This window comes from Ambystoma mexicanum, chromosome 9 (assembly GCF_040938575.1).
Source record: "Ambystoma mexicanum isolate Mex_15411 chromosome 9, UKY_AmexF1_1, whole genome shotgun sequence".
In the NCBI taxonomy this organism is placed as follows: domain Eukaryota; kingdom Metazoa; phylum Chordata; class Amphibia; order Caudata; family Ambystomatidae; genus Ambystoma; species Ambystoma mexicanum.
Genome location: NC_090931.1, coordinates 35,790,958 through 35,863,046, shown reverse-complemented (window position 1 = coordinate 35,863,046; position 72,089 = coordinate 35,790,958). Strand labels below are relative to the sequence as shown.

Below are 72,089 nucleotides of genomic sequence, written 5' to 3'. Positions count from 1 at the left end.
CCTGAGGCTCACTGCTGGGTGGGTGGGGGTGCTGGGGGACATGTGTCGGGGCCTGCTGGCAGGTGCCCCTTACTGCTCAGGGGTGGGGGTGCTGGGGGACATGAGTCGGGGCCTGCTGGCTCACAGCTGGGGGGTGGGGGTGCTGGGGGACATGAGTTGGCGATCACTAGTGCAAGGTGACATGTGGGCTGGCTGGGGTGCATGCCCATGGTGGATGGGCTGCGTGCAGGACATGACCAGGGGTGCTGGGTAGTCCCTTTTGGTGTGGGCTGCCTCCAGGGGCCGTGGAGGGGGTAGAGGGCACACCTGGAAGGACCCACACTGCCAATTCACGTGTGGGACTCCCTGCGCACCCCACTGGTTACACGTACCCTGCTCTGACAGCGAAATTGCGTGTGAAACTTCCCACGCACCCCCAAAATACATGTACCACGCTCGCACAGGGCCAATCGCATGTGAAACTTCCTGCGTACCCCCGAAATACACGTACCCCGCTCGCACAGGGCCAATCGCGTGTGAAACTTCCCGCGCACCCCCGAAATACACGTACCCCGCTCGCACAGGGCCAATCGCGTGTGAACTTCCCGCGCACCCCTGAAATACACGTACCCCGCTCGCACAGGGCCAATCGCGTGTGAAACTTCCCGCGCACCCCCGAAATACATGTACCCCGCTCACACAGGGGCAATCGCGTGTGAAACTCCCCGCGCACCCCCAAAATACATGTACCCCGCTCGCACAGGGCCAATCGCGTGTGAAACTTCCTGCGCACCCCCAAAAAACACGTACCCCGCTCGCACAGGGCCAATCGCGTGTGAAACTTCCCGCGCACCCCTGAAATACATGTACCCAGCTCATACAGGGCCAATCGCGTGTGAAACTTCCTGCGCACCCCTGAAATACACCTACCCCGCTCGCACAGGGCCAATCGCATGTGATTCTCCCCACTCAGTGGGGTACGTGTATTTGGAGGGGTGCGCGGGGAGTTTTACAGGCGTTTTCGTGGTTGGGGGCCTGTATGCTGGTCCACTGGCCTGTGCGCCATGTATGGGATTTGTGCGCTGTAAATGGTGCACGGGGGGCTGTTGGGGGCGTAACTGGCACTGCTGCAGGGTCGCCGCGCCACTCTGTGCCACGGCTGGTAATGGATGTTAAAATCCATGGATACGCTGTGCGCAGAAATTGATTTTGGCGCAAGCGGCTGGCGCAGACTGTCGCACGCGCACACTGTGCACCAGCCGCGTGCACCACTTGTGCGCTGAATTCTATGAATTACCCCCTTATTTGGGTAGATAGCCAAGTAAGGAGATAAGGCCCTTGCCTTCTTGTGTTCTCCCTGTAAATCACTCAAGGAACAATACGAATGCATAGACTCGGTGGACTTAATCCAGTCCAAATTTAATACGAGACTTTTAACCTTGACAGGAATGTGAAAAATGTTGATTAACTACCCAAATTAGTAAGGAGATCAAGGCAGGCTTTTTGTATGTCGCTAAACCAAACACTGCCATTTACCTCAAGTATCAACTTAAAATCAACAAATAGTCCGCACTCAGACATAAAATCTTATTTAAGTGTGATAAGACCTTCCAACGAGCTCTGGTCCTCAATGAAACAATACCCATCTCGTATCTGATGGCATGAATGGGAACAGTATTAGGAAGTCGAACAACTCTCTCCAGATCAGAGGCTCAAGAATGGGTAAATAATCTAACATGGCCAAAGAATAAGTGTATATCCCATATAACAATTTAGGGCGCATTTTCCCTTCATAATATCGGATTGCAGGTCGAATCTTAAATGTATACCAAAGTCAATCTTTACTATCTGATTGGTCATTACAGAAGGACGTTTTTTATACCATAGTTGTATCTTTGATAGGCTAGGTCTAGAGGTTACCAAGAATCGCAAATACATTATGGATTCTACTTTTCCGATAGGTTGCGAGCCAAATCGCCTGGTAAATCTTCTCTCCTTTTTATCCTCAGTACAATGCATAATTTGGGTTCATCTTCGGGGGATGTTTATTCACAAAGGCTGAAAAAGCATTAATCAGGCATTGAAGGGCGGCAGGGGTGCAGTCAAAAACAAGAAAATCACCTGCATAGTCCAAACAGAGTGGGCTCAAGTGTTGAAGGTTTGGGGAAAGAAAGGCTGCAGGTTTCAAATACTCGCCTATGTCCACCATATATAGATTAAACAGGCAAAGAGCAAGTACGCAACCTTGCCTGGCATCCCGATGAGTTGGGATGTTACGGGATAATTGGCCAGAAATGTTCAACTGTACTTGAATATTCGAATCCGTATAGAAGCCAATGATTAGCCTAAGGAGACCCACAGGAATACCCCACTAAAGAAAGGTTGGACCACAGCAAGTTGCGTTCCTCCGCATCAAACGCCATGTTATGGTCAACTGACGCAACGTCAATTGAATCATATTTCCCTCCCCAAGTTATATGTCAAATGCAATTCAACAAGAGACCATTCAGGGATGTTCCCATGTTTCTCCTAATTCCAATCTGCCACTTTAGTAGTCCACCTGACGTCACTGCGCAAGATTCCAGATGCGTTAAAAGCAAAGAAGCAAAGACTTTACTGTCCGCACATCCAATATGGCTGTGGCTCTGTCATTTACAGGGTCAGATCTCAGACCCTTTTTATATATAGGGATTATATACGCTGTAGACCAAGTGGCAGGAATGGATTTGTAGTTCATAATATTCTTAAACAAATAGGATAATGTCAAGGCCCACGCCGTAGAGGCCGATTTAAGTAGAACACTCGATAACATTTTTGGACCAGGGGCTCGAGAGGAGCTGATTTTGGGGATGACATCAAATACCTCCTCATAGCCAAATTCAAGGCAGCAATCAGATTTACTCTCAACCTTGCATGGTCATTTTAAATTCACTTCCATAGGTTGCACATATAGTGAGCGAAAATGGACAACTCAGTCATCCTCTAATACTGCATTCATTTGGTTGCTGGAAGAAGAAGAGTCTACTCATTAATTAGATACAAAAAAGCATGAGCATTGTTACTACCTAAAGTATACACCATAGCTTCAGAATTCTCCTGGTACTTCCGGGTACCTCCGGGCTCAGCTCCAGAGAAGCCAATTCTAGTACGACTGGCACATAGTTTTACTTCTCTGGGCCTTAATCACAAGGGTTAGATAATTCCTTTTCTGCATAATCTTAAGCTCCCTTCTCATTTCTCGTTTTCGGGGAGTCCCGTCCTGATTATAATCATGGAGGTGCTTACTTTTTAATTCATTTTCTCCCTTTCTCCTACTTGTTTATCCGGGCATTAAGAGATAATCCAGGAAGATCCCGAAATTATCCAAAGTAAAAGTGTTACTTTTCCACTCCTCCGAATATGAGGAGAATACATTCTCAAGGAAGCGATTTATCTTTAGTATTTTAACAGGATTCCAACTTATTCTGCTGCCAGCTACATTAATCCCTACTGCTGATAAACCAAACCCATACGAATCCTTGGGTCCTAAATTGATCTCAAGTTGGACCTCAAGCATTGAATGATCACTAAAGCAAGAGGGGAGATGGTCAAACAGATGCACTTATCAAACAGCCAGCCATCGGCAAAAGCATAGACAATGGTTGAATGGACAATATCATTAGACCATGTTGATCAACGAGGGACGTCACCTTAACATTACCATTCAAGAGCGACAAGCCAAGGCCTCTCATGCCCTCCAACCACTTTCTACCAAATTCTCTCTTGTTATGATTCCTGTGTCGTGAAGGGCCAGATTCAGCTCAAAGATCCACATTAATGCAGTCAGAGTTCAAATCACCCACAAGGATAATATGTCCACCCACAAACACATCCATCCGTTCATTGTTGCAGCAAGTGAGGCAATCCATGCAGTCATTCAAACCGCTACTCCCATCATGCCAAGATGGAAACTCCGAAGAGTCTTCAGTAGTAATCCGGCAATGGGTTGCCAGGGCACCAAAGCAGACATCTATATTCCCAATAACTGAGATGATCTTACAGGATTGCACTAGCGTCAATAAGTAGCCATAAGGGTGACCCATTGCTCCTTGCTTGGCTGCCTGAATTGAAATAACATAGTCGTCAAAACACGGAAGGAGTTTCAACCATGTTTCTTGTAAAGAAAAATCTGTAAAAGACTTAGATTTCAGGTTAACACCAGGATTAGAGAAGATGTTAATGCCCACAAGAATTCCATGAAAGTATTGAGAAATGAGACTCCTGTAAGGCAACAGTAGCTGGTGGTTGGATGACATGCATGGTGCATCACACTCAGTAACCAGGACTGATCTTTAGTTTCCTCTGAGATCTTCCTTTTTCTGTTTTAAGACTTGAATTTCCTCCCCACTAACAGTTTCATTCTCAGTCCTCAACACTTCAAAGACAGGTCTTGTCTTTTCGTTATATTGTGAAAGGTCAAAACCAAAAGATCGAAGATTCTCTTGTTCATGCAAAACACTATCAAATATGAGACGTGAAAAAAAGTTATTAGAATATCCGGTCTTCACCAGCTATGGCGCTATCCAGTAAATTATATGAAGTCTCCTGGTAGGCTGCTAACTGGGGCTATGTCTTGTGACTGGTCAGGACTACGTATGACTTAAAGAAATATGGCAAGCCCTGAGTTGCGCTTGTCCAAAAAGAGTCTTGAGGTGAACAAAATGTGATTACACTGTGGGCCTCATTACACGGTAGGTGGTGCACCAAGGTGCTAATAGCACCTTGGTCCATGCCGGTAAAATACCGGCACCGCCTTGGTGGAAAGGGGAATTACCGCCCTATTCCAAGGTTGGCGGGGCGGTAATTCCCCCTTCCACCATTGCCCTTCCCCATTCCCATTTTTGCCCCATAGGGCATAATGGGAATGGGGAAGGTGCTAATTACGGTACCGCAAATTTGCGGTGCCATAATTAGCACCCTGGTCCCTTTGTGGGTTGGTTTTTAACGCCTGCTAAAAGCAGGCGTTAAAGTACCAACCCGCTAAGGAACCTCGTAGTAAGGCGGTAAGGGTTAACGGTCACCGGTACCATTACCGGTGACCGTTAACCCTTACCGCCTTCCGTGTAATGAGGCCCTACGTCTTTTAATTGCTCAGACATAAATTGCAAAAGAAAGATTTTTTAGTACATTTGATGCTTGCAAAGAAACAAAAATACATAGACGTGAACTAAAATAAACAATCGAATGGTCAGTTCTATACAGATCTTTGAAATCAACTCTTTGTAGGTCCCCTGAGGAAATACCTGATAATGTAGGAATCTAAGGGAGTAAAGCCAGAATAGCTGAACGATTTTACATAATTGGCCTGTTTTCAGGAAGAACACTCTCGAATAAAATTATGTAAGGTGGCCCCGCTGGAGCATCCTCGATTCTACTAAATCTACCCAGAGGTTGGCTATTCTGCTGCGCCTTGGGATCTTGCATGCAGTTTTTAAGGAGGGCTTTGGGGCACAGTGGGTCTCTAGTCAAAGGATCGAATATAAAGGGTTGACAGGTCAAAGGATCGACACCAAAGGGTCGACAGGTCAAAGGATCGAATTTTATTTATTTTTGTTCACATTTTTTGGGGGTCTTTTGGGGAAAAAAAGTGGTTTTTACCACAAAAAAAAGTGGGGTTGGGAGGGAAACCCCCCCAAAAAAAGTGAAAAAAAAAAATAAAATTCGATCCTTTGACCTGTCGACCCTTTGGCGTCGATCCTTTGACCTCTCAAACCTTTTACTGTCGATCCTTTGACCTAGAACCGGCACAGTGGGTACCACTCTAGAAGCCCACCTTCACCTTCCCCTTGGATCCTCACACCTTGAAATACTGGATAGGTAGGTGGTGCTGCAGCAACCCCGAGGCGGAGAGCTCTATCGTCCACCTTTTTGTTGTGGATATACCCAGAACAAGCCCTAAAAAGTGGTTCCCCAACGGATTCTTGTGAAACAATGGGGGCCCAAGACCCAGACACTTGAGATGGTGGAAAGATATTCCCCCGCCTACACTACAGTTGGGCCATGTGTAAATAATCCTTCCCCAGAATTAGTAGGTTGCACTGAGTATGCCCGTTGAACAAAAGGACCACAAACGGGGTTATCGACAGCGTGTTGCATAGATTCCTGTATGGTACCCTGCGTATTAGAGTGAGAGGGAGGGTGGGTAATTCTAACCTCTTGCAACCCATAGGAGGCTTCACTAAGACAATAGTGCTTTCACAGCGGCTTGGATTAATAGGGTCTGCAGAACTCGCTGTGACACTTGATCGTTCTTCCTTAGCGCAGGGGGATTCTTCAGTCGTTTTATCTGCGATCCCCTCTTTTTCCGAGGCAGTGAAGAGATGATACTCCAGAGCCCGAGTAATGTTCACTATTAGAGCTCTCCTGGTGAGAGTAAGCTATTCCACTAACATAACCTCCAACACAGGGGATGCCCCTCGTAGAATTGTGTTGTGTACCCCATTATTAGAGATAGCTTCAGAAATAAGAGCTTTTTGTGGGCCAACGTCCTCGTTGGGAACCAAAGACACTAGCCCCCCCCCATTGGCTAATTGATTGTTCACACCAAATAACTGACTGTTTGAGGTCTTATGAAGTTCCAAAACATCTGGCACTTGTCGCAAGCAGATAACATGGCGGGCAGATTAGTGTCTAGTAATGGATAAACCTATGGGCCTCATGTTTCTCCAAGTTTTGATTAAACAAGAACTCGTTGGCTGTCAGATGGAATTGGATATTGTCGAATTTAAAAAGCAATCATTCCAGGAGCACTGACGTTGATTTTGTTTCCAGTTTAAGGCCCTCATAGAGTGCAAGAAGGATACAAAGTACCTGATTAATTTTTTTTAGTGCCTGATTCGATGCGTTGCCCCTAATATTATCCATTTGAGGCGGTATTGATGAAAACCTCCAAGAGGGGGCTAGAGATAGTGAGGAAGAAATTGAGGAAAGAGAAGACTCAAATCCAGAACATTTCTTTCCCCCAAATCAGGTGGAGTATCCACAAAGCTCTGCCCACGTGCTCGCCTTGGGAGCAAGACGACACGGAGCAACACAGGTTCGATCCGCGCTCAGAAACCTCTGGATATTAAATGCGTTATAAATAACCTATCATGTCATATCATACATCATTAGAGACTGAATTATGCAGGGTAAGTGAGGCTCCTTCGGCAATACATACATAAGTCGATAGGTGTAAGGGACTGGGGGGCTTCTCTGGTGTTACGAGATGCAACAACTTCAAGTCTTGTCACTTCTGAGTCTTTTTCAGAATTTTGGTCGTGGGCTTGGAAGGGAGGGGGGGGGGTTAATGCAGCCAACGTTTTAGTGTCCTTGATATGGGCGGATTTCAGACATCGAAGGTCGTACACACAAAACACCCAATGAGGAGCAAAGAGCAGCCATCTTTATTAGGCCAGAAATGATGCAATGCCCAGGTGTGAACACGCGAATACTCGCCTAAGAGGATGGTTGAATGTCTACAGAAACAATGCAGCTCAGAACGTTGTTCCAGTAACCAAAGACGTGCCAAAGTTTCCGACCGGGGGGTCCGCGGCATTATCACACTTGCAGCAATGTGGGCATTGAAGCGCCCCATGCAACTCTCCGTAAATTGCTCCCTATCGCGGGGCACAGGTAAAGCCATTCCTCCCACGTTTTGCTCGTTCGACCAGCGGTATAGCCCGGGCTCGTGTGCGAGAGCTTCAGACTTCAGAAAAAAATGCCTTTCATCCATAATTCATTCGTGGGAGTTTCAATCTTTAGGAAAACGGCCTCAGCTTCCAGCGACCTCACCCTTTCAGCCTTAATGGTGGCGCTGGCCCTCGCCAGCTGGCGAAGGGCAACGCCACCATTAAGGCTGAAAAGGTGAGGGCTGGCCCCAGCCAGGCAAGCCTATAGAATATAAATGCAGAGATCAGCACCGTCTCCCCCATGGGGAGAGGGTGCCGATCTCTACAAAAGGCTGCCTGGCAGGGGTGCCTGTAGCCCATTGAGCCAGGGCCGTCAATGGGCGTGACCTAATGAGCCAGCAGGTGACCCCCCCACTGGGGGCACTGGGTATAGCCACACAGGAAGGCCGGGTGTGCAGTTCTGTCCGCACAGACTGCAACTCCCCGCAACTCCGCCTTGTAGCACACCATAGCATGTAGGAACTGGCTTGGCATTTTGGAGAAACAGGGCTATATGATGCCATGTGCAGGCCCGTTGGGGGTGTGGAATGAGTCGTGTGCACTGGAGCGCAACACAGTGGGCTTCTTAAACACGGGAGCTATTGCTGGTCTCATCTCTCTGTTATCTGGTACTGAAGCCGAGATTGTGTGTACGGTGGCCATATCCAGCCGAATACATGCCAACATGCCCAGTGCCAGCCAGGGCGTGCACGTCCAGGCCTGGCTTTTCTCTGCATTCAGCGACTTGCAGCCCTGCATTGCACCATTATAAATCCAGAATACAAGTTCCAAAATGGAAAGAGTGCTTGCCAGACACCTTTCGGGTAAAATAGGGTCTGCCGGTAAGTATCTATGGGGGCTTAATATCTAGGGTAGAAAACCCTGACCAGTGCCCCTGAGCACGCGCCTTCTCCTTCCCTGGGAACGATGCTGCTGTTGGGGTTGCCTGCTGGGGACTGCCTGCCGGGGGCTGCTGGGGGCTGCCTGCTGAGGCTGCAGGGGACTACCTGCTGGGGGATTTCTGCTGCCTGCTGGAGACTGCTGGGGGCTGCCTGCTGGGAGCTGCTGGGGACGGGCTGCTGGTGGCTGCCTGCTGGGTACTGCCTGCTGGGGGTCCTGGGGGATGCTGGGGACTGCCTGTTGGGGGGTGCTGGGGGCTGCCTGCTGGGAGCTGCTGGGGACGGGCTGCTGGGGGCTGCCTACTGTGGGCTGTTGGGGACTGCCTGCTGGGAGCTGCTGGGGACGGGCTGCCTGCTGGGTACTGCCTGCTGGCGGTCCTGGGGGCTGCTGGGGACTGCCTGTTGGGGGCTGCTGGTGTCAGGATTAGTCCTGCGAATACTAAGGCAGCGAATATGGCAAGGGAAATGTGCACATAGGAACAACAACTCATGTATGCTAGAAGCCAGGAGTGCAAACAGAGTGTGATATTAAACCCAATATGTGAAAAGGGATGTGGGGTAAGCACCTGACCGCGAGGATAGTCGGCAAGCGCCTTACCCCCAATTGCTGTTACAGGTACTGACAGCGCTAAACCCACGTAGAGGGCAAGCAATGACAGGATCTGTGAACTAACACTCTGATGGTATCAAATAAGGGAACTAAAGAACTGTACTCACAAGGACGAGAATAAACCTCTTGAACGTCAGCTAGCCCATGAATCCTGTTGATGAACTGGGACCCCGAGAGGCTAGAACAGCAATGGGAGAAGTAGGAAGGTCCAGAGTGCACGGGCTGTAGGTTGCCAGGGAGAGGTAGACTGTAGAACAGGGGGCCCAAGAGGACAAGGGCGGAGGCTGGAATGCAGCAGAGCGTGATCCGCTGTTATGTGGGGAGCCCGACAGGGCAAGGGTGAAGGCTGGAAGGCAGCCGAGAGTGATCCGCTGCTGAACTCTAAATACCTAAGTTGAAATAGTGATAACAAATAGTGAGGAAAACATAAGCATTCACACAGGAGCTAGCTTACAACCGCACACCACACCTAAAATCAAATGGGAAAATAAATGCAGAAGTGCTAAGGAAAACCTGGAATGGATCCCAAAAGAAGTAAGGATCAGGAGCAGGGAAAAAGCTAAATAACCAATGCAAACTTCTCCCTATCCTTCCAAGGAAAAGACAGGAAGCTAAAGAGGAAGGCTAAGGCATACGGGTTAACAGCAGCAAAGGACAGAGTCAAAGAAATACCAACTGGGCTGCATTTGAAAAGGGAAAGCACTGAGAAATGCTGCCTGTAAACAGAGGAAGGAAAAAAGGGAAACAAGGGAGCAGAAATCAATTAGAGCATGAATCAGAGATTCAGGGCGGAGGGAACAAGAAAACAGGAACCAGGACCTAGGTAAAAGGGCAAGGAACAGTGAACACGGGACTAGTCAAAAACAGGAACACTGCAAACGATGACCAGCGCTGGACTGAAGTGAGACTGTGGCTTTTAAAGCTGCTAAACGAGCACACGCCTCAGGTGTGCTGACTGCTGCACCTGCAGCCACAGGTGTTGCTTATCCTCCACCCAACCTAGTCCTGCAAGGGTGGAGGTGGAGCAGGAGGCCAGGCATTCTGGGAAACACAGTCATTTGGTTAAAGAAGCATGCTGGCTGCCAAAGACCTGGAATGGATCCGGAAGGGAAGTAGTTTGGAAAATAGGGATTTTGCGCTCCCAATTCATTACAGCACTGTGGCATTAGGTTCGGAGGAAATGTCCAGCAAGGAATAAGCCCCAAAACATGCCCCCAAGTGGCGGGAACGGGAGCGAAGGGAGCGAGTCGTGACAGCTGGGGGCTGCCTGGTGGGGGCTGTTGGGGCTGCCTGATGGGGATACTGGGGGCTGCCTGCTGGTGACTGCCTCCTGGGGCTGTTGGAAGCTGCTGGGGGCTGCTGAGGGCTGCCTGCTGCGTTTGCTGGGGACTGCCTGGTGGGAACTGCTGGGAGCTGCCTGCTGGAGGCTGCTGGGGGCAGTTGGGGCTGCCTGTTGGGGGCTGCTGAGGGCTGCCTGCTGGGGGCTATTGGGGACTGCCTACTGGGGGATGCTGGGGGCTGCTGGGGGCTGTTGAGGCTGCCTGATGGGGGCTGCTGGGGACTGCCTGATGGCGGCTGCTGGGGACTGCCTGCTGGGGACTGGCTGTTGAGGGCTGCCATTGGGGCTACCTGCTGAGAGCTGCTGGGGACGGGCTGCTGGGGCTGCCTGCTGGGGACTGCCAGCTGGGGCTGTTGGGAGCTGCTGGGGACTGCCTGTTGGGGGCTGCTGGGGGCTGCCTGTTGGGAGCTGCTGGGGGCTGCCTGCTGGGGACTGCCTGTTGGGAGCTGCTGGGGACTGCCTGCTGGGGGCTGCTGGGGGCTGCCTGCTGGGGTTGCTGGGGACTGCCTGCTGGGAACTGCTGGAAGCTGCCTGCTGGAGGCTGCTGGGGGCAGTTGGGGCTGCCTGTTGGGGGCTGCTAAGGGCTGCCTGCTGGGGTCTGTTGGGGACTGCCTGCTGGGGGATGCTGGGGGTGGCTGCTGGGGGCTGCTGGGAGCTGTTGGGGCTGCCTGATGGGGGCTGCTGGGGACTGCCTGATGGGGGCTGCTGGGGATTGGCTGTTGAGGGCTGCCGTTGGGGCTACCTGCTGAGAGTTGCTGGGGACGGGCTGCTGGGGCCGCCTGCTGGGGACTGCCGGCTGGGGCTGTTGGGAGCTGCTGGGGACTGCCTGCTGGGAGCTGCTAGGGGCTGCCTGTTGGGAGCTGCTGGGGGCTGCCTACTGGGGACTGCCTGTTGGGAGCTGCTGGGGACTGCCTGCTGGGGGATGCTGGGGGCTGCCTGCTGGGGCTGCTGGGGACTGCCTGCTGGGAACTGCTGGAAGCTGCCTGCTGGAGGCTGCTGGGGGCAGTTGGGGCTGCCTGATGGGGCTGCTGGGGGCTGCCTGCTGGGGGCTGCTGGGGACTGCCTGCTGGGGGATCCTGGGGGCTGGCTGCTGGGGGCTTCTGGGGGCTGGTGGGGCTGCCTGATGGGGGCTGCTGGGGACTGCCTGATGGGAGCTGCTGGGGACTGCCTGCTGGGGACTGGCTGTTGAGGCCTGCCATTGGGGCTACATGCTGAGAGCTGCTGGGGACGGGCTGCTAGGGGATCCCGGGGCTGGCTCCTGGGGGGTTCTGGGGGCTGCTGGGGCTGCCTGATGGGGGGGCTGGGGACTGCCTGCTGGGGGATGTTGGTGGCTGGCTGCTGGGGGCTTCTGGGGGCTGTTGGGGCTGCCTGATGGGGGCTGCTGGGGACTGCCTGATGGGGGCTGCTGGGGACTGCCTGCTGGGACTGGCTGTTGAGGGCTGCCGTTGGGGCTACCTGCTGAGAGCTGCTGGGGACGGGCTGCTGGGGCTGCCTGCTGGGGGCTGCTGGGGGCTTCCTGTTGGGGACTGCCTGTTGGGAGCTGCTGGGGACTGCCTGCTGGGAGCTGCTGCGGTCTGCCTGCTGGGGTTGCTGGGGACTGCCTGCTGGGAACTGCTGGAGGCTGCTGGGGGCTGCTGGGGGCAGTTGGGGCTGCCTGTTAGGGGCTGCTGAGGGCTGCCTGCTGGGGGCTGTTGGGGACTGCCTGCTTGGGGATGCTGGGGTGGCTGCTGGGGGCTGCCGGGGGCTGTTGGGGCTGCCTGATGGGGGATGCTGGGGAGTGCCTGATGGGGGCTGCTGGGGACTGCATGCTGGGGACTGGCTGTTGAGGGCTGCCATTGGGGCTACCTGCTGAGAGCTGCTGGGGACGGGCTGCTGGGGCTGCCTGCTGGGGACTGCCGGCTGGGGCTGTTGGGAGCTGCTGGGGACTGCCTGCTGGGGGCTGCTGGGGGCTGCCTGTTGGGAGCTGGTGGGGGCTGCCTGCTGGGGACTGCCTGTTGGGAGCTGCTGGGGGCTGCCTGCTGGGGGCTGCTGGGGATTGCCTGCTGGGGTTGCTGGGGACTGCCTGCTGGGAACTGCTGGAAGCTGCCTGCTGGAGGCTGCTGGGGGCAGTTGTGGGCTGCCTGGTGGGGACTGCTGGGGGCTGACTGCTGGGGGCTGCCTGCTGGGAGATCCTGGGGCTGGCTGCTGGGGGCTTCTGGGGGCTGGTGGGGCTGTCTGATGGGGGCTGCTGGGGATTGCCTGATGAGGCCTGCTGGGGACTGTCTGAAGGGGACTGGCTGTTGAGGGCTGCCATTGGGGCTACATGCTGAGAGCACTGGTGACGGGCTGCCTGCTGTGGACTGCCTGCTGGGGCTTTTGGGAGCTGCTGGGACTGCCTTCTGGGGGCTGCTTGCTGGAGGCTGTTGGGGCTGCCTGATGGGGGCTGCTGGGGACTGCCTGCTGGGGGATTTTGGGGGCTGGCTTCTGGGGGCTTCTGGGGGCTGTTGGGGCTGCCTGATTAGGGCTGCTGGGGACTGCCTGATGGGTGCTGCTGGGGACTCGTGCTGGGGACTGGCTGTTGAGGAATGCCATTGGGGCTACATGCTGAGAGCTGCTGAGGACGGGCTGCCTGCTGTGGACTGCCTGCTGGGGCTGGTGGGAGCAGCTGGGGATTGCCTGCTGGGGGATGCTTGCTGGGGGCTGCTGGGGACTGCCTGCTGGGGGATGCTGGAGGCTGGCTGCTGGGGGCTGCTGGGGGTTGTTGGAGCTGCCTGATGGGGGCTGCTGGGGACTGCCTGATGGGGGCTGCTGGGGACTGCCTGCTGGGGACTGGCTGTTGAGGGCTACCATTGGGGATACCTGCTGAGAGCTGCTGGGGACGGGCTGCCTGCTGTGGACTGCCTGCTGGGGCTGTTGGGAGCTGCCAGGGACTGCCTGCTAGGGGCTGCTTGCTGGGGGATGCTGGGGGCTGCCTGCTGGGGGATGTTGGGGGCTGGCTGCTGGGGGCTTCTGGGGGCTGTTGGGGCTGCCTGATGGGGGCTGCTGGGGACTGCCTGATGGGAGCTGCTGGGGACTGCCTGCTGGGGCTGCTTGCTGGGGGCTGCCTGCTGCATCTCCACCAGAGCAGCCGATACAAGTTGTGGGATTTGCTGCAGAGCAATGAGGTTGGACGCTGCTTCCTCCATCCCGCTGCTTTGCAGTGAATGTGCTTGTTTGTGTTCTTCTGTCGTGCCCCCCTGCCCTTGATTTGTGTGTGGGTTTAGGTGTTGACTTTTATTTATTTATTTATGTATTCATTTATTTATTTATTTTGTTATGGTATAATTAGTTTAATAAAAAAAACTTTTACAAAACCACAATCCCCTTACTTCCCGAAGCCTCACACAAAATCTGTCTCTTCCTTAAATTTGAGATTCAAGATTATTACTATTATTATTATTATTATTATCATTCGCTTTTTCTTTGCCCTTAGCCAACTAGGCAGAAGGTCACACGAAAATGATTACGATAACAATAATAGCAATGTTCCTCCGGGCCTAGAACAGTGTCCAGCGCTCCTCTTATACACGGAAGTACTATTGCAAGCCCACCTGCCACCTTCTAGCAATTCCTGAATCTGTCCATTTGGGTTTGGACGCTCTCGAATGAAGTCAATCATAGCGATTCATCGCGATGGTATCATGCGATGGTTAAGGCCCACACGTTCCCCTCTTAAAGCCATGGACCACCATTCGTGTGGTGATAGGGCTCCTGCATGTTTGAGAAATGTAGCCAAGTGCTTAGTTCTCAATTCTGTTAGAGCCACATAAGTAGTCACATGATGTTGCAGGGTTTCTTGGGTCTCTAACTGAGCTGATCCTACAAGGTTCTGCCCTAGGTTGAGCGTTTAGGTCTTCATAGAACCTTCTCCAGTTTCTTTCTGAGACACCGTTAATCCGAGCATGATTTCCATGCCGATTGCAGAGTTGATAATTGCCCGCGACTCCCTGGAACTGTTCTTTTTTATCAAGGCTCCCAGCATCAGCTGTGCATCTTTTATTGTCACCCAGGTTTAGTTGCGCCAAAAGCACCGGTACAATATGATGCAACTATGTACACAGCCCTTGCCCCCCACGGTGATGCAATACGGCCATCCTCCTGGTCCCCTGTGACACCTCGGTGCACCCATACGCCTCTCGTGTGCCATGTAGTGACTGCCTGCCCAGCCCTCTGAAGTCCCCTTATGTCACTTTATAGCCAGCCTCTCTGCTCCCGTAATGCCTCGGCACCCAGGCCCCTGCATGCTTGCTGTTCGTCCCTAGCACGGCTCCCTGCGATATGTACCCAGCCCTCCCGGTCCTCATGTACTGTTCCTGGCATGTACCCACTGTCCGTACCGCACCACTTGCTTTGAAGTGCATTATCCTTAGGCACTTCATGCATGAACCATGATATCATATCACTACGCTTACTCTCTACTCTACGCCATCACTCAATTAGAGTACAGCCATACCCCTCGATACATTCAGCCCAGCTGCTTGCATACGAACACCCCATCACTCTAATAAAACGCAGCTATATCCCATGACAGACCAGCCTAGCTGCTCACATAAGCGTCCTGCTGGCATAACGCAGCCAGAACCCGGCCCACCAGACTGCACGCATTCGACTGATATCTCCACCACCACACCTAATGCTAGGATGCAGCTACCATCAGGTAATTACACCAGCTGCACACATAACTGCTGCACCCATGCACCCTACGACGCCAACACTCTCTTCTCGCTCTACTGTCCTGGACTGCAGTCCCCAAGGGCGTTCAACCTACAAGCACTTTGAGGTCATACCAATGATATATACAGCGCTATATAAATGCCAAATAACATAAAATAGGTGTTTTTCAATACGTTGACTTTCTTAGTTACTACGGACAAGTCTTTCTCCTTTAATCCTAGTTTGATTTTAGTTTTCCTTTTGCTCTTTCCAGACCATAGGCATGACTGTGAGCTGTTTGGATGTCCTGCATGGGGGGTCTTTGGTTTATGATGTATCAAGAGCAGTGGTCTATAGTCAGTGGCATTATCAAGACTCTGTTGGACACCGTCTACTGGCTGATTGCGCAGGTTTCGGGCCAGAATGGTGACATCTTGTTTAGCTATCCTTAACCTAATCCCTCCCTTATCCACCTATATTTTGAACTTATATGCCTGTGGATGAGGTGTTATAGCTTCAAACCAATGAGCCTTAAGAATGTTGTGATAGCTTTTAAGCGCGTGGGGTCCCTCCAGGGGTTTCATTGCCCCAATCAGACTTCTGGAGACAAAGATGTAGTCAATAACAGAAGCCCGGTTCCCAGAATGCCGCGAGGGTTTGCCTTTTCAAAAGATCCATTGAGCATGTACATGTCGCAGGATTTCATCAACCTCGCCCACAGCGCACCCCTTTTATTTTTCGGGGGCACAGTGTTTGACAGCGCTAGACCTCGCGGCGGCTGACCAGCTCCACAAACCAGGTTTAAATCACCAGAGGGAATAATAGAGGCATCGGCGGAGTTGCATGCTTCATCTACGAGCTTCGCTACATCCCGCAGAATTTGGTCTTTGCCTCTTTTTTTCGGGTTCCAGTATGTATTGATCAGTACCAGAAATCTAGATTCCTTCATTTGAGAGTATGTTTTAGTATTGTCATATGTAAATGTGGGCCATGGTTAGTTGAGGTAAGTGGTGAAAAGGTTGCCCCATTTTTTACCAGCGTCAATAAACCTGCAGCAGGGCGGCCCCTCAGGGATGTTATTGCATGTTAATTATGAAGGAGACATATCCTTCCAGGGCGGGCTTTGTTGGGAGCCATGTTTCCTGATGTCAGATGGAATCTTCTGCGTTCCAAGCGTGGTCAGCTTGTTTATTTCAGATGCAAATGCCCCTTAGTGTTGCAAGAGACTAAAGACGTGTAGGGGGTCTGGCCGTCCCTTAGGGGCTGACTTTGTGATGAGCTGCTCTGACTATTTGCATTCTTCTTGTTCTGCTTTGAGCTCCGAACTTTGAAGTTGCAGCTGTTGGTGCTAATATCAGGAGCTGTTTGTGGTCTGGGCGCGCTTTCCCCGGGCATCGACAATATGGCATACAGATTCTCTGGATGGAATATCAGCGCATGAAATCCAGCCACGTGCGGATAGCGGGAGAGTCCAGTCTTTAGGGTCCTGAAATAAGTTCCGTCCTCAGACTCAATGTCCCCAATTGCCATGGCAAATACAAAATTGCTCACAACTTGATTACCACAAGTTTAAAAAGTCAAGTCGGTAGCCATGGTCTACCGGTTGATCTGCCATGGTCTGACCACATGTTAAGGACGGGACCCGCTGAGGGACCTCATAGTAGGGCGGTGGGGATTACCGGCACCGGTGCTCTTACCGGTGCCGGTAATCCCCTACCGCCTTCCGTGTAATGAAGCCCATTGAGTCTGAGGAGGGCACTGATTTCAGGAGTCTGAACGCTAGGGGCAAAGTGGAAAGTGTGCTAGTGAGTAAATACTATAAACTGATTGGGTCCTGATCAATAGATCCCTCCTGGAAGAATGGACAAGGAGAATGACTTGTGAGATGACCCAGGATCAATGGGAGATGGTTTGTAAGAATGTTTGCCCGTCTTCTGTAAATCTGGCTGAGAGACTGCGTCAGATTAAGATCCTGACTAGGGTGTATTGGATGCCTGAGAGATTACATAAGAGAGGTCTCTCTGATACGAGTGACTGTTGGGGTTGTAATCACAGAGTGTGCTCCTTGGAAATCAATGCACTGGGAGTGGGTAAGACTGAGTGATTTCCGGAGAAGACTCTGCAAATGGTTTTTTGGGAGAAAATATGGGGTAGATTCCTGGACATGTACTAGCTCTGTTATACAGTTTCTAGTTTTTTTGTGTGTTTTATTTTGGGGTGGGGAGACTTATTAAGACATGTTGACTGTATATTGTATCTGTAGAATATTGTGTTTAGTCAAAGACGTAACAAACCGGCCTCATCAGCGGATGGAAAGATCAATAAAAATGTGGCATTAATATTATTACTGTCACATTACCGCTCCGCCCAGTCGCGAGTATTGTGAGACTCTGGCAGGTAATCACAAGTATGGCGGTATCCCGGCAGTAAATCCACTGGCCCAATGCAGTTAGTGTTACTGCAACTTGGTCTGTGGCTTTTAGCCCTGGATCCCAAGTTGCGGTATCGCTGTAAATCCCCATTTATTTGGAATCCATAGGACCATGTCGGGCATTTTCGGCACAATTGCAGCGGCACTAATTGCGCCGCAGTAATTATGCTGAAAATGGGCAGAATGCTGGTGCTTTCACCTCCAGCTCAAAGCTGGAGGTGAACGCTCCGAGGTCCGCCCAAACTCAGGACTGGGCGGAGCGGTAATGCAGCAGTAATAGTTCTACCGCCACATTTTTACCGCTCTGCCCAACCTGTGATGAGGCCCTCTGAGGATTCACCCCCAGCTCTGAGCTGGGGTAAATCCGCTGACTTTCTGCACATTTTTGATGCAATTGCCACGGCAGTATTAGCACCACGGCAATTGCACCGAAAACATCCCATTGAGTTCAATGGACTCAGGGAAAAATTGGGATCTACTGGACCGCCGCAACTTGGGATCCGGCGCTGATAGCGCTGGACCAAGTTGTGCTGACGCTGATTGCATTGGGCAGTAACCCGATGGATTTAGTGCTGGGATACCGCCCAACTTGTAATGACCCCCGGCTTGTGTTACAAAACCTCTCATTGCTGGACCCTGTCAGGCTGCAAAGGACCGTATCAATGTGTTGGGGATCTCTCAGCATGTTATAATATTAATCTGACAGTAGATGGCAGTGCTGCACCATATATGTTACACGGTCCAGACGCAGCCGGACATTCCGCCGCTGGTCCTTGTTAGGCTCGCTGAGCTATTCAGGAAGCATGGAACAGTGCAGGGCTTGGTTGATAGCAGGGTCGGAATAGCTCCCCGGCCTGTGGGGGCCGGATTCTGCCCATGCCTGCGCCGGGTTGGAAGACATTTTTTTTTTAGAAATCTTTTTTTTTCCAATTTTCTTTTTTTGCCAAAAAGCCTTTCATCCTTCTTAGGTCATAAATGAGTACCAACACAGGTTGGGTGATATTGTATGCACATTTGTTCTATAAAAAAGAGCTTAAGCATAAGTGCTATACAATAACATATCATTTGGCCTTGGAAGTCTGCTTGGATTCACAGTAATGTAGAGTACTTAGGTACAATGCTATTTGATGCCACTTTTTGTCAAGGGGCGAAAGGTCATGTTTCATCGCTTCCCCGGATGTCACTTTGGGGTGGGGTCAAATGACATCACTTCCGGTGATATCATCAGAGGTCAAGGGTCGTGAAGCGAGGGGTGGGTCACTTTTTTATGGTTGACCGGGCCTATTTCTTGTCCCAGTCTGACCCTGGTTGACAGTATATTTAAGCAAACAGTTGCCGATCAGTACATGCACAAATAGGTTGCTGTGTCCCGCAAACATGACAAGCAGGACACAGAAGCCTATGTGCGCAGGAGCATTCACTTCCAGGACAGCTCCATACACTCAGGGCCGGTCTTTGTGCCAGTCAGCCTCTAGGGGGCGCCGCGCCGCGGTGCTCTCTCTGAGTCCTGGCTGATTTAATTTTGATGTGTTATTAAGCGAGCGAGCAGAGCAGCGCTGGCCTTTGCCCTCAGGTCAGCAGCAAAGAGTGCACTGCAATTGACTCGCAGCAACATTTGTTTGTTGCTTTAAACTTGCCCCCAGGGCCCCGGTGGCGCCAGGCCGCCAGCCAGGCCCATGGGCGCACGTGCAGCGTGTGCCCGGGCCCCTCAGGCTATGTGCGCGTCTGCGGTCTGCGCACTGATAGCTTGGGGCTGGGGCTCTGGCTGCCTGGTGTTATTGTTGCCAGGCCAGCCCCTGCGGCCCCGCAGAAAAAACAGGAGCGAGCGAGTGTGTGGATGCACCTGCTGCATCCAGTATCAGGTAAATACTGCGTCGGGGGCTTGGGGAGTTGGGGCGGGCGTCGCAATATAATACTTTTTTTTTGCTGCATTAATGTCTGGGCTCTGTGGGCATAAATGTTAGCGCAGTGGGTTTGTGCACTCACTAAAGTGATTTTGTCTCACTTTATACTCTGGCTTTGTGGGCAGGGATGTTAAACCCACTGCACTATGCGCTCACTAATGTGATCTCGTCTCCCCTTGTGCTCTGGGCTCTGTGGGCAGGGATGTTAGTGTGGTGGGTTTGTGCGCTCACTAATGTGATCTCGTCTCCCCTTGTGCTCTGGGCTCTGTGGGCAGGGATGTTAGTGTGGTGGGTTTGTGCAATCACTAATGTGATCTCGGCTCACCTTGTACTCTGGGCTCCGTGGGCAGGGATGTTAGCGCAGTAGGTTTGTGCACTCACTAAAGTGATTTCGTCTCACCTTGTACTCTGGGCTCTGTGGGCAGGGATGTTAGCGCGGTTGGTTTGTGCACTGGGTAATGTGATCTTGTCTCATCTTGTACTCTGAGCTCTGTCGGCACTGGCAGGGATGTTAGCGCAGTGGGTTTGTGCACTCACTAATGTGATCTCGTCTCACCCTGTACTCTGGGCTCTGTCGGCACTGGCAGGGAAGTTGGCGCGGTGAGTTTGTGCACTCACTAATGCGTTCTTCCATACTTTGTACTCCAGGGCTGTCTCTTCGTGTTTCTCACACTTGTGCTTCTCCAGGGCTCTCTCCGCCTGCATCTGCTTCACCAGCTCCACTATGCTGCGCAGCTGCCGGTTGGGCCTCAGGTTTTCCAGTGAGCAGACGGCCCTGCACTGGGGGCATTGTGGTGGGGGGTCTCTGCTCTCCCAGAGTGCTTCTGTTTTTTGGCCGATTCTGGTTACATAACAATTTCAGAGTTCGCAGTACAGGGCCTGAATGGGAAACGAAACAACAACGCTGTACACCTACTGCCAGGCTGACCCCAGGGTGTCGGTGACTGGCTAAAGGGGTTGGGACAAGAATCACTGCTCCGTATCCAGCCTATGTTGTTTACACATGAACCTGTAAAGCGCCAACAGTCTTTTAATACGGGCATCTTGGCGCTGGGCAGTGGGGGCACCAAAATTAACATTCGGGCCCTGGCTAAATAGAATGTGCATAAATTAACGTTTGAGTTTTCTCCAAAAAAGCATGCGGTCAATGACGTTCCTTTCCTCTAGGGATAGGCTGTCCCAGCAGTGATACGCCCCCTGACATACAAAGATCAAACGTCACCAGTTTATGCGCACGGATTTCTAAGGTTAAGTGAAGCCCTGTTTCCCGATCGAAAGTGTCTCGCTGGGCAGTGGCCCAAAAATCTGCAAGGATGGGCCAGATTTGTGTATCGTTTAATTTACGAATGACACAGAGAACTTGGAATAAGATTCTCGTGTGAATAACTCCCGGGGATGGAGTTCCTGACTCCAACTGCAGGTGCATATCTGGCCAAATAACCCTAGCTGCTCCCGATTGGGCATTCTGTAGCCATATCATGTTTAGGAGTTGCTAGATAAACTCAACTTGTATAATCCATTGGTGACAGCAGTAGGGCCAGAGCCACACCAATTCCTTGAGGCATGGGTAGACTGGCCGATAGGGACCTCTAGAGATGTCCCGATGGGCCTCTTTTATGTGGTAACCCATCTTATTTCCACATTTTCTCATGGGAAAAAGGTTGGTCTTGCTCAAAATGTGCAATATGGGGCCACCTTGAACATTATTTCCAGAGCCTCTATTGGTTCCAAGTCCACCCCTGCGTTGCGGTTTGACTGGATAATTAAATACACGACTTAAGGACCTTCGATAAAACCATCAACATTGCACCACTTTTTTTAAACAGCAGTTATTTGGAACCTTATTGAGAACTTACTGTCAAAAGTGCCCCTACATCCCAAACATCCTCTCTTGCTACAGGGGCTGGATCCAGGTCTGGTGGCCAGGGTTCAGGCATCTGGACCATAGTCTCGGGAGGATAGCTCAGCGGCACTGTGCTCACTTTGAAAGCAAGCCTTCAAGGAGCACCACAGGTTCGATTCCCGGGTCTGCGCTTAGAAACCTCTGGGTATTAAGCACGTTATAAATAACATATCATAGATAAAGGTGGCATTTTAGAGCAGGGTCAATCATTTCCAGTTTGGAAGGATCCCGCCTCAGCTGGTTAACGGTCATATTCCAGTGGACGATGTGCAGCAGGAATGAGCTGATGATTCTGGAGGCTTTTGGACTTGGAGCCTGAGAATAACGTAGTACCATGCATATAGTTGTGCTAGTCCCGACCATATGCTAGGCTTTCTTATCCAGTATTTATACTGCGCCCCTCATCACCGTCGTGGTCTTACGGTGTCTGGCCTTGGCATGAAAGGTCGGCTTATTGTGATCCTCCCAGGCCGTGGCCAGCCCTTAGTCTGTGGAATGGAAGGGGAGGTTTGGGGAGGAGGTGATAGGAAAGAAAAGCAGAATGATCAAAAACAGAGGAAAAGCAACTGAGACGAGTGAGAGGGAATATGGTTGTCAAAGTAGTAATTTCTCACATGTGATAAGTCTTTGGTAAGCATGAGCTGTGATGGCAATCTTTAGAACGGGTGAAGCGTGGAACTAGATGGAGTTAGATGTTGAGTGGTTGCATGACGGACCCCAGAGGTGCTCAAGTGGGCCCGGTATGATGAATGATCTGGACTAAGGGGCAGATGAATATGTTAAAAGTTGTTAGTGAATGTAAATTATGTAATTTCTTCTCCATTCTTGCCCCGCCACTTAAATGCATTGTGAGTACATGTTACCTTTTGCAGGTGTACTTTTTCACAATCAAATCTTGTGACTTGCAGTGAGTTTGCACGCCTGGGCAGCACAATTAGAAGCTAGAATCCATGCACAGGAATTGAATTGAATTGATAGGTTATTTATAACGTGCTTAATACCCAGAGGTTTCTAAGCACAGACCGGGGGATCGAACCTCTGTTGCTCCGTGTCGTCTTGCTTCCAAGGCGAGCACGTTGCCGCTGAGCTATCCTCCCAAGGACGCATGAAGCTAGTCTGCATGGCTGAAGAGCACCCCCGTTCCACTGACATGGTGCAGTCATTGAGAGGAAACATGAGGTGAACAAAGGAGAAATGATCCAGCTTAGAGCCACTTTGCATTAGACCTCGTCATTCTAAGTCTTTGCTCCTCCCTCTCCCACAGATGCTGGGTCAGTCCCTGATTGCAAGGCGCAGTCGTCTGGGAGTGGGGCCTTCCAAGGAAGAAAGGCAGAGGGGTGAACTTCCAGGGGAGGAGGAGGTACTCTAGACCTCCCTATGCTCCTCTAGCACATTGCTTGCAACAATCTGGAGATGGTTGGCCTCTCAAGACCAATATTTAATTTCTGCTCCCACCCGCCCTCAAATCCCGTCAAACCCTGCAGTACCTGCCTTATTAGTTGGGACATAAAAGTATAAGAAGCCTGATGAAAAATAACAAACAGCTAAAGGTGAAATGTCCCATTTCAGTGCTGCAAGATCCCGGGAAAACATTTGTATTGGTTCTTAGAGTTTAAAACATGCACACCTTTTAACGTTTTCAAAAACACTATTAAAAGAAAATATCCTCTATTGGTTTTGTGTGTGTTGATTTTATGAAAAGGCAAATGCCATTCGTCCTGTGCAATTTGGGTGGTTATGCAAAGCCAATTTAATGAAATAGTATGTTATGTTATATTACTTGGCATTTGTATAGCGCCTTATGTATCATTGGTATGATCTCAAAGCGCTGGTAGGATGAATGCCCTCGGGAACCATAGTTCAAGTCAGTAGAGAAAGAGAGTGTTGCACGGTGCGTGGGTGCACCGGATATGTGTGCAGCTGGTGTAGTGTGCTTATTTCACCTTGGTATGCTAATTTCTGGCAACGTCACATCCCATTGTATTTGTTGATGAGTCCCCTCACTTTAATTTTTAGGACTTGACCCCTGCTGAGTAGGGTTTATTCACTCAGCTTGGAGGAGAGCTGCTGGGCATGGGCAGCCTGCCCTTCTTTGACCTGCTGTCCCGAGACTAGTCTTTGTCAGTCAGAAATTGCGTGGAATCGTGAACGAATCAGAAGGCCCAGCCGCAGCCAGACCCAGTGAGCCAGAGCCTGCTAACTTTGCCATTGGGCCACTGTGACCGGTCTGTGCAGCCCGCGGGTGCCGAGTGCTTCTGCTTCTCTGCCGATCAATAGGGTAAGTCAATGTGTTGCTGGCATGTATGCTATAGTATGGATTGAATAACTTCTAGGCTCTTCGAATTTTGGCAGATAAGCCACAGTGAGATAAAATCATGTGTCCAGGATCACACACTTTGTGGTGAAGCTGGCATTTGAGACCAGTCTGTAACTCAGGTAAGCAAATATGGTCTCATGTCTAATTATTAGAAATTTGAGCTTAGGATTGGCTTTTAAGAATACTCAGTTGTATAGAAATTACTTAAGAAGTGCAACACAACAAATCCATGCATTACATATTGACAGGGTCGGACTGGAACAAGAAATAGGCCCGGACACCCAAAAAAAAGTGGCCATCCCTCGCCTCAAAAAAGTGGCCCAGCCTTCAAGGTCACCTCAAAAAGTGGCCCACCCCTTGCATCAAGAAAAGTGGCCCTCAAACCATCATCAATGCAAGCAGACGTCCAAGGCCAAATGATAATATGTTATTGTATAGCATCTACTCTTAAGCTCTTTTTTATAGAACAAATATGCATACAATATCCCCCAACCTGTGTTGGTACTCATTTATCAACCTCAGAATGATGAAAGTCTGAGATGGCCTTGCTGGGATTCGAACCTGCAACCTGCAGATCACACACACACATCGCAGAAGCAAGCGCTCAACCCACTGAGCTATCAAATCAGCAATAGTAAACTGAGCAATTGTTATGTAGTGGATACCATTAAACTGGTAACTGAGATTTAACAGCAGACCAGTTAAGTTCATCTGCAAGTCTGTGCAAATTTGGCCGCATTTCAAGACTGCGTGCATCTACTTTTCGGGCTTCAGATCAGAGGTTGGCAAAATAGGGAAAGCAGCACCCTCACAGGACATTCCATACTCTGAGCACTCGTTACCTCATACATGCAAACAAACATCCTGAACAGCATGCTATGCAGATAGGAAAGATAGACACATTACAACACAGCATTCATTGTGGCACAATGAAGACTAGTCAATGGCCACTTGATGTGCATGGTCAAATATTTCTACACTGAGCACAAGCTTTTAGGCGCAAGGATTTCCACATTTCCAAGAGGCAGGCAGCATTTAAAGAAGGTGCATCCGTTGCACCTTTTTGTTTTTATTCTTTCAGTAATGGGGCAATGGAAGCAAAGTGTTTTGTATAGGTTCAATCACACTGACATGTAAGCTGGAGTATGAACTCAGGCATCCTGGCTTCACGGGACTACAGCTAAAGAGGCAGTGCTTTCTTGTTACTGACTGCTTGATTACCAAGCATCAGGTATTCCCCTCATAGGCTACTGCGGGGAATATGGTTTGCGGTGATACTGCATTACAAATCTGACTGTGCATTATTCTAAATAGTACGATGTGCTACTTCCATTCCCATCCCCCACACTGACTGGGATGGAACCTTTTTTTTGGTTAGTTAATAGCTACCATGGCATGATTTCTGAAAAATCGGCACATTTTAGCAGTGGCAGTTGGGCAGCAATCCGTAACACTGCAGCAGGCCCTCATGTAGTCCGTATGATGTATACTGTATGCTGTCAGTTATCATTACATTCACTAATTTAAAATATTATGTAAAATGCCTGTTTTTTGCAAAAATGTGAGCTCTTTTTCAAAAGGTATGTTTCTTGCTTGGGCCCAATTATACTGGAGTGTGTTTACTATTTATAGTTCACAAACCACATACATGAAGAGCTCATCTGTTGGACACATGTGTGCCCTCAATGATGCATTCAGCAACTCCTCTCTGCGTCTCGTGTTAGTGTTAAGTGGATGTAAAAATCAGGAAACTGGAGCTTGTCTGTGGAAGCAACAGGGAGGAGAAAGGGAGAGGACTCAGGAGCCTTTGTAATAAATCACACTTTTTATGGATGACACACACAGAAACCTACTGACCGTCCACCCTGGCGAGCGAACGAACACCAAAGAAGGCAGAGCTGCCAGGGTGTTGCAAAAAATAACAATGAAGGGCACCTTAGGCTTCGAACACAACAACCCCCAGTAAGGAGAATCCAGGAGTGTCTCCTAATGTTACACTCAGACTAGAGCGTAGGTAGCCCCCTCCCTCCACCCAACAGCAACACACTGGCCCCCTTTGTGCCTGCGTGGTGCAAATCCACCCCGTCAAACAACAAACATGAATGTATGTGACCGCAGTGGTCCTGTCAGCTTGCCCTTTTATGGGACAGCCTGACAGCCAATGACCCAAAACATTTTCTGGAAATGAGTTCACACACAGGTGCTTTCCAAGTATGGCGAAATTTGTGATAAGAGTATTTTTTTAATAAACTACTAAACAGTCAGCTTGAGCAAGCAAAGGTGTGCCAAAGCAACATGGAACATTTGCTTTGAGATGTAAATGGCCCCACCCCCAGTCCACTGCTAATTATCCCAAGCATTCCCTCGTGTGTATGATGTAGACCACGCTAGATGTTTTTCCATTGCAGGCCATCATCAATTGGAGGGGTCTGCGAAGTTTATGAGCCACCTCGTAGACCGGCAGCTACTGCCATCCAGCACTGCAGATACATGGGGCTCGAGTCTGAGCATAAAAAAAAGGAAGTGCCCGTCTCCACAATCATGCAGAGTGCAGTGTGGAAAACATGCCACAGTCTGTCGCTCTACTTATCACGCAGAGTTGCGATGCCCTGTGGTGCATACCTCCATTCCCTCTCTTTGGGTGGGTGTCACCAGCCCTGGACAATGTACACCCTCACGTCAAACCCAAGACCCCTCCATAGACTTCAATGTGCCTAAATCATCAAAAACAAAAACATCCGATTTCATCTGAATTGTCCATTAACCAGATTTAGAGGCCAACCATAGTAGTCTTTCCTTGCTCCTAGCTGCCAGTCACAACTCTCCACAGCAACGCCCAATCATGGCAAGCAGTGAGTAGGAGCATGCCCTGCGGGTCGCTATCTCATGTTTTTGCCCCACATGCATGGCAGGAATGTTCCTCTTTCACCCCAACAGCATAGCTTGCTGCTCCTGGGATCTAATGATGCTGTGGTGGGCACTGGTGGAGAGAGAGTTGTAAGAGTAGTGATCAAAAAGGGTGAAGGGGAGGCAGTGGGAGAAAATGGAAGGGCAACAAAGAATGGAGCTTTGGTTATCAGGGTGTGGAGCTAAGAGATACAAAATGAGACAGGTGGGGGGGCATTAATGATAATGATGTGTTATTTATATAGCGCCTTAATCCAAAGCGCTTTACATACTTACATACAATATCAACCAACCAAAACTGGTACTCATTTATCGACCTCGGAAGGATGAAAGGCTGAGTTGGCCTTGCCGGGATTCAAACCTGCGACCTGCAGATCACGCTCAGATTGCAGCAGTGAGCGCTCAACCCGCTGAGCTATTTTACCGCCCATAACCACATTTACGGCCGGTGACTCTTACCTCCTCAGCTCAGCCAGGGGTGTCTCTCCATCTCCGCTGACGCTGTGGGGTGGTGACTGTGTGGGCAGGGAGGATCGGGGGGTCGCCCGTGCTCGAGTGCCTGTGTGCCCTCCTGGGCTGGCCTCTGCTGCACTGCTGGAGACAAGTCGAGGGACTCTTGCTGTGGTGTGGAGACAACCTCGCCCATGGCACTGGTAAGGTCCTCATTTGTGCGCAGCTTCCTGCAGGCTACAGCTCCAATCCTGACCTGGGCTGGGAGTGAGGGGTGGTGGCGGCACGGAGTCTCGCTGCATTTTCATTGGCCATGGCCAATATTAGTTGCTTTCAACTTTGCAAAGTGGCGTGCAACAAATGTGTTACTTGCTTCCTGCAAAGTTGAAAGCAACTTATCCTGCCTCTGGCCAAGCCCAGCCCTGCAGGCGGCCTCCAGGCTCCTCCATCAGACTGCCTGCTGCTGCCCCAGGTCCTTCAAGGACGAGCAGTTGCAGGAATCTGTTACTTTTTTACAAAACACTGGTAGCAGGCCAGGCTGAGGCCATCCCGACCCACTACCAGTGTTTTGTAAAAAAGTAACACTTCCTTCACAATCACCTAGCAGCAGCGCCATGGTGTCAGTCTCGCGCCGACTTGCTGCCCGCAGGCCCTGATCATGCAGAGCAGATCAGCACTGCAGGCAGCCCTGAGCCAGAGCGAAACCGGCCCAGGCATGGGCTTGAAACCCGGCCCCTCGCCAGCCTCTAAGGATTTCGTATCGGCCACGGGCCGATCGGCCGACGGGCCAATCCGACACTGCATATTGAAATGTGGTAAGCAGAAAGAGTGTGCTCATGTTCCTCTTGTGTAGAAGCCTAAGAAGGCTGAGCCTATTGGGACACTTGGAAATGATGGGAGCCCAGGATGGAAAAGCCAGGTTCTTCATATCAAAGTATTCCGTTCATTCAGTCCTGATGGGTTTTTGGAGAGTGGGTAGGGGATGTTCACTTTCCTGCCTCTACTGAATTTCAGGGACAGACAGTCAGTGTGACCCATTCTCTGTGGTAATGTCGGAACATGTATATCGAATGTGTCATAACACAAGGTAAAGAAGACTGGCCCGGCCTGTGCTCATTTGAGTTGTTTCTGCCATTTAATTGGCACATCACTTACTAAGCCATTAGCCAAAAATTCACAATCTCAGTTTCAGATAGACTACTGCATTGTTTGCTGGCTGGGTAGGGAACCTTTCATGATGCCTGGCTGAGTACTGTTTTGTTTATGAATCCATATTTATCAAGACACTGAAAAGTTAAAATAATGGTGTCTTGTCATCTTTGGATTCAGTAACTCTCTTTGGATTACTACAAAGAATATGCCCTCTTTATTCTGCATCTACTATTAGGTGGAAAGGCCTCACAAATAATGTTAGAAATCTCACTGTAAAGCCGCTAAGCGACACCCGTTGGGAGAGTCGCATTGACAGCGTGAAAGCAGTAAGGTTCCAAGTGACTGACATCTATGACGCCCTAATGGAATTAGCACAGTTAAGCAAAGCTGATGCTGGAGTCAGACATGAGGCCCAAAGTCTGGCTAACCAGATAACTGACTTCAAATTCCTGGTTTCTCTTGTAGTTTGGCACGATATCGTGTTTCAGATTAACATTGTGAGCAAGACATTACAACATAAATCAGTGGACATTGTGAGTGCTACTTCCTTGATGAAAAGATGCATTCAGTTCTTTGTAGCCTACAGAGACAATGGATTTGAAAATGCCATCATTGCTGCCAAAGAAATGGCAGCTGACCTAGGAATTGAGTCTGCATTCAAGGCGATTCGTATTCGTCAAAGAAAGAGGCAGTTTGATTATGAGGGCAGAGATGATCTAACACAGACTCAAAGCCCAGAGGAAAAGTTCAAGAGGGAGTTTTTTTATGTGCTTGTTGACACAGCCCATGGTTCAATTGAAGAAAGGTTTGGACAAATGAAGGATCATGAACAAGGCTGGGGCTTTCTGTATGACCTTAGCAAGCTTCCTATGGACAAAAAACACTATTGGAGCATTGTACAAACCTGCACCAGACACTAAAACATGGCGAATCTTCTGACATCAATGGCAAGGACCTTCATGTTGAATTGGAAAATTTACGCTACATGTTACCAAGAGGGACAGTTACACCACTACCAGTTCTCCTCACTCTGCCCGTCACAGTTGCAAGTGGTGAGCACAGCTTCTCCAAACTGAAGCTCATTAAAACATACCTTCGATCAACAATGGCCAATGAAAGACTGACATTGCTTGCTATATTATCAATCGAAAATGACATTGGCCAATCCCTGGATCTATCCGACGCTGTGCTTCAATTCGCAAGGGCAAAGTCAAGAAACGTTACTTTTTGAACACATGATACAGGTAACATTCTAAAACTGTCACCTAGTGTCTAGTGTATGCATTTTTTATTGCATTTGTATTTCTATCTGGTTCTTAATGAAGTACCCTATTTACAACACTTGTAACACATTTTTTGGTTGTCTTTTGTTAGAAGTCGGGGGTGGGGGAGCGCCATCGATGCTTTCCGCCTGGGGTGCAATCTGGTGTAAGACCGGCCCTGCATACACTGAGCGGCTAGAGTTTGCTTAAATATACTGTCAACCAATGCACTGCGGTTCTCCGTGCTTCAGTTGACAATATATATAAACCTAACATGCAGGTGCCTGCGCCCTACTGGCCGCAGCCAACATGGCAGTCAGAAGGAACTTTCAACGAAGGCAGTGGGTGGAGGGGCTGTTGGTAGCAAGATTTGCTTTTCTCTAGATGCACAGTAAAGAAGTCCATGTGGCATCCAGGATAAAGCAAGCATGATAACTATTATTATTTGGCTAGACTGGTCCACTTTTGTGGTGTCAGTCTCCATATACTTACTTACTGTGGCATGGCATTTTCTTACTGTGCATCAAGTGTAACTGTCAAGGTTTCTGTCCGGACCAGGATTCCAGATGCACCGATGCCCTTGACTGCAATCAGGCAGCCAGACAATACTATACAGCGAAAGAAGGACGGAAGCAGGAAGCACCACCGGATACCCTGCAGCTGTGAAGGGAGAGAGGAGTAGAGTATTCATGTGAGAAAGTGGCATATCCCACACCAACCGGGGGCGGCTGATCACTCCACGGGATGGGAGGTCACGGAAACAGCAGGTCTGAAGATAGTAGCCCAAAAGAAAACAAGGCAATCCACAGCGACGTTCTGGGCTAAACAAAAAAATGAAAGCAAAGTACTCTGCACAAATCCAAAGACGTAATCCAAGACAATCCAGAGAGCAGCAAAATTCAGTAATACAGGAAAGCAATCCGAGAGCTCACCAAATCGAACAAGGAAAATCAAAAAGAAGAGTCCATTAAGTGTTGCCAAAGTTCGTAGCTAGAAAGCAGGGCCAGCCGAGTAGAAAACTGAATCAGCAGCAGCTCTTTCTTCCGACACGTAGATCAGTTGGGAAGCGATGATCCATGAATAACACAAGCCTTATGTGCCCAGGGTCTGCCTCTCAATCATAGGGACCTGGGACGCCTTCGAACAGGCGTTTGTGCACATCCTGCTGGGAAATGTAGTTTTTTGCCTATGCACTCTGTCCTGTAATCTCCAAGGCAGTTTCCAGCTGTGAACTGTCGTAGGGACAAAACCTTGTCTAGATTGAACAGATGCAGCACGGGCCAGCGTGGGAATCCTGACAGTAACACAAACATGATAAGTGTTGTTACATGACTAGACTGACTTACATTGGTGCTGCCATTCTTCAAATACTTTCTAATTCTTGAATGCCATTTTGTACTGAGCATCAAGAGTGCAGCAAACTTGATACATTTTATTATGTGGATAGAATGGGCCACATTGATGGTGCCAGTCTGACCATATACTCTTACTGTGGCATGGCATTTTTTTATTGTGCATCGAGGGTAAAGCAAACATGATAAATGTCATTGGGCCTCATTATGAGTGTTGCGGTAAGGCAACAACGGTGCTGCTAGTGCTACCGGCGCCGTTGTTACCTCGCCGCAACATTCCGAGTTCTGCTCGCAGGGCTACTCTGTATGCCTGGTCAGAACAGGCGTGCAGAGCGGCACCCGCGAGCAGAACAGGATGGTAGCAACGGTCCTATTATTAACGGGACCGTTGTTGCCATCCTCCCCATTCCCATTGAACCCTAAGGGGGCTCAAATGGGAATGGGGACGTACCGGGTCCAGGTCCCACGAATGGGAATTACCGGGCCCGCAAAGTTCAGAATGGCCCGGTAATTGCCATTTTTTGAGACCTGGACCCGAGTTTGGGGGTAGCCATGCCAGTAAAAACAGCATGGCTACCTCCAAACTCGTAATGAAGCCCATTATGGGGGTAATTCATAGAATTTGGCGCACAAATGCGCATGCGGCTGGCGCACAGAGTGCGTGTGCGGCATTCTGTGCCAGCCACATGCGCCAAAACCCATTTCAGCGCACAACATATTCATGGATTTCAACATCCATAACCAGCCGTGGCGCAGAGCGGCGCAGCAACCCTGCAGCAGCGCCAGTAATGCCCCCAACCCTGCCCCGTGCGCCAAAAAATTACACAAATCCCTACATAGCACAAAGGCCAGTGGACCAGTATACAGCCCCCTAACCACGAAAACACGTTGAAAACTCCCCACGCACCCCTCGGAACACATGTACCCCGCTTGCGCTAGCGAAACGCGTGTAAAAGTCCACGCGCACCCCTCGGAATACGCATACCCCGCTCGCGTTATCGAAAACGCATGTAAAAGTCCACACTCACCCCTCGGAATACACATACCCCGCTCGCGCTAGCGAAAAAACGTGTAAAAGTCCACGCGCAACCCTTGGAATACACGTACCCCTTCCACGCTAGCGGAAACGCATGTAAAAGTCCACACACACCCCCAGAATACACGTACCGCATTCCACGAAGAGCACGTACAGAGCAATGGAAACCCATGTGGGACCTTCAACCCGTAGCGAGGGAAACGCCCGCGCGTGTTACATCACATCCTCGAATTACACGCCGACGTGCTGTTTTTTCACGTGCCAAATCACTCTGTATCAAGCTGGCCAAGCGACAACACACGGAAGACCACGCTCCTGCCCAGAAGGTCGAATTACTGCCCCCCAGAGCCCCGAGCAGCCTCCCACGAGCCATCTGCTGCTGCCTGCCTGCCTGCTGCCACCGTGCCCTGACATTTGGTGTCTGCACATCTGCCATCTGCAGGGGTCCAGTTGCAGGGACCACCCCTGCTCTAACAGAAGACTCCCGTCCCGACTGAAGTTCCATCACTCCACAGCCCAGCCCCAGGACCCAGTTGCCCACCCACACCTGCCTCGGGGGTTGCCATGTCTGACACAACACCTTCCGGGACCAGTGGCAACCCCCCAGCACAGAGGTAGAGGGCTACCAGCTTCAGTGAAAAGGAAGTTGGTATCCTGGTGGAGCAAGTTCTGGGGCATTATGATGCCCTCTTCACACTGTCCGGCGACACAAGGCCCAGTCACCCTCCAAGGAAATACCATCATCCGGGAGCGAGGGGACTTGTGGCGCATCTGCCACTACGGCTGCAGCAGAAGGGGCAGATGAGCCCCCACAGGGGCTTGCAATGGCAGAAGACGGTGCAGAGCCATCCAGGTTGCTGGTGTGTACGGAGGAGGAGGAGGCCGCTACAGAACTGCACATGGGGCCTGGTGGGGGTGGTACCACTGGTGCAAGTGGTGCAGTCCAGGGGCAGGAGGCAGCACAGGTCGCCGCAGAGGTGCCTGTGCATGTCTCTGTCCCTGACACTGTGACTGCATCACCTTGCACCAGCAGGGATGCCCCATCCCAGGCCCGTCCGCAGGTAGGGGGGAGGTGCACGTCATCTGGCACTCCTCTACATGTGGATGATGGGACCCGTGACTGGATTGAGTCCGTCCTGATTGGTGTTGCGTTGCGCACACGTGACATTCGTGATGACGTGCGTGCTTCCGGGGGGACCACACATGTCATCACGAAGAGCTGTGTGCCAACGTGGCCCAGTTGGGAAGCACCATGGTCGGAGGTTTCATCCATGTGAGGGCCAGTATCGCGGCCCTCTCCTCCTCTGTGCACACTATACGCCAGTCGTTCTCTGTTCTGTCTTCCGGCCCAGATGCCACCAGGGCCCCCTGTGGATCTGCCCCAACCAACGCAGCCAGCCTAGTGGATATCCCATCCCTGCCACAGTCGGAGTCGGAGGTCCAGCAGGGGTGGCCACCCCACCAACTGGACGCCAGCAGATGGAGGATGTACCAGCATCATCGGGCAGGGAGCGTGCATGGCAGCGGCGGTGGATTCCAGCATCCCGGATGCTGTTGTGGTGGCAGAGGCAGTTGCGTCGGAGGCAGCAGCAGGCTCAGCGTGGGAGGCATCATGGCTCGGGCCATCAACATCACAGGGGCAGGCATCGGCCGGAGGGCAGGAGGACCTTGGATTGGGAGTGTCTTCCGTGTGGCAGCGGCTGGGCCAGCGGATAGATGCGGAGCGGCGGCGGGCGGAGGAGGCACGGCTCACTATGGTCGGGGTGGAGAACTCCATGTGCAGGTGTCATGATTCCTGCCCCTCATGTCCCCAGCCCTCCAAGATGTCAAGCTGGAGCCAGGCCACGATCACCTGCATGGCCCTCAAGGGCTTCTCCATCCCTCCAAAGACCCACTTGGAGTCAGATTTGGTGCTTGTGGCACCAGACTCACTCACTCCCATAGGATAACATTGGGGATTGGACTTGTAGTACATTGATGGGGACAAGATGGATCCCCCCACATATTTCGGTTCCCAGAACTGCATTTGCAGTCTAGTCTTTTGGGTGTAGTTCAGCCCAGAGACACCTGGGATACCCAGAGACTATTTAAGCCACGCCCGGGCTGAGAAACATGCTTTGTGTTTTCTGCACCTGCAGCGTGACACTCACCGTGTTTGGATGGGTCTCCAGAAGGCCTGGATCTTTCTTCTGCGCTCAGCTCCTGCAAGAACAAGAACACCATTAGGAACAGCCTAACCTTGCGCGCTTCTGCCCATCATTCATCGCTCCTTCTGTTCTGTAGGCATCTTTGGCGGTGTCATTCCCATCCCGGCACGCCGCTTCCTAAGGAAAAGGGGAAAGAACAGAAAAAAGGCATTAGTAAGCATTCAGCAAATCTGCGCTTATTTTTAAAGACTGTACGAGCTTCAAACGCTTACCTGAATCCCAGCCGCACTGGGGGAACTCTGTCTACGGAACTTCTCGTCCATCTGCAAAAAGGAAAAGGCACTCCAGGTTAGCGTGGAAACATCTAGAGGCGCCGCATACCGCACTTACTCACCGCATTTCTTCTTCATAACCGGCATCCACACTGAAAACGTCGCGGCACCTAAAAGACACAGAAAAAGAACTCAGTTCAATACAAATACGAAAGGGTCGCATCGCGCATCGCGCTCTCACTCACCTTCAGCGCTACTCATCTCAGCAGCAAGTCGCCATCCCCTGACGCCGGCCATCATCTAAGGAAGGAAAGGAACGAAGTTAGAGAACTGTTCAAAAGACTCATTATACTTACCTGTCGGACTCTTGCCAGTGAAGTAATTAGGCAGCAACGAGCCTGCATCAATCAACGCGCCCCTGCACTGAAAGCAGGACGGAGAGCACACTTTCCAAGAAAACAAGGTGAGCTGTGGATCAAAGGGAAGGGTTGGACCCCAGGGAAGAAGGGGTTCAAGCACACAGAGACAATAGGGAGTTAAAATCTACCAATCCTGTGTTTCAGGCCCAGTCTCCAGTCGAGTAGACTCCAGGGAAGGGTTCGAGGTCATAAGAGGTCAGAACAGGCTGAGTGATGTCCCCGTGGATACCAGGTGAGCATTACAGAACACAAAGCCTCACATCAAAATCCACCTGGGCATCATGGAAACGTCAGAAACCGACCAGTTAGCCCACATGTTGGGGCAGCTACGTTCCGAAGTACATGCAGCCAGGCAGGAGACCAACACCCTGAGGAGAGAGCTGATAGTAGCCAAAGAACGCACTGATGATTTAAGCCGGCAACTTCTCCAGTCACAAGCAGGGCATGATGCACCATTGCTGGGAAGCATGCCCTCGATGCCAGCACCATCAGCCAATCCCGTTCAGATAACCCTTCCTGGGGCAGTTCCCTTGGCCCCGCCCGAACGATTTACGGGGTATCCCAAGAGGATTGCAACATTCCTGAACCAGTGCCACCTGCACTGCCTTTGTAGACCAGGGGCCTTTCCGAATGACCAATCAACGGGTCGCTTTTGTGCTATCCTACCTGAGTGGTAGCGCCGCGAACTGGTCTGTACCCTTTGTGGCCCAAGACGATCCTTTCCTGCATGACTTCAGGGGCTTTCAGCAGGAGATGGAAAAGCTGTTCACCCATCGTACTCATGGGCAGGCATTAGACAACGAACTTCTGTCCCTACGCCAAGGAAATCAAGACCTGTTAACATACATAGCCACGTTCAATAGCCTCTTAGTTGAAGCAGAATGGCCAGTGGAGAAGAGAACCACGTTATTTCATCGGGGGTTGCGGGCGGAGCTCAAGGATGTTCTCCCACAAGTAGTGAACCCCCCGAAAGACTGCTCAGAATTCATTGGCCTTGTTGTTCAACTGGATCATAGGTTGCAGGACCGAAGAGCAGATCGAACCAGACCAGACCCTCGCCCTATGTATGTGCGTTCAAAGGACAATATTGCCTGCACAACGGAAGGTTCACGAGAACCAATGCAAATCGGGGGGGTCAGATCCCCCTTGACTAAAGCTGAAAGGGATAAAAGGAGACAGCAGCAGTTATGTCTGTACTGTGGAAGGTCAGGTCATTTCCTTAAAGAGTGCCCTGTGAAGCCACTAAGGAGGACTGTAGGGGTCACGGACAAGGAAGATACCATCAAGGAATCGGAAAACTCCCCAGCCCGGCAAGTGTAGGGGTCCACTTGTCGAACGAAGAAAGTGAACTACAGACCTCCCTTTTTGCGGTATTGATCAATCACCAACAACCATCTCGGATGCACGCAGTAAGAGCGTACATTGACAGTGCAGCCGTTGGGAATTACATCGACCAGGATCTTGCGGCAAAGATGGGGCTTCCGTTACGCCCTAAATCAACCACCGACACTGTTACCACTGTGGACGGCACGGAAATAGCTTCTGGTCCAGTATCCCAATGCACTGCAGCTTTAACCCTTTTGTGCCAGGTTGGACACCAAGAATCTATCGTTTTCGACTTCATTAAGGCACCACAGTTCCGGTTTATTTTGGGAATGCCATGGTTGGTAGCTCACAATCCTCAAATCGATTGGCGGGCAAAAGAATTGGCCTTTCCCGAGACTTGCGCCCACACATGTTATTGCCAAGAGAAACAACCAATAGACACCAGAACCTCCACGCTTGCGACTGTGGCAATCGGCACCCTACCAAGTGAATACCAGGACTTTCAAGATGTCTTTCAGAAAGAACAGGCTAATACCCTGCGACTGCATAGACCATACGATTGCCAAATCGACCTGATACCCGGCGCCCAAATCCCTTGTGGCGAATTTACGCACTCACGGAACCAGAAAACCAGCACCTGAAGGCCTATCTTGACCAATACCTGGCCAACGGGTTCATCCGTCCCTCGAAGTCTCCAGCAGCCAGTCCTCTATTCTTCGTACCGAAAAAGGAGGGGGACTTGAGAACTTGCATCGATTATCACGCACTGAACCAGATTACCGTAAAAAAATGCTACCCCCTGCCACTGATCCCTGAATTGCTTGATCAAGTCAAAGATGCCCAAATCTACACAAAACTAGACCTGAGGGGGGCATATCACCTTGTTCGCGTAAAACAGGGAGACGAATGGAAAACCACTTTTCGCACCAAATACAGCTTGTACGAATATCAAGTAATGCCCTTTGGCCCTTGCAATGCACCTGCAGCATTTCAATACTTCATGAACGATGTCCTACGGGAATTGATTGATGTCTGTGCTCTAGTGTACATTGATGATATTCTAGTATATTCTGCATCAAAGCAGGACCACGTTAAACACGTCCGATCCGTATTGGAGAAACTCTGTCAACACCAGCTCTACGCCAAGCTCGAAAAGTGTTCATTCCACGTCTCTGAGGTGGAATTCCTGGGCTTTATTCTCAGCCCGAAAGGAATCCGAATGGATGTACACAAGGTAGATGCTATCCTGAACTGGCCATCCCCAAATTCATTCAAGGGGGTTCAAAGTATGCTGGGTTTTGCAAACTTCTACCACCGGTTCATCCCAGGATTTTCACAAATCATGCATCCCATCACGTCATTGCTAAGGAAAAGCAACAAAAAGTTCCAGTGGACAACAGAAGCCGAGGAAGCTTTCCAGGAACTCAAAGCAAGATTCACATCTTCCCCAATCTTACGCCACCCTCGCCCAGATCTCCCATACCTGGTGGAAATGGACGCCTCAAGCATGGCTATGGGAGCCGTCCTCTCACGAAAGGACCCCGAAACGGGCCAGTTACACCCTGTTGCCTTCTGGTCGCGTAAATTCATACCCCCTGAACTCAATCACGCTATCACAGACAAAGAACTCTTGGCTATTAAGTCAGTCTTTAAAGCATGGCGGTACTACCTCTTAGGCGCCAGATACTCAATCACCGTAATAAATGACCACCAGAACCTCCAGTACCTAAAAACGGCAAAGGCCCAATCCTCACAACAACTACGTTGGGCTCTTTTTTTTGCTGAATATGACTATGTGATTACTTTTCAACCAGTGGTGAAAAACGGGAAGGCAGATGCCCTTTCCCGTATGGGGGTGGAAGAGCAAGGGTATCAGAGCCCTGACCCAATAGCAATCATCCCGAGTGACAAGCTCCTAGGAATCACAGCAACCATAACTCAGAAAGAATTACATGAAGAAATCCAAAACCTGATGAGTCCGGAGCAATTACAAGTGTGGAGTGCACAAGGAGAACATTACATGATAAAAGATCAGTTGCCCTACTTCAGGAATCATTTATTCTTACCAAAGCAAGAACTACGAGAACAAGTCATGTCCGGTTATCATGATTCCTTGATCCAGGGCCACCCCGGAATCGCTAAAACCCTAGCCAAGGTAAAACGAAATTATTGGTGGTCCACGTGCCGTAAAGACATTATCCAATTCATCCTATCTTGCTCAAAACAAGTCATCCGAGCAGAAACCGGCTGGGCTATTACAACCATTGGAAATCCCACCAGCACCCTGGCACACGTTGTCCCTCGATTTTATTACTGATTTACCACCCAGTCAAGGGTTTAACACTTTTCTTGTGGTCGTGGACCTATTTTCAAAAATGGCACATTTAATTCCTCTTAAGGGGCTCACAAATGCTTCCACTCTGGCAAAGGTATTTCTTGAAGGCATCGTACGGCTCCATGGGTTTCCTTCAGTTTTAGTCTCAGACCGAGGTACTCAATTCGTATCTAACTTCTGGGGAAAATGCTGCTCTATGGCCCAGATCGACATCCGGCTATCCATCAGTCACCATCCCCAAACGGATGGTCAAACTGAGAGGACAAATCAGACTCTCGAGCAGTATCTGCGTTCCATGTTACACCAAGCTGAAGGAAGCAGGTTCAACCTATTATGGATAGCTGAATATGCTTATAATAATTCCCTACACACCAGCACTGGGCAGACACCCTTTTAGACCATGTATGGCAGGCACCCACGTACTTCTGAATTGGACGTTCTTACAACCCTGGAAATGCCAGCAGTCAAAACCTTGCACACAACCATTTCTCAAACCTTTAAAGGGGCAGATGAACACCTACTTCAAGCTAAGAATCGCCAAAAGAAGTTTGCTGATCAACACCGAGCAAAGGCCCCCAACTACCAAGTGCGAGACAAAGTCTGGCTGGCGTCTAAACACGTGTCCATTAAAGGAACCCGTACTTTCCATCCAAAATACCTGGGTCCATTCACCGCCATCTCCGTGATAAATCCTGTGGCGGTCAGACTAGCTTTGCCGTCAAGCATGCAGATTCATCCTGTGTTCCACGTGTCTCTCCTTAAACCTGTTCAACCTGGGACCCGGGTAGCAACGCCACCGCAGCCAGTAGTAGTCGCCGGGGAGCCAGAATTTGGAGTCAAGGACATCCTGGATTCAAAGTACGTCAGATCCAAATTATAGTACTTAGTAGACTGGAAGGGGTATGGTCCACAAGACAGGACATGGGAGCCTTGTGAGTACATCCATGCACCTCGCTTGCTTAGACGATTTTATCAAAACCATCCAAACAAACCAGGACCAGACAGAAGAGCCACATTGAGAGGGGCCTTGGGGGGGAGTGCTGTAATGATTCCTGCCCCTCATGTCCCCAGCCCTCCAAGATGTCAGACTGGAGCCAGGCCACGATCACCTACATGGCCCTCAAGGGCCTCTCCATCCCTCCAAAGACACACTTGGAGTCAGACTTGGCGCTTGTGGCACCGGACTCACTCACTCCCATAGGATAGCATTGGGGATTGGATTTGTAGTACATTGATGGGGACAAGATGGATGCCCCCACATATTTCGGTTCCCAGAACTGCATGTGCAGTCTAGTCTTTTGGGTGTGGTTCAGCCCAGAGACACCTGGGATACCCAGAGACTATTTAAGCCACACCCAGGCTGAGAAACATGCTTTGTGTTTTCTGCACCTGTAGCGTGACACTCACCGTGTTCGGATCGGTCTCCAGTAGGCCTGCATCTTTCTTCTGCGTTCAGCTCCTGCAAGAACAAGAACACCATTAGGAACAGCCTTACCTTGAGGCACTTCTGCCCATCATTCATCGCTCCTTCTGTTCTGCGGGCATCTTCGGCGGTGTCATTCCCATCCCGGCACGCTGCTTCCTAAGGAAAAGGGAAAAGAACAGAAAAAAGGCATTAGTAAGCATTCAGCAAATCTGCGCTTATTTTTAAAGACTGTACGAGCTTCAAACGCTTACCTGAATCCCAGCCGCTCTGGGAGAACTCTGTCTCCGGAACTTCTCATCCATATGCAAGAGGGAAAAGACACTCCAGGTTAGCGTGGAAACATCTAGAGGCGCCGCATACCGTGCTTACTCACCGCATTTCTTCTTCATAACCGGCATCCACGCTGAAAATGTCACGGCACCTAAAAGACACAGAAAAATAACTCAGTTCAATACAAATATGAAAGGGTCGCATCGTGCATCGCGCTCTCACTCACCTTCAACGCTACTCATCTCAGCAGCACATCGCCATCCCCGGACGCCGGCCATCATCTAAGGAAGGATAGGAACGAAGTTAGAGAACTTTTCAAAAGACTCTTTATACTTACCTGTCGGACTCTTGCCAGTGAAATAACTAGGCAGCAATGAGCCTGCATCAATCAACGCGCCCCTGCACTGAAAGCAGGACGGAGAGCACACTTTCCAAGAAAACAAGGTGAGCTGTGGATCAAAGGGAAGGGTTGGACCCTGGGGAAGAAGGGGTACAAACACATAGAGACAATAGGGAGTTAAACTCTACCAATCCTGTGTTTCAGGCCCAGTCTCCAGTCGAGTAGACTCCAGGGAAGGGTTCAAGGTCGTAAGAGGTCAGAACAGGCTGAGTGACGTCTCTGTGGAGTGAGCCGTTGGACTTGCCCGCCGCCATTGTACATAGTTCATTAGTGTTAGGTTTCCAGGGACGCGGCACCAGACTCCTCACTCCCTTAAGAGATGACAACATGGGAGGGGAGCTGGCCCTTGCGTCTCCGGCTGGCGGTGGGATCCCTGTCGCTGTGCTCCATAGCTTCATCAGTCGACGCTGCAGACAGGGAGAGACAGAACACAGGCATCAGGGCACTGTACAATGGTCTTATACACATGTCAAAGTTGCACATGAGTGGCAGTGTTAAACTTCACAGATGCCATCACACTCCCCAACACTCATATCATTTGAACCCACACACATGCAGAATTTGACAGGAATAGTGCAGCAGGCAGCAGCATCTATACGCACACAACAGCATGAGCATCCGAAGGTTGGCATGACGTCCCAAGCAACATGGGGAGTGCCGGACAAATGCACACGCGCCAACAGACAGACATGCATCTGTACATATCCACCACCTGTCACAGTGAATTCATCGGCAACTATGTCACATCTCCCAATGGTGTTCCAACATGTCTGTGTCACATGCATCCATAGCTTATCACATTTGCGCACATGTCAAACACACACACGCACATGTATGCCGTGCACGTACATGAAGGTGGAACCAGCATCCATGTGTCACACCCCAACCATGCCATAGTACATACACAGAAATGCTAACATGTGTGCATCGCACATGCATTCGTGCATCATGCATTTGAACACATACACCATTGATGTGCCTCACACATGACTGGACTCACATGTGGCAGGCTCATGTCCCTGCACATACACATCCATACATGGGCCTTTTAAGACATATGTCCAAGATGCACACACCTGGCACACTTCAACATGCACTGCGTCCAATCAGTACACATGGACACTTACCGCTCGACTCCGGATGGGTCTGCCTCCTAAGGACCTGGAGGTGAAGCGCTGGGTGTATACGTTCCAGGACCCTCATCTGGTCGTTGGTAAGGCAGACCCGGCACACCTTTGCATCCGCTGCCGCCAAGAGGCGCAGGGCCTTCTTGAGGGTCCTGGACTTGAAGTCCTCCTAGCGCTTCCGGACGTGTCGTATGTGGCGGGCTGCCACCCCCTCCACATTGATGGCAGCCACGATGTCCTTCCAGATCCTCTTCCGTCCATCATTGTTGGTGCATGGTCTTACGAAGAGGGCATCATAATGCTCCAGGACTTGCTCCACCAGGATACCAACTTCTGCGGCACTGAAGCTGGTAGCCCTCTGCCTCTCTGGCTGGGGGTTGCTAGCGGTCTCCGATGGTGTTTGCCCCAACATGGCAACCCCTGAGGCAGGTGTGGGTGGGCACCTGGGTCCTGGTGCTAGGCTGTGGAGTGATGGAACTTCAGTCGGGAGTCTTCTGTTCAAGCAGGGGTGGTCACAGCAACTGGACCCCCGCAGATGGCTGACGTGCAGGCACCAAATAGCAGGGCACGTGGCCAGCAGGCAGGCAGGCAGCAGCAGATGGCTTGTGGGAGGCTGCTCGGGGATCTGGGGGGCAGTAATTCAGCCTTCTGGGTAGGAGCGTGGTCTTCCGTGTGTTGTCGCTTGGCCAGCTTGATACGGAGTGATTTGGCACGTGAAAAAACAGCACGTCAGCGTGTAATTCGAGGAAAGGCCCTTAGCGTGTGAGCGCGTCTGTGATGTAACACGCACGGGCGTTCCCCTCATCACGGGTGCATAGTGATTCAGCACATGAAAAAACAGCACGTCCGCATATTAATACGTGTAATTTAAGGAAAGGGCCTAAGTGTGTAAGTGACGTGATGCACACGGGCGTTTCCCTCAGCACAGGTTAAAGGTGAGCGGGGCCAGCAGTTCGCTGTACGTGCCTTTCGTGAAGACCGACGTGTGTTGCTACTTCTGGTTGATTCACGCGCCATCACAACTTCACAGTGGATCAAGGACATATCTCTTCTTTTGGCAGGGGTATTGGCTATGCGTGTTTTTCATTATCACGCTAGTCAGACGGTGAGTCGCGCATGCTATTTTTCCCACTGCGGGTGCCCCAGTGTATCGCATACCCATTTTCAAGGTCATAGTAGCCTGTGTGTCCCATGCGTATGTGTTTTTCGTGTCCCTGGGTGCCACCGCGTACTGCGGAAGGCTAATTCCACACACGTGGGCTACTGGGGATTCTGTGCACGATTTTACTGCAGTTTTGGGGTGCCTGAGCGTTGCGTAACCCGTCACTTTATCACCAGGGTCACATACACCCTTGCAGGTGCACAGGGGTGCTGTTAACATCTTGTATCCCACTCCCTTCACCCTAATTGCCCAGGACAATTGTCGTGTACACCTCCCATTGGCACTACTACATCTGTGCCGGCACTACTCCATCTGTGCCATGGTTGGGAAGCCACGAAAGGTGAGGGGTGCCTCATCTGGGCGTACTGCACGTGGCGGGCGTGGTCAGGGACGTGGCTGGGATGACCACAGAGTAGGGGGACTCCAGGGTGTCCAGGGTGGCCGGAGAGGGGGAAGAGGCAGGGGTGCACCAGTTCGGCACAATGTTGTGCCATGTATTGGTGCAGTCATGCCACCACCCCCTGTGGTTCCAGGAGATGCAGCTTTTGCATCTGGCACTGGTCCCCATGTGACCCAGCAGTCCGTTTCATCGACTGCCAGGGCCCAAGGGTAGTGGTAGCTGCAGGTGCAGCTGTGGACACCACCACCCAGGCTCAGGGTCTGCCGGCGCATGCTGCGTTGGCACCTGAAGAGTCCCAGAATGATTTCCAGGAGTTCAGGAGGCACATGCGAAGTGCACGCAGGGCTGCCCTGACTGAGGCACATGTCCCTGCGGCAGTATTGTCATCTGCTGCCTCGAGCAGACAGGTATTGGCAAGTACATGGGTAGATGCAGCCGACAGCACACCGGCTGTGAGTCTACCATCCAGGACATCCCCGGTCAGTGACCTTAGCACAGCAGATGTTGCTGCGCAGGGTCAAGTCAGGGGCACCCAGCAGCCACCGACACAAGTCAGGGCTTCCATCCTTGTTCCACCTGCCACTCCCTTGGTTCAATCCACCAGCACCACTGCCCATACTGATCAGGGCGGCATTTGCCAGTTAGGGTCCGGACCACTGTCCAAGAGGAGGAAGGTTGCACCTGCAGTAGAGGCTGGGACCCCAGACACGGCTCCGGCCTCCGGCACGTCGAGGAAGAAGCCTTTCTGCACACAGGAACTGGACTTCCCTGTGGACTACCTGTCGGAACACAACCGTAATATGCTAGTGGGCCCGAATTGTCACACTACGGCTGCCCAGCGTATGTCCCACTGGAAGCATGTTGCGGAGAATGTCAGTGCATTCGGACATGAGGTGCGCACAGCTCAGGAGTGCAAAAAGCTTTGGGATGACCTCCGACGATGGACTAAGGCAAAGCGTGCCTCCAATTATGCCATGACTCAGGTGACTGGCGGTGGGTCACCACCTGAGGAGGTAGATCTCACTCCACAAGAGTCGATCGTTTCGGAGTTCATACCGGCAGAATTGTACGAAGGAGTGGGAGAGATGCTGGACTTTGATGCCCCGTCCAGTGAGTGTTGTCGCGTGTTTGTCCAGACCATGTGTGGTTTGCTTGTGTGATGTGTTGTGCTTGACTGCCACTACGTGCTATGTGTACATGGTTCTCATGTTCTCATGTTCTCATGTTCTCATGTTCTCATGTGTGAGTTATGCAATGCTTCACTGATGTGTGCCTGCTGTGCAGGATGCTGGACATGTACAGCAGATGGGGACTGTCCTCCTCACCACACCTGCACCCTGCTCACATGGTAGTCACCCGGCTGCCCCTCTGGTCCATGTTCCAGCTCACTGGCATGTAGCCTGGGGTCTCTTTCCACTCAGCACTCGGACGATGTCATCGCATGAATGACGTGCATGTGTGTTCTGCCTGCATGCGGGTACTCCACATAGGCATGCTCCCTTGCCCCTCCACCCCCCTGCTCCCCAATTTCACCATGGCACTGGTGGGTATCATGTTGGAGTACTGCACTGGCCTGCTCAACGCTCCTGTGTACATGCACACTTCCCCCTGCCAACCTGCCAGACACATACAGTGGTGTACATCCTTTGTCCTTGATGCAGGGTGTCTCACTCGGACTGTGCAGATGGCAGATGCTGCGAAGGGACATGAGTGCCCATTCATGCTCCATGTGCATTCCATGCATGCCCCTATGTGTCCTTGCCCAGATGATCATTTTAGTACGTGTCCAGGATGACATGCATAAAATGGCAATTGATCATCCATTCCATGCCCACTCTGGCTCAGTCCTGTATCACGCACATGCTTAGGGTGGCACAGCCTGTGTGGGGTACAGGCCTCCCCCTGTTCCAGGCCCCTGGCTCAACTGGTGTAGTGGCTTCTCGACACATGGGTGTCCTACTGAGGGTTCCTCATGTGTCCTGCTTACTGTCCCATTCTCATCTGCTGTGTTGTCAGTTGACTCAGATGATGCAAGTGACGCTAGTCAACGCTGTCTGCCAATACACAGGTCTCTGGTCACCCTTTCGTGCCATGCAATGACTCCCTGCATTTTCAATTAGGGGGGGGGGTTTGCCTGTAGCCATGCAACCCATTGCTGCACATTGCACGTGATGCCTGAACTTGCCCTTACACTGCCTTTGTGTTTATTGATTGACATCATAATGTACTTGTTCATGTAGATAGTGGGTAACGTACACATGTTCTGCACTGCACCAACCCACTTCTGAGCCGTGTTACACCGTTCTACATGCCTACTCACTGCTGCATTGTCAAAGTGACCTGGCATGTATGGTCAGATTTTCATCCCTTCACTGTCATGAATGCCATGGACACAGGTGCATCCTGTGACACATGTAGTCCGTATTGGAACTCCCTAGTGGGTTTTTAGGAAAGTTGATTGGTCAATCTGCGGCCTATACCAACTGGTATAGGGCGCAGATTGAATGTAGCCTGCCAATCGGGTTGTAATGACTTTGGAGCTGCCTTCACGTGTGTATGTGTACACTTTCACATACATCAAAGCAAGCAGCGTTGTAGCTGCTTCCTTTGCAGTATTGGATGCTGTTCATGTTCACAATATATGTGTATAGGGAAAGGGGTGTTTTTGAAAGCTTTCACATGTACATATGCAAGCAGCTTCAACGTTGTTTAGTGCAACATTGCGGCTACTCACTTATGTGTGTGTGAAAGTGTTCATTTACACATGTGTCTTCTGCAGCTTTTTTGTTGGCTGACTAATATGTAGTTGATTGATGTTAACGCTGGTGAGATTTCAGCATTGCGCACGTCATGTTGAACCGGCATAATCCTGAAGGTGCACTATTGTGCAGTATGTGTACGCCCAGGCCCACTTAGCTAATATGGTGGGGCCTGGCCGTGAAGAATTTACACACGGAATAATGGAATATGGCACATTCATAGCAAAATGTGCTCAATCGGGACCTGAGGGGTGTTCTGGAGGCTTCATGGCCTGCAGCTCAGACCGTACTGGGCGTTATGGTCCCTCATGCCTGGTTGCAGGCCCTTGCTTCGCTCGGGATATTCAATATGTCTACATGACCCATGACACCCGGTATGGGGCGAGCTGCAGATGGATGAAGCTATAATGGTGATGATGGTTCAGTGCTGCATGTGTACATGCATATTGCGTGTGTCATTGTGTGTTTGGATTCACTTGTAGCTGTGGTCAATTTGCAGTTCAGACATGCTTATGGTATGTGCCATCTCTTTGTTGCCATCTGTCTTTTCTGCCTGTGACATGTGCCTGTCCGAGGTGTTGTCTGATGCAGGTGATATACTACAATTTCTACTTGTGTAGGCTTTGCTATTTAGACACATCCATTTCTGCTTTTGGGATGTGTTTGCATATCAATGCAACTGGATGCATGCCAGGTTCTCATTTATGTGTGACATGTCTGCTTCATGTGTTGACCTTCGATGTGATGTCTATGGGCCTCATTACGACCCCGGCGCTAAACCATGGTGCTATTAGCACCATGGTCCATGCCGGGGACCACCATGGTGAATGGCGGAATTACCGCCCCATTCCAAGGTTGGCGGGGCGGTAATTCCCCATTCACCATGGGCCTTTCCCCATTCCCATTTTTGCCCCATAGGGCTCAATGGGAATGGGGAAGGCGCTAACTACGGTGCTGCAAATTGCGGCACCATACTTAGCACCAAGGTCCCTTTGCGGCACCCTACTCTAACGCCTGCTAAAATCAGGCATTAAGGTCGGGTCCCGCAAAGGGAACTTGTAATGAGGCGTTAAGGGTTTAGCGGCGCCGACACCTTTTACGGCGCCGTTAAACCCTTAACGCCAGGGTCGTAATGAGGCCCTATGTGTGTGTGGGTTATGTGCTTCTGACATGTGTACTCATGTTTGTTTTTTCCACTTTTCAGATGATGATGCAATCTAGCCAGAGAAATGGTGATGTCAGGCGAAACACAGGGTTGCTATCACACCAGCAACCCAGCACAAGTGGGGTCGTGGGGTGGTAGACCACGATAACCCACTTGTGCTCCAGACCATCGTGTCTAGGGCTGGCAATGAGTCTAGCTCGGATGATCACTCTGACGACAATGTCGAGTTGGGTGCGCGTCATGTCCATTTGTCAACGGTGAGTGATTCTGATGTGGACGATTCTCTGTCCCCAACACCTGCACTGAGGGGCCCGATGGTGGCGGGACCTCCGCTTGTGGTGGATCGGGCGCACGGTCACACTCCACACCAGTTGCTGATGTGCCTGGGGCATCACGTCAATGGAGGAATGTAGTCCTGCAGCCGCGGGCGGTGCCAACCTAACAAGGACCGCAGCTCCTTGGGCCCCATGGGTGTCAAGCCCAGCAACGCGGTGGCCGTGCGCCACCGGGGTATACTGAGTGGGAGCAAGCCATGGTTGCCAATTCCGAACACCAGGGGGCAGCAATTGATAATATCACTCAGAGCATGGAACGTGTGGCCCAATCCGTGCTCCCCCTGCTAGGCAGGTGGATCTCCAGCAGCGGGCGGCACAATCCATGGCCCGCTCACTCAGGCTGGGCATGGCGCCCTCAGACAGGGCACGCCGGGCTAAAATGGTGTCTCTGCATCAAGCAATTGCTGCTCATGCAGAGGCACACAGGGAGGCCCTGAGGGATGACCATAAATCCCTCCGATCTACTCTGGGCGTGCTCTTGATGTCCCAGAGGCAGCGGACAGAGGAGAGGTTGGAGCAGCTTGAGAATACTATCTCGGCTGAGCTATGAGCTTGCCGGGAGGTGTTCCAGATGTCATGCCAGGCCATGCAGGAAGAACTCTGTGTTACACGTGCTACCTTGCAAGAGGAAGCACGCATATCACGCGAGGCTCTGCATTCTGACCTACGTGTCATCGCTGCACAGAACCAGGCTCGCCGGTCCTGCAGACTTGCTGCTGACGAGGGGCAAGCTGCGCTTAGGAGTGGTCAGGGTACTGTGCCACGTCCACCTTTTGAGTCAGAGGGTGAGGAGGACGACGACTTATCTCCCACACAGGTCGGGCCGTGCAGGCGTTGAGCCCATGGAGGTTTTTCTTTAATCTCAACATCATCGCATGTGGGTGTTGAGGTGCACCCTGTACCTCCCCCCTCCTGGGTGCCTCCCCCCGGTCCCTGGGTTGCATGTGGCCATTTTTTATATTTATAGTTTGTTTAATTAGTTAATATAGTTTAAAATTTCTAGTCTATTGTGCATTCATGTGACGGTGTGGTGCTTTGTGGCTTTTGAAGGCATCCACTGTCTGTTCCAGCTGGGCCCTTCAAGCTTGTCTCGTGTATGTGTTTGCAGCTTGGGGTCCTGACTCACATATGCCACTCCTGCTTCCTCTATCCATGGGCTCGCAAGGATGGTTCAGTGTTACAACCATTTACACAAGGGCATTGGACTTTCTTCATATCTGTGGCCTGTCTGCTGCTGTACTACTTGTGCTAACACCCCTAGAGGGGATTATGTATGTTTTCGCCACGGCATGTCTGCAATCATTTTTGGTGAGTACATTATTGATATGTCCATTTATTGATGTTGATGTATGTTATTTTCTTGCATGTATATGTGCTTGATGCAATTCATGCTGGAGACAGTAGCCTGCACCCTTTGGCTGTCAAAGTCACACTGATGGTGGGAGGAGGTTGGCTGTAGGTCTCAGACATGGCCCAGTGACAAGCAGCATGAAGACACACACACAGGAAACTTTCCAGCCTTGTTAAAAGCTTTTATGCCCTTTCTGCAGGTAAATGATCCTCCAGGCTACCTTTCCCAGCAGACACGGGGCCAAGAACTACAGCAACCTGGCCACGTTGGGTGGTGCACACGTGTGCATGCATGCACAAGCAGAAGCAGAGGGCTTGTGCTCGGACATACGACAGAAGCAGATGTGTTTCCAGGAGCTCCAAGCAAGATGAGCAGCACGAGGGGCCACACCCCAGACGACCTTCCTCCAGGCCCCTCGCACATGAATGCTAAGTAGCGCCATTGCTGGGGAGCATGGCCAGGCATTGGGGAAGAAGCGCATAGTACAGCTAAGCCGCGTTAAGGAACAAATGGCAAGTGGCTTTACAAGTTGTCAGGGGCACACACAGGGTGCATCGCCCATATCCTCGAGTCCCCCCTGCTCCATAGAAGCAGAGTTATTAGCGCAGTAGCGTTCCTAGCCAGAAACGAATACAGCACACGGGGGTACCCAGCGATGCACAGACTCGAGTGCAGTGCATGTCATTTGCATATGCAAATTGCCACGTGCGCTACCTATTGAAATCCGCGGCTGGCAGAACACAACTTGTACTGAAGTCGCACCTCTCCACACACGTCTAGCAGCTCACCCAAGGACTATTCTATCATGTGTGATTCTTAACACATTGGTCTTCTATTTACCGCGGGGCCATGTGCGGCTGCCTTTCCGCATTGACAGTGTATGAACCATCACAGGTGCAAGCAAAATATACGAACAAAGCAGCAGACAAGAGTGTTTGTTTGGGGAGAAGTCACTAAGTTTGAGGCATAAATGGTGTTGTGTGTGTTTTGAAAACACACACAGAATAGTAACTCGCGCTCTCTTTGCAGCATTGAACTGCTCCTGTTACTGGACCTGAGAGTGTGCAGGCAGGAGGCTAGCACTCACCCCAGAGATAAGTCTCTCTTTGGCTTGCATTTGACCCATTTTGTACAATCTGCATGTAGAACATGGTTTCTCTGATTGAGTATGTGTCATTGTCAATAGTTGTATTTTGTCTTTTGCCTACTTTCCCTTGCCCATCCACCTCCCCTCTACTGACCCTCTTTCCGGTTATCCTGAATACCGATGCCTATCCAAACAACGGATCCCTGACCCTCTTTCCCTGCCGGGGTCTCGGAGGCCTGTGTAAGTTTTACCTTGCAGGCGCCAAGACCGCGGAGGGGGGGGTGTTGGTTCATGCCACTCCTGCGCCTGGAGACCGGAGCTGTGACACTACCCATCAGTTCTTGCATCCTCATTGTATATTGTGTACTGAAAATGCTACCCATTCTGTTGAACCATTGTTCAACTGTGCTACCTTGCTTGTTCTATCATTCTGCTTGGACATGTGCTTGGCCATTTTCAGCAACTTCATGTCATCTACTGGAGACTGCCAGGGCTTTTTGGTGGCTACAGGCTTTTTCCCTGGTTAGGGGGTTTGGCTCCTTGGAGTTCTCTGCGATTTGGTACTTTTACCAGTCAAGGTGGCATCTGACGGGGCTGGACCCTATTTACACGCAAGCTAGAACATTGAGACCAAGGGGTAGGGGGACCCTGAAGCCAGGTAGACTAGAAGGAAGAAGTCAACGGACCCCAGACACAGTTCTTTAGACGGTCATGGTGATGTGTCAATGAGGGAGTGTCTTTTGTTGTGGGACAGTACGCTTGGGCTACAGTGTTTGGGCACTCTCTGACATTGTCATTGTGGGGTACTATGTACATGATGTGTTCTGATGGTCAATGGCTGTTCCCGTGATGTGTTTACTTTTCAGGTGTCAGGGGATTGTTGTGGTTTGACATGCTGGGGTGTACACATGGGCAATGTTCACATGTGATGTGTACAGGACACTGAGGGTCACTTGATTTCACATGCATGTATTGAGTGCATGTCCCTACTGACACACACACTTACACAATGCTCCACCACACATACAACCACCCTCCGTGCCCACTCGTGCACACAGATTGCCTTCTCTGGCATGCTGTGTCCCTGCAGCGCATGATCGCTTATCATTTGGGGATGGTGTACATGCGTCAATAGGTTATTTTTGTTGCTTATCCTTTTTATGTGATGCTCAAGTTGTATCCCCAACACAATGGCTGCTCACTGTGCTGTGTGCAGTGTGTTGCAGGAGACACACACAGCACACGGGTTAGGGATTAGAGGATTTGGCTTGGCCAATGTGCATGAGAACAGGCATTCAATCTTTTGTTGATGGTACCACTGGTGGCATGCATTTGTGTATGACTTTGTATGTGTGGGAGGTTGTTGGTCAGTATTTCATCTGATTCCATGTCAGGTGTGATTGTCTCGGGCCTCTTTCCATTTATCACATGTCACTTCGTATCTAATTGGTCATGTGTTGGGCTTTTGCTTTTGCATGCCATATCATGGTGTGACAGACAAGGGTGATGTGGGTTGGGAGGGTTTGGGTGACATACCAGTGATTGTCATGGCCTGTTTTGAAGGGGGGGGGGGGTGATACACACCTTGCATGTGTTCCTTTTGGTCACACAGGATTGGTTATGTTTAAGTAGCTAGGGATGCACACAATGTAGCACTTCCGTGGCAACATTCTCAGGGTGGTAAGGTTGTGACAGTTGACTGTCTCTTTGTCATCATCGATTGTCACCTGGTATGTGCCAGGCCTGTGTGCACTCTGCAGGGGTGGGAGTTTAGGTGAACAATGTGGCCACAAGCTGGGTCCGGGCTGCCTCGCCACATGCCCTTTCCCCTCCCATGGGCAGCGCCTGTGCCTGTGGTTGGGGATGTGGGGGCACCACCATGTCCACTGGTACATCCCGCCGTGTTGCAACATTGTGCAGGACACATGCTGCCACAAAGATCCTGCACACTACTGGGAGTGCATATAGTAGCTGGCCGCCAGAGCGGTCAAGGGAGCGGAAGCGTGACTTGAGCACTCCGAATGTGCGCTCCACTATGCTCCGGGTTGCAATATGGGCAGCGTTGTATCTTACCTGGGGTGGTGTGGTAAGGTTCTGTATTGGCGTCATCATGTGGTTGCTCAGAGGGTAGGCACTGTCCCCTGGGGAGGTTAGGATGGTTGTCATTAGTTGGGTTTGTGTATTTTTCTGTGTGTGACATGCATGAATGTGCACAGACAAATGTACTCAGCAATGAGCCATGTGTCGCCATGCTTCCCAGCTTCCAGGTCCCGGCTCAGGGCAGACATTCTGTAAATGAAACTGTCATGGGTAGACCCAGGATAGTTTGCATAGAAAGAGGTGATGATTCCATGGTTATCGCATACAACCTGTACGTTGATGGAATGCCAGTGCTTGCGGTTTCGATGGATGTGCTCAGTGGCCCTAGGTGGACGTAGGGCCACATGGGTGCAATCTATGGCACCAAGCACTTTGGGGAAGTGTGCCACACTGTGAAAGTCCTGGACCACGGCCTGCCTTTCTGCGGGTGTTTTGGGCATATATATGTGCCTGCGGACTGAGGGGCGCGCAGTCTTGATTGCCAACACCTGGTGTAGGCAGCGTGACTGCGTGGCCTTTGAGACACCCCCGACTATGGGAGTTGTCCGCTGAAATGACCCAGTGGCCAAAAAATGCAGGACATTTAGCACCTTCTCCAAGTAGCTCAATGCTTGGGAGCACAGGGTGGGTGATGTAAGGTCATCTTCCCACTCCCTGACCAGGTCGAGGATGATACGAGGTGGAAATCTATACCTGCCATAGACCTGGTCATCAGGCCTCCCAAAAAGGCTGGTCCGGGGCAAAAAAATGCGGGGCCTGGCTATTCTCCTGCGATGTCCCATGATCAGTGCTGCGACAAATGGGGCATTCATCGTGTTTGTATATACGTGTTGGTTGTTTGTGTGCACTTTTATACTGCGCGTGGGGACGCTTCCACCTGCCTTGTGTGGCGAACGTGTTGACGCCTGTGCACGTCTTTTGGCATGCGTGGGTTTCCCGTATTTGATTCCATGAATACATGTTGTCCGCCTGCGTGTGGGCGTTCCGTGTATTTCCCTGCAGTATTTCCCCAGTTATAGCTTCTTTTTCACGCGTTGTTCCCCATTCTGCGTGTTCCGCCCCATGTTCCGCCCCCTTTTTGGTGTGTGCGCTGATGTCGTCCGCTTTCGCGGTGCGCGTCGCGCACAGCGATCTGGATGTTGCAATGATGTGTGCGCCTGTGTGCGCCACGCACGGATTTGGTGCACATCCCGGGGAAAACACGCGCAGGGCCTTCAATGAATCGCATGCCTGCGGGTGCGCTTGCTTTTTCATGCTTGCGCCAGCTTGCACCACGATTTTCGGCACACATTTGTTCTATGAATTGGCCCCTATGCGTCTAAACTGGCCTACATTGGTCGCTTCACCGGGTATATACATTTTTACATTGGCATGGCATTTTGTACCTGGTCTCAAGGGTAAAGCAAGCATGATAAGTGTTATTATGTGGCTAGACTGGCCAACATTGGTACAGCCAGTCTGGATATACTTTCATACTGTGGTGTGGCATTTTCTACTGGCTGGCAAAGCCAACCGGAGTAAGTATTTCTATATATTGGCATAGATTTGTGCAGCCTGTATGGACATGTATGGACACAGCCCGCATGAAAATACGTTTATGTACTGGCTCATATTATGGGTAAAGGCATCATGAAAATGTGTTAGAAATTGCTCCTGGCACTGCTGGTGGTTTTCATTCATTGGATATTTTTCATGTGATACCCTACAAACCCGATTGCAAACTGTGTGACTTTTTAACCAGCTTTTCACAGAAAGTGTACTGTAAAAAACACCATTTAAACGCATTACTTAAAACATTTCTCATGAAAGAACTCCCCCAAAGGCCTTTGGTTTGGCTCCAGCTCCTTTACTATGCTCGGTCACTTGCACCTAATCCAGGCACACATCTTTTTTTACGACCCTCCAATTAAATATTTACCAGCCACCACTGAGGAGGATGCCCTCTCTCCTGACCTAATATTGCCCTAAATGTGTACCTTGCATGTGTAAATGTTTTAATTAAAGAATTCACTTTTATTTTATCATAAAACATTATGCGACTCTATTTCCCCATTTCGGGTTTATATTATTTAAAGTCCATTCCCATTGCTTTTCCACCAGCTTTCCAATGTTATACTTTGTTTCTAAAATGTATAGTTGTTGCACTCTTATGCCATATTGGGTACCTGATACATCCTTCTGGAAACCCCCCTCCTGCACCTGTCTTTTCGATGTTCCCAAACCCTTGAGAAGCTGAGCCTTGCGCTGGTTTGCACACCTATCTTGCCCCCTCAACAGGAGCCTGTTGCTGTGCTGTCCTGTGTTTTCCAGACCCTCTTCCAGGGAGCCTAACTTTGCATCCAGTTGTGCTCTGATCTAGGCCTTGACCTGCAGCCTTGTTTCTGGGTGTTTTACCCAGCGACCTGTCCTATCCTGTATCCAGGTTTGATTGCTGCTGTGGGGACACAGCAGATGTAGCTGTGTCGCCTGCGGAGCCCCAGCGTACCTCAGATTGTGAGAGCTGCTTCAGTTCCACAGCCCGAGAACCAGAGAGGAGCGAGGGAGAAGATCTGCCACACTGCTTCTACTGCTGCCTCTCCTGTGAACCAGATCCCTCCAGCCCCTGTAACTGTAAGGAGAAGGAGTGTTGCCTCCCCAAAGACCAGGGGAGAAAGAAAGGGTCTCCTACTAATCACTGGAGGCCCAGTAACTCTGTTCCCCAATCTGCAGGAAGGACCTATATAGAGCTTGATTCCCTCCCTCCAACCCCCTCTTAACTGACCCCTGGTGAACTTCCCCAGAGTACCTTATCCCTTGACCTTGCCAATATACGCCCTTTAGCACTGTTCAGATAAACCCCATGTGTCTGTAAAAGGTACTGTAATTAAGTATTGCTGCACTGCTTTTGGGGCATTAAGTGGCCTTGACTGGCTCCTCTCCCTCCTCCCATTAGTTGCCTGGCCTTGATAGGCCAATCGGATCCACCGAGAAGCGGGTGCCGGCCAGTCCTACGAAGGCCCTGACAAGGCCTTCTTTGTTTCATTCATTCTATGTCTGCATCTTCATTCTGCCTGGAACCACGCTGCTGTGCCCTTCAGCACAAAGATCTTCGCTGCTAAATCACCCTGCTGTGCTGGGGTAAGCCATCCCTCTTTGTTGCCTGCCTTACGCACGTGTGCGGATTTCCACATTTATTTGCAAAAAAGAAATGAAAATGTTGTAATTTAACTGCAATTTGGCTGCTGGTCTGCAGGAAGTACTGTCCTTGCCCTGATTCCATCCACCCACTGAGTATTTCTATCTTTTGCTGATTCCTGCATTGGCCTTACTATTCCTACGGCCCTTCTAAGATGGCCGCACTGCTTTTGGGGCATTAAGTGGCCTTGCCTGGCTCCTCTCCCTCCCCCCATTGGTTGCCTGGCCTTGATAGGCCAATCGGATCAACCGGGAGGCGGGCGCTGTCCAGTCCTATAAGGCCCTGACGAAGGCCCCTGTCTGCTCCATGTCCGCTACCAGGACGCTACATGAATCACATTCTAAAGCTAAATTTGGGTGGGCTTTTGAAAGTCTAATTTGGGTGTGTTTTTGAAAGTTAATTTTGGGTGTGTTTTGGAAAGCTAAATTTGGGTGTGTTTTTGATAGTCAATTTTGGGTGGGTTTTTGAAAGTGTAATTTGGGGGGGCGCTGTTGCGCACAGAAGAAGATGGCCGCTTCTGTGTGAGCTCTGGAGTGAACCAGGGCCGAACTCCAAATATATCCGTACAACGGGTCCGGTTACACCCGGGCGACGCACGGAGGGTGCGGCGGTGACTGGGCTACCTGGAGGTGAAATTTCGGGCGGAACGCTGGCTGCTATCCTGAGTTATCGCGGCTCTTGAGTGTGCCCGCGCGCGGGGCCTATACTCGGGCCGCCTTGAAGAGGGGAGGAGCCCGGGAGAAAGCGAGCGCAATCCGCGGCCTGCTCGCGGAGGAACCTTCATTACTGGCCTCTCCCCACCGCGCTGCTTAGCCCCCCGCCATACCGGCGGACACTGTGGCCTCCTCTCGGCCCCTCGGCTTCACCCCACCACCCATCGACTGCTGCGGCTGAACACGGGAACCTTACCCGCCCGGCGGGGGCCGACTGCTACACTTCCTTGCTGCTAACCGGGCTCCTGACGGCCCTCAATCCAGAGGCCTGTGGTCTCTTCTCCGGCACGGTCTCTAGACCCCCCCCCCGTGGCTCGACAACGCACGACAACGCACGACCTGAACATTAGGGACCCAAAATCAGTCCGCTAAAGGTTTGCCGAGGGGGGGCGACACTCGACCACGCGACGACGTGAGCCAGGGGGCGGCGGCCCACGGGGGGCAGCCACGGGGACATCAACCCTGCGCAACCGGGCTATATAGGTCCACCGGCTCGCCCCACATTGTTGAACGCCCGGTGGCACCGGGGACGCTTGTCAGTACCGGGCCTCTCGCTCGTGGTGTCCTGGGGCGATCAGCCCATACAAATAACAGCGGATAATGTCCAAGAGCCTAGGATCCAAGAAGACCAGGGGGGCCATCGACAAGTACACCACAAATATCCAGAAGGAAACCATATCGCAGATGGAGCCTCCGGCGCCCACCCCAGATCAACAAGCGACACCGCAAGCCCAGATGGATCCCCAAGCGGTGTTTCTCGCTATGCAGCAAGGGTTCGGTGCCCTGAACGACAAACTCGACGGGATCACCGCAAACGTGGCATCCATTAAGGCTAAACTGGATAAGACTACGACGCGCATAACCGAAGCGGAAACCAGAATATCAGGCGCGGAAGATACGCTCGAAAACCTGAAAAGCACGGTGTCCACAATGGCGATTGAACTAGGAACTGTTAAATCTAAATGCGAGGACTTGGAGGCGAGATCAAGACGCAACAATATCCGTATTGTAGGTGTGCCTGAAGATGCGATGAAGGGCTGTATGGAGAAGGGAGTTGAGGCCCTCCTCCGCGATCTGCTGGGCGACCCAGGATGGTCCCCCGTGTTCCTAATAGAGCGTGCACACAGATCTATGGCTCCAAAGCCGAAACCCGGAGCGTACCCGAGACCAATAATCGCACGCGTGCTTAACTACAGGGACAGGGACTTGATACTACGTACGGCAAGAGAGAAGCGGGAGCTGAGATGGGAGGCTAGCGTGATACGGATCTTCCCTGACTTTACACTGGCGGTGCAACAAGAAAGGAAACAATTTACGGGTGTCAAGAAACTGCTACGAGAGCGACAGGTCCAATATGCAATGCTCTACCCGGCGAGACTGAAGATCCTGTACAAGAACAAAGTCCATTTCTTCACCTTCCCTGAGGAGGCCGCCAATTTTGTGGAGACGCACATCCCTGCGGACGTGGGGAGCACCGAGGACGCTAATCAAGAATGACTTCGCTGGGGAAGGCCCGGAGAGGTGCGGCATTGCATGCCCGCTCCACATATATCAACAGTTCCCCCCGGATGGGGACATTCACTAAGGTGGGAAATCATTGTCTACGGTTTGTGCTACGTGGTGACTTTCCTTGCCGCCATTAACATGTGTGAGAGTAATGCCGGATCCGACTAAGTGTTTTCATGTTTGGAAGAGCATAGGCCCTGGGAATCTCTGCAGGCCCCCCAATTGCAGGTGCATATGCTAAAAGTTAGTGGGAGGGAGGGGGATTCTCTATGCACAGTAGAAGTTCGGGGTGCTGTGAGGGTGGGGGGAGGTGGGATCGGGACGGAATTGGGGATGTGTTATTGTTGTTATGGGGCGAAAGTTAAAAGCACAAGGTTACAACACACTTGCACAAATGGGAATTATATGAGACACTCTTCTGCAGACTCACAATGCATTCACATTGAATGGGATGGCTGGAATTATCTCTGAGAATATCAGATTCATGAGTTGGAATGTTCGGGGCCTGGGTTCTAAGGTTAAGAAAAGGAAAATCATGGTCTACATTAACAGACATGCCCCACAAATCCTATTCTTACAGGAGACACACATTGGCTCGCAACACGGGGAACAACTGGTGCCGAAGTGGGGAACCCACCAATACTTCACAACCTACTCGAATAGGGCCAGAGGAGTAGCAATACTGTTACACAGAACCCTCCGATTTACGTGCAAGGAGGTGAGGTGCGATCGGGGGGGCAGGTACGTCTTGGTGCATGGCAATTTGCAAGATAGAGAGGTGGTTGTCCTTAATATCTATGGTCCCAACCTGGATGACCCAGTGTTTTACACCAAACTTTTCGGGATGTTGGCCCACTATCCAGCAGCCCACCTGATTTGCGGGGGGGACTTCAATACCATTTTGAATGTAGACATGGATCGCACCTCAACACAAGTGAGAACTTTAACTAAGGCCGCCCAGGCGATAATGGCTCATATGGCAGACCTGGGACTAAAAGACGCATGGAGGACATTACACCCATTCGAGAGGGGATACACCTATTACTCCACGGTGCACGACATGCATTCCAGGATAGACATGTGGCTGCTGGATAACGCGGTGTTGGCCTGGGCACTCGCAGCACAGATACTGCCCAGGACATACTCTGACCACTCACCAATAGTGCTAGACCTCCGACTACCGGGCGAAGCAGTGAGTAGACCTCCTTGGAGGTTCAAACCTGCAGCGCTGCGTGACCTGGTCTATAGGAACGCGCTGGAACAGCACATACAGGAGTATTTTGCATTTAATGACAACTCTGTGTCTCGCCAGGCGACTTTGTGGCAAGCATTCAAGGTGTATATTAGAGGCGCCTCTATATCGAGTGAGAGTGGCATCCTCAAAGATATAAGGAATAGGATGCAACGCCTTGAAACACAAATAGCTGCTACACAATCACAATATGAGCTTCAACCGACACCTCAGTTAGCATTGGACCTAAAAAACACACTGGACGAATTCAATGAGGCTGCTGATCAAGAGATCCGCTACTTTGACAGACCGGCGGCCGCTCGCCGCTATGGTGAGAGCGAACGCCCGGGGAGGTTGTTGGCTAGAGCAGTGAGGGGGGAGAGGGGACCGACCGACATTTCATGTATAACAACGGCGGAGGGCACGGTCACTACTGATCAGGGCAGTATACGCTCCACGTTTCATAAATTCTACGAGGAGCTATACTCACCTCAGTGAGACGCCACTGAAGGTGAGATCGAGCAGTATCTCTCCCGTATCCCGACGACCCTGCTGGCTGCAAACACGAGAGAGGTATTGGAAGCCCCGATAACTGAGGCGGAGGTGATAGGGGCCATCGAAGCTCTCCCGAATGGGAAGGCCCCGGGTACAGATGGCCTAAGCGCAGAATTATATAAAGAATTTAAGCTCCTTCTGGCACCCAGGTTACTGGCTATGTGGACCGAGGCTCTGGAGGGAGGGGAGCTCCCAGCGACCACAAGGGAAGCGGTGATAACACTGTTGCTTAAGACTGGTAAACCCCCAGGGGACTGCGGGTCTTATAGACCTCTATCACTAATCAACACAGATGCCAAATTGTTAGCAAAGATACTGGCCACAAGGCTGACACCGTGGATGCCATTTATGGTCCACGAAGATCAGGCCGGATTCATCCCCGGCAGGTCAGCAGCTACTAATATTAGGAGATGCCATGAGGTCCTAACCACGACCCCCCCAGATCAGCAGGCGATAGCAGTGTCGCTGGATATGCGCAAAGCATTCGACACGGTGTCCTGGCCATTCCTGTTCGGGGTATTGCGAAATTATGGATTTGGCCCGAACTTCCTGAGATGGGTAAAGTTACTGTACACGTCCCCACAAGCCAGGATTAGAATTAACGGCACCCTAACAGAGCAGTTTGAGCTCCGGGGGGGCACGAGACAAGGTTGCCCGCTCTCACCATTGCTGTTTGCCCTGATAATTGAACCATTAGCAGACGTACTGAGGGCTCTTGCCGGCGCCTATGGGCTAAAAATAGGGGCTACAATGCACATCATAAACCTGTACGCAGATGACATTCTGCTATACTTGAGAGATCCAGACAGAACGCTGGGGAGGGTCCTTGCAGTGGTGGAGCGGTTTGGTGGACTCTCGGGACTCAGACTTAACACTAATAAATCAGAAGTGTTCCCTATTACAGGGGCCACGGATAAGCCAATGGACCTGCATGGGCTGCAGTGGTGCCCGACGCATGTTCTATATCTGGGAGCATGGATTGCTCGGAACGCTCAGCTATCTCGCGCTTTGAACTACAACCTGCTTGTGGACTCATTGTGTCTGAAACTAAAGCGCTGGGGGGCCCTCCCTGTATCCATGATGGGTAGGATTGCACTGGTGAAAATGATAATCCTTCCGAAGCTATTTTACCTATTTAGCACGGTGCCGGTGTGGCCTGGGCGTGCTTTATTTGCTAAAATGGCGGGCGCGTGCTCCTCATTTGTGTGGGATGGCCATCCGAGAGTGGGCCGGGGGACACTTACAAACGACTACATGGCCGGCGGCTTGATGGCCCCAGACTTTGAACTCTACTACCTGAGCGCGCAGGCACAACATGCGAACCAATGGGCGACGACGTTTATCAACCCAGCAGGCCCAGTACCTAACCAACTGGAAAAAGAGGCCACACTAGCACTCCACCAAATTACACGGTCTGGTGTTAAGCATTATAACTCCCTGAGACCGTCTAAAGTGGTGATCACCGCGTGGTCCAGGATTGTTGAAATGTACAATACTGAAAGGATTTATCACCCTAGTATGCCGCTCTGGGGTATGCCGCAGACTCCTTTTAATTTAGAGGGAGAGACGGCCCGCCACTGGTCTGCTAAGGGCATAACACAATGGGGGCAAATATTTGTGGACGGGCGGTTCATTCGATGGGAGGATATCAGGGAGGAGGTGGGTAACACACCTACGGCTAGGCGACAATACACTGGTCTGCGGGCAGCTACACAGAATATATGGCCAACCTTCCCCGATGAACCCCCAATCAACATGGGTCTGGGATACATGTTTATGGGGGGACGCCAAAAAATAACAGCTTCCACACTGTATAAGACCATACTTCACACACGCCCACAAGAGCAGCGTACGGCTAGGGCCAAATGGGAACAGGACCTTGGAGAGGAGGTGGGGGAAGAGGAGTGGTCTCAATACTGTGCACTTGTGAAACAGATATCCTGCAATTCCAAATACAGGCTAATCCACTATAAAATTCTTCAGAGAACACATTACACCCCAGTGAAACTCAAACGCATATACCCAACCATGACAGGGGAATGCCCGAGATGCCATGCGGACAATGCAGGCATTTATCACATGCTTTGGGAGTGTACTGCACTGAGGGGATACTGGGAAGCAGTATGTCAGACGATAGACGAGATGGCTGACCACCCGCTAGAGTGGACTCCACGGTTATGCCTGTTGGGGTCAATTGAAAAAATAAGCCCGAGTTGGCGAAAGCTTCTGAATGTAAGTCTGCTCCTCGCCAAAAGGGCGATCCTCCTCAGATGGAAGAGTGCGCACTCCCCTACTAAGGCGGACTGGGAAAGGGACATGGCATGGGCGAACGACATGGAGGAACTGTATATCGACACTGTGCTCCCAGCCTCGCGCCCGAAAAACATTTGGGGCAGGTACAAACAGTATCTGGCCGAGAAAAGCGGACTTGAACAGCTTGATACTGTAATGTGATTAGTATTGTAAAATGTAATGTCTATAATTATGATGTCTCTGTAACCAAGTGAAAGTAGTGACCAAGTGCAATAAAAATAAAAGTTTAAAAAAAAGAAAGTGTAATTTGGGTGTGTTTTTGAAAGCTAAATTTGGGTGGGTTTTTGAAAGTCTAATTTGGGTGTGTTTTTGAACGTTAATTTTGGGTGTGTTTTTCATTTAACTTTGGCCCTCAATTGTAACCTGCTAGTCCAGTGACTGTTACTACCGCTGTACTTCCATATTTCTCCTAGTGCCTCCTCTCTCTTCCTGCCCATGGCATTATCTGTTTCTCTTATTTACTCCAACTGCTTCTTTATCAACTATCTTTCCCTTCTCACCAAGTCTGGTAAGAACAAATGTACAAAGGATATCCTGGCCTCCAACCCAGGTCTCCCCATCACTGATACCTATTCCAGCGCGTCAGCCAGACAAACCCTGACTGACATCCTCTTTGTTGTTCCTTCGCCGGATATCTGTACCCCTAATATGATCTCTGTGCTCTGTCCTGTCTCCTCCTCTCCCATTAATGGTGGCACCCGCTGGGAAGTGCGTATGGATTCCTTCGACTCCTCCAGAGTCATCATTAATATCTGCATAAATGGCACTGTCATGGTGCAAGGCCCTCAGGCCAATCTTCTCCTCTTTGATAGGCAGTTCCCTCACCTCATCAACTTCCTCTCATCTCCAGCTGTCTCTTACTCTCCTCCCTTGGCTTCCTTGCCCTCTTCTCCTTCCTCCTCGGCCCCATCTCAATCTCCTTGAAGAACTTGACCTTGATGTCCTCATTCTTACCGAGACATGGTTCACGGCCAGCTCTGTCACAAGTTTTGACACTCTCCTCCCTGATGGCTACAAGATCTTGTCCACCCCCAGATCCACCCGGCCCAGAGGGGGTGTAGCCTTGATCTTCCCTGAGTGGATTCCTGCCTCTATCATCCCCACTCAGACTTACTCCTCTTTCGAATTACTTGTCTGCAGGCTCTCTCTCTCTCTCTCTCCTAGCCACTCTCTTACTGTTACACTCTCCCTGGTCAAATCACCTTGTTTCTCTCCGAGTGGGCAGACCTCTCCTCCTCCCTCCTGGCCGCAACCACTCAACTCCTCCTCCTTGGTGACCTCAACATCCATCTTGATTCTCCCTGTTCCTCATCTGCACTCTTTCGTGACCTCTGTGATTCACTCTCCCTCTCTATCCTCCCCTCCGGCCCGACTCACTCTGCTGGTCACACACTTGATGTCGTGATTTCCGCTGGCCTCCCCCTGTCTATTCCCCTCACCACTTCTCTCTCCTGGAGTGATCACTGCCTCCTCTCCTCTCATCTTTCCATCTCCTCCCCTTAAGCCAAGCCTATCCCAAGATTGCCACCCATCTTCTCGGACATCTGGCCCATGAAGCATGTGTCAGTCAAGGCTTTCGCTGCCACTTTCTCCTCCCCCTCCTTCCAGTCCTGACTCACACCCTGACACAGCCCTGTTCCTGCTCTACTCCTCTATTTCTGATACTCTTGATGCTCTTGCCCCTGTCATAAGGATCCGTTTGAAGTCCAAAGCCAAGTGCAATTCCTGGTATGACTCTGACCTAGCTACACTTAAACGTAAGTGTAGGGTGGCTGAGAGGAAATGGAGGGCTTCTTGTTCATCCTCTGACAAACTGGCCTGCAGCCTGCTCCTAAGGCAATACCGGCTCTCTATCCATACCAAGAAGAGATTACACATTCAAGCCCATGTCTCGGCAGGATCTAACAACTCGGCCGAACTCTTTAAAATCTGTAAGGAGCTTGCCAACCCTGCTGCAGTCTCCACCTCTCCTCTCGCCTCCCAGGCTCTTTGCAATGCCCTTGCTTCTCACTTAATCTCTAAAACCCAGGACATCTTGTCCGCCCTCTCCTCCGCTCCCCCTCCTCTGCCCCCTCCATCTCTTCTTGATGACCCTCCCTCAGCTACACCCCCTCTTTCTTCTCCTTTCCTCTTTTCTCCCCTGATGAGATCACTAGACAAGTCCGATCTATGAAAGCCTCATCAAAACAGGTCCACCCATGTTCCTCTAAAACTATTAAGGACCACGTTGATACCCTTGTTCCGGCCCTTGCCGATTTCTACAACCTCTCCTTTGCCTCTGGATCTTTCCTCTCCCCACTGAAGCACTGCTGGTACATCCTCTCCTCAAGAAACCCACTGCTGATCCTTCTTGTCTGGCTAACTATCACCCAATTTCCATTACTCCACTTCTGTGTAAACTCCTGGAAAAGCTTGCCATCACTCAGCTTAACCTTCATTTCGATTCTGTTGGCTCTCTTCATTACCACCAATCTGGCTTCAGACCTGCCAGAAGCATGGAAACTGCTCTCCTGAACATCCGTGAAGATCTGCTCTCCAACCTTGACTCTAACATTCCTTCTGTCCTCATCCTACTTGATTTCTCCTCTGCTTTTGACACAGTCAACTATACCACCCTGCTCAACGGTCTCCATGACAACCTGAGTATCACCGATCAGGCTCTGGCCTGACTGACCTCTTTCCTCTGTGATCTACCCTCCCAGGTATAACTTGGGTCCTTCCTATCTTCTATCTCCCTCTCTACCAGTGGTGTTGCCCAGGAGTCTAACCTCTCGCCCTGGCTTTTTAACCAATACCTGGCAATCCTTGTCTACTGGATTTCCATTTTCTGCTCACATTTCCAGTGCTATGCTGATGGCACCCAACTCCTTTCAGGCTTCCTTCAGTCACCTCCTCTCCTTCCCTCATCTGTGATTGCCTAATTGCCATTAAAAATTGGTGTTCCGCCAACAATCTTTGTCTAAATGCCAACAAGACTGAGATCCTCCTCATTGGTACACCTTCACCATCCTTTCCCCTCACTCTCTGGCCGGTCTCCCTTGGCCCTCCTCCTACCCCTACCTGCGAGGCCAAGAACCTTGGGGTCATCTTTGGCTCTACACTGTCCTTCCCCTCACACATCTCTGACATCTCTAAAAAATCTAACTTCTTACTGCAACTCCTCAGAGGTACTCTGCCTTTCCTCTCCTTCCCCCAGAAACACACTGTATCCCAAGGTCTGGTTCTCTCTAGGATGGACTACTGTAACAGCCTCTTTCTAAATCTTCCTGCCTCCACTCTCCGCCCTTTACAACTAATCCAGAACAGGACTGCGGAACTTGTCCTTGGCATCAAGCCCTGGGATTGTATCTCTCCAGCTCTGAAATCCCTTAATTGGGTCCCAGTGGATGCTAGGATTAAATTTAAAACCCTCTGCGTTGTCCACAAGGGTTTCTGGGGCCTGGGTCCAAAATACCTTCAACTATCCCTCCGTAAATACCTTGCCTCTCAAGCCCTTTGCTCCTCTACTTCTAACTCCCTCAGGGTCAGTCGTTTTTCAAAGAAACGAGCTGTGGGCAGATCTCTGTCTTCGGCTGGGGCCTCCCTTTGGAACACCCTCCCTGCCACTCTGAAACTTGAGGAGAACCATCTCCGGTTCCGGAAACACATCAAGACCTACCTCTTTGTTTCTGCCTTTGCCCCTCTTCTCCCCTGCTGATCTGTTTTCTCTCTCAGCACGTGCACCTGGCCACCCTCTGACCTTCGGGCCAGGTACCTGCTCACCCTGCCACCCTCCTGCACTGCCTCTGGGCCACCCCTTGCACTGGGGTCTGTATCTGTACCCATACAGTGTCCCACCCACTTTTCTTCTGCACTTATCAGATATACCCTATCTGCTTAACCTAGCACTTGCCACTTGCTGGCTGCAGTACCACTATTTATTTATTTATTTATTTTACTTATTATTAATTATTCTTTTCTCTCCTCTGTTCTGCACTTTCTACATCTACCCCTTCGATGCACTTTCCCCCTTTCTCCTTTTCCATGCACTTGCGCGTTCTCAATGTCACTGGGCCTAGTAAGATCGATGTTTTTGTTCTCCCCTGTTCCCCTCCCCTTGCCTGGTCACGCTCTGAAACACTTGTGTACGAGTGCGCGATATAAATAAAATATAATTTCATTGCAAATAAGCCCCAGAAGCTGAGCATCAATAATCAAGTAAAGATTCATAATAGCAGGTTATTCGGGTGAGTTCACTCATTCCCTGCTCATTCTGGAAGGGTATGACATTAACCAGAGCTCCAGCAAAGCTCCTCTTGGCTATTGCGACAAGGCCAGTAACCTGGCACTATCAAAGGGGGGTGGGAACCCCTCTCTACAGAGGGTTGGGAGGGTGCGGAGGAATCCAGAACCAGCCCTAATCCTAAGAGCAGGCTCAGTCAAGAGGGTACCAAGTCCTGCCACCTACCCTTGAGCTAGCATGCCATTCTGTAGTACCCCACTTACTCAAACCATACCTTCTTTTAAGAATTCTCACCAGTTGTTCTCTTTTCATTGCAGGTAGAAAGAAATACAAGAAAACCAAAAGAGAGAACATACAACCTCAGAGAATGCAATTGGGCAAAGCCAACCAACACAAAAGACTAACAACACTGCCAGTCACCAAAGAATCAGCCACAGATCCTGCAGGCTGACACCAGAACAGAACAACCCGATGAGCGGACCAGAGAGAGCCGCAGGGGAAAGTTGCTGGCATAAGTGGTGGAGAGAGGAGCTGCCTGTTGCCGCCTAAATGCACTCGGGACACAGCATGAAAGAGACAACCTCCTAGCTCTCCAAGGACTTGAGAGGTGTTGTACATGAATGGAACGGGACACAGCCCCTTTAAGAAGGGACACAAAGGAGAAGGCGGGAAGAGGGCGGAAGGGAGGGGGCTGGGGAGAGAATGGGAGTTAAGTGAAGGGGACGAATAAAGATGGTTGACAGAACCCACGGCTCTGCGTATTCTTGGTGTGCCTGAACGCGGATGAATGCTGTGAGCCCCCCCCCCAACAACTGGCGATGAGGCCGATATGAGCCCCCGCTCTACGGCTATATTGATGGGCCCGTGAGCCCTGCAGATCACAGTAACGGAGGTCCGGAGGACCAGCAGTGTGAAGGGCTCGTAAGCCCAACAAGGCAGGAGGGCCCGTGTGCCCAGCAAGTGTGGTGGGCCTGTGCACCCGGCAGTATACGTGGGCCTGTGTGCCCGGCAGGTTGCGTGGGCCCGTGTGCCCAACGCTCGTGGGCCTGTGTGCCCGGCAGGTTGCGTGGGCCCGTGTGCCCAACGCTCATGGGCCTGTGAGCCCGGCAGGTTGCGTGGGCCCGTGTGCCCAACGCTTATAGGCCCGTGAGCCCGGCTAACAAGGTGGGCCTGCATGCCCAAGAGAAGAGGAACCGTGCGCCCTCCGCCTACAGGCCCGTGTGACAGGCGAGGACAACCTCTGCGGCCTGAGGAGGAAGAAGGTGCCCTGCAGGAGAAGGAAGCCGACATCCACATAGCCACCGCGACCCTGCTAACAGCCACGTGAGAAAACAGAAGAGGGAGCCCAGCTGCAGCGGAACGAACGCGGAGACCGGATCGAGTGAAGGAAGCATTGCGGACGCATCCGCTATCAAGTAAGGAGTTCCGGTGCCGGCGGAAGGGAGGGTAAGAAAGAAGACACAGACTTCAAGCCCCGCGCCTCCCAGTCGCGTGACCAAAAGACTCACGGCCACACTACAGTACCCCGTGTCTCTCCACTAGTGACACTTCAAAAAAATTAAAAATAATAATTTTAATAAAGGAAAATCCGGAAACAGAGGAAAGGGAACAGGCAAATCCAAGAGTAGACCCTGGGCCCCATCTCTGACTGTTCAAGCAGCCTCAATCAACCACCAATAACCCGCCCACCACCAGAGACCACAAGAGGTGGACTTCACTACTCCACCATTCCACCTCATTGATCACAAAGACATTATACTGCACTCAACGACACCACCATGTCCGCGCCAAATGCTGCTGATGCCAACGTCCCGCCACCGTCACCAGGAGGGCCAGCCTCTCACGCTAGCCTAATGAGAAGACCAGCGCCGTTCACACTGAACCCACGCCACGATCAGGGTCAGCGATGGGAAGAATGGGTAGAAGAGTTTGACGACTTTGTAGGTGCCATCGGCACACAAGAACCACCCAACATACTTAGCATCTTCGCCAAAGTGGCAGGGAGAGAAATTAAAAATATCATACGCACGATTCCTCCACGAGATCGTACCACATACCCAAAACTATTAGAAGCCATCAACGAGAAACTTGTCATTTCACCCAACCGTGACTACGAGCGATACACTTTCAATCAATGTGGCCAGCTTCCCCATGAATCCATAGGAGAATTTGTCATCCGCCTCCAAAGGAAGATAACTAAATGTGACTTTGCCAACTTTAACGATGATGAGGCTATCCGACTCCGTATAATAGAAGGCTGAATATCCTCAATGTTCAGGAAACACCTCCTAAAAAAAACCCTCTACCTGAAGGAAGTACTAGACTTGGCCAGAGTTTATGAAAGGGTGGATGTCCAAGCCGCAGCCATTGAGAATCCAAAAAAGGGTGATGTCATCGCTGCTGTAAGCCCCTATGCCCAGCACCCAGCCTCACAAAACAGAACCACTCCCAGATACTCCACTCAACTGACCCAGAGTGACCGCCAATGCTACCGCTGTAGATTTGAGTATCCACACAGGGGACCGTGCCCCGCCACCGGCCAGCGCTGCCTACGATGTGGAATGGAAAACCACTTCCAAGTGATGTGCAAGGAACAACTCCCTGAGGGAAGCTCAACTCGCCAACCACCTACGAGCCGCGCGGCAGAAACACATACCGAACCGCAACGCACCATCGAAAGAAACCCAACATACCCCACGTACTCCTACCAACGCCCTAACACTGTGAGAGCGCTGGAAGGACTCCAAATTGAGCCAGACAGGAGGGATTATGAATTATATAACCTCCACCAACGTGAACGATCACCATCCCTGGAACAAGGAGCAACATACCTGGGGGACCCCCTGCCATCTCATGCCCAGGACATAGACTCATACACTAACCCCCCACCGATACCTCAATAAGGGGAAGATGAACAAACATATTACCTACAAGATGGCTACGAGAGGGAGTATGTCCGACTCCTCAGCGCCAATGTTGAAGACGCCTCAGCTCCCAAAGTGACAGTCCAGATGGGGAATACTATGAACAAGTTTGTGGTCGACACGGGAGCGACGGTAAACGTCATGAATGAAGACCTGTACCATGGCATCGCCTCTCTATACCCCCTTCAAGAATCCAAAACACACATCTTCCAACGGGGAGCAGCCCAACCCATGACATCAAAGGGACAATTCCAATGCAACCTCACACACCGCAATCTTACGGTATCATCCACAATCCACGTCATCAAAAGCCCATCTATAGGACGCTGTCTTCTCAGCTACCGGACTGCCAGTGCTCTGGGACTGATTGACCTACACTATGACAGATCAGAAATAATAAAAGGACACCCCGCAATGCAAGAAACCATCATGGCAATATCAGACCGACCCCTCTCAAAAGAAGACCTCAAACTTCAGTTCCCCAAACTTTTTGAAGGGGTGGGGATGCTCAAGAACTCACCCATCAAACTGCAAATCAACCACAACATCATGCCAGTGCCACAGCACCCCCGTAAAGTAGGTTTCCACCTTCAAGAACGAGTATCAAAAGAAATCCAGCTCCTCCTCCTCAATGATATCATAGAGAAGGCAGTAGGACCAACGCCATGGGTGTCCCCAATAGTGATAGTGCCCAAAGAGAACAGATGCCTACGCATTAGCGTCGACATGTGCATCCGGAATACCACCATTCAAGAGGGAGAGGCAAACAGGCCCAAGCCTGAAAGACATGTTAATCAGATTAAATGAGGCGAGGCACTTTTCAAAACTGGACCTCAATCAGGGCTACCACCAGCTCATCCTGGACCCAGATTCGAGATCCATCACCACATTCGCTACCCACAAAGGACTCTTCAGATATAAGAGATTGAACTTTGGTATATCATCTGCCGCAGAGATTTTTCAAGAGACAATCAGACTCCTGATAGCATCTGAGACGAATTCCCTGAACTACCGTGATGACATTCTAATTTTTGGGAAGGACCAAATACAACACGACAGGGCCCTAACGACCGTCTGCAAAATCCTCCAAGAAGCAGGTTTGACATTAAATGAACTCAAATGTGACATAAACAAGACCAGTCTCGAATTCTTCGGGCACATATTCTTTGACAAAGGAATCACAGCCGACCCGGACAAGATCAAGGCCATTACTGACCTCCAAGCCCCCACGACAACAGCTGAATTACGCTCTTTCCTGGGCATGACAGGATACTGTGCACGCTACCTCCCGAACTATGCCACCATCACTGACCCGCTCTGCACCCTCCTGAAGAAGGACCAACTGTTTGTCTGGAATGCACCCTGCCAAGCAGCATTTGTAACCATAAAGGAAAGCCTCACCAACAACCGCCAGCTGGCGTACTTTCACCGAGAGTTGCACACCATCATTACTGTAGATGCCAGTCCAGTTGGACTCTGAGCCATTCTCGCCCAGACCGACACCGAAGACAACACCCGCACACATTGGTGGCATACGCCAGCCGCGCCCTGTCACACACAGAAAGGGCTTACTCACAAGCAGAGAGGGAAAGCTTAGCCGCAGTATGAGCCTGCGAGAAGTACCACCACTTCGTCATTGGCCGCAGGTTCACCCTTGTAACAGACCATCAGGCACTCCTCTCAATATTTGGCAACCCGAAAACCAAAATGCCACCCCGAATAGAACGCTGGGGATAAGGTTACAAGAATACGACTATGAGATTGTCCACAAGCCCGGGGGAGGATGCCAACCCAGCGGACTACCTGTCCAGACACCCCACGATGAACAAAGACGACACTCTAGCCCATGAGGCTGCTGACTACATCTTTTACCTATCCTCAAATGCCATGCCGCCAACAATCTCAATCGCAACATTTGAAGAAAGGAGCAAAGCCGACCCCACAATCAGAACCGCGGTTGCACTCACCCGCTCCAACAAGTGGAGAGAGCGCCAAACAAGCGGGAGTAGAACGGAAGAGGCAGACAAGAAGGAGCTTGATCGGATAGCTAAAGTGCATGAAGAACTAATAGCCACTGATCACGGATATTACTACGCGGAGACAGACTGGCAGCCCCGAGGGACCTAAGGAAGACTCTGGTAACACTAGCTCATGAGGGTCATCGAGGAATCGACAACACAAAACGAATTCTCAGAAACTATGTCTGGTTTCCCTATATGGATGTAATAGTTGAGGACATGCTAATGCACTGTAGACCCTGCCAACTGGCAGCAAAGGGGCCAACACCAAACCCCCTCCAACTAACCACACTTCCAACAAAGCCATGGCATAAAGTTGCGATGGATTTTTACGGACCCCTGGAAGAAGGGGGATACCTACTGGTCATAATCGATGAATACTCCAGATTCCCATTTATCAAGCAGACACCGTCAACATAATTCTCGGAAACAGCGCCTGTCATAGACAAACTATTCAGCGAGTGGGGCATCCCCAACACTGTCAAGACAGACAACGGATCCCCGTTCCAAGGACGGGAATTTGCAAGACTCGCAGACCACCTAGGGTTCCACCACCAGAAAGTTACACCACTCTGGCCCCAAGCCAACGGAATGGTGGAACGGTTTATGGCCACGATCAAGCTGACCCGACAGAAAGCTGTAGCAGAGCAAACGCCCCACATGCAGGCCATCTGCAGCATGCTCAGAAGCTATCGAAACACTCAACATGACACGACGGGAAAGCCGCCCGCCGAACTCATGGTGAGGTACCAACCCCGGACACGCATCCCCCGGTAGGAAGACTACACACCAGAAGAAGATGCAACCATCAAGGAACGGGACGCTGAAAAGAAAAGACAGGCCAAACACTGGGCTGACAAGAAGAGGAGAGCGAAAGAACACCACCTGGAAGTAGGACAAACTGTCCTTGTCTGACAAACCCAACGCAAAAAGACGGACATGCGCTATAGCCCAGAGCCTAGGATCATCACAGCCATCAAAGGACCCATGATCACAGAGACCGGAGAACCAGGGGACATCACCCGAAACTCCTCATTCTTTAAGAGACTGTATCTCGAGGAACCTGAGACACAAGAAATAGCGGTGGACAACTCTGAAGGAAAAGATGAAATAGAGCCCCCACTGGAAATGTCAGGTGAAAGCAGAGAATCTCCAGGGAGGCCGCTCAGAACGATAAAGAAGCCAGTGAGACTCATCGAACAGATGTAACTGGATTTCCATGTTAAGTACGGGGGAGGTGTTGTACATGAATGGAACGGGACACAGCCCCTTTAAGAAGGGACACAAGAGAGAAGGTGGGAAGAGGGCGCAAGGGGAGAGGGCTGGGGAGAGAACGGGAGTTAAGTGAAGGGGACGAATAAAGATGGTTGACAGAACCCGCGGCTCCGCGTATTCTTGGTGTGCCTGAACGCGGATGAAAGCTGTGAGCCCTCCCCCAACAAGAGGGCGCA

The 72,089-nt window shown here is 51.0% G+C and overlaps 1 long non-coding RNA gene across 1 annotated transcript; it reads left to right on the top strand.

Moving 5' to 3' along the window:
• The first annotated feature begins 19,201 nt into the window (after nt 1–19,201).
• On the top strand, nt 19,202–66,361 carry LOC138489571 (uncharacterized). Its single transcript, XR_011274814.1, has 4 exons — nt 19,202–19,479; nt 23,441–23,702; nt 54,914–55,098; nt 66,014–66,361. It is a non-coding gene; the product is annotated as an uncharacterized lncRNA (long non-coding RNA).
• Nucleotides 66,362–72,089: the final 5,728 nt, after the last annotated feature.